The 72089-nt window shown below is 35.6% G+C and overlaps 3 protein-coding genes and 1 pseudogene across 8 annotated transcripts; 1 reads left to right on the top strand and 3 right to left on the bottom strand.

Moving 5' to 3' along the window:
• Positions 1-1368: 1368 nt before the first annotated feature.
• LOC306852290 (L-xylulose reductase-like) lies at positions 1369-5476 on the bottom strand (annotated as a pseudogene). The gene is made up of 7 exons (XR_013786044.1): positions 5298-5476; positions 5132-5226; positions 4648-4744; positions 3203-3244; positions 3022-3121; positions 2351-2415; positions 1369-1544 (listed from the first exon to the last, which is right to left on the bottom strand). The product of XR_013786044.1 is annotated as an L-xylulose reductase-like (transcript).
• A 1000-nt stretch (positions 5477-6476) lies between these two features.
• Positions 6477-23384, bottom strand: LOC306852606 (beta-1,3-N-acetylglucosaminyltransferase radical fringe-like). Of its 4 annotated transcripts, none has more exons than XR_013782638.1 (10): positions 23106-23384; positions 19669-20088; positions 14427-14475; positions 14108-14210; positions 12653-12806; positions 11761-11846; positions 10203-10485; positions 8980-9065; positions 8756-8875; positions 6567-7839 (listed from the first exon to the last, which is right to left on the bottom strand). XR_013782638.1 is itself a non-coding variant. In XM_079389583.1 (9 exons), exons 2-9 carry the CDS (start codon positions 20008-20010, stop codon positions 8809-8811), a joined length of 1053 nt encoding a protein of 350 aa, XP_079245709.1. In that variant the 5' UTR covers positions 20011-20088; positions 23106-23384; the 3' UTR covers positions 6477-8808. The 4 variants fall into 4 exon arrangements, 1 of the variants encoding a protein (XP_079245709.1); XR_013782639.1 differs by having other exon boundaries at positions 6567-8323; positions 8629-8875; positions 10320-10485; XR_013782640.1 differs by having other exon boundaries at positions 6568-7839; positions 10320-10485.
• A 1193-nt stretch (positions 23385-24577) lies between these two features.
• Positions 24578-33645, top strand: LOC306852567 (alpha-sarcoglycan-like). Of its 2 annotated transcripts, XM_079389500.1 has the most exons (9): positions 24578-24635; positions 26765-26893; positions 26981-27135; positions 27783-27852; positions 27931-28129; positions 28755-28917; positions 29002-29210; positions 29943-29969; positions 31542-33645. In XM_079389500.1, the coding sequence occupies exons 1-9, from the start codon at positions 24599-24601 to the stop codon at positions 31684-31686; spliced, it is 1134 nt and encodes a 377-aa protein (XP_079245626.1). In that variant the 5' UTR covers positions 24578-24598; the 3' UTR covers positions 31687-33645. The 2 variants fall into 2 exon arrangements, with proteins under 2 accessions (XP_079245626.1, XP_079245627.1); XM_079389501.1 differs by lacking the exon at positions 29002-29210 and having other exon boundaries at positions 24584-24635; positions 31542-33642.
• Positions 33646-35595: 1950 nt separating this feature from the next.
• LOC306852400 (uncharacterized protein) lies at positions 35596-61794 on the bottom strand. The gene is made up of 51 exons (XM_079389172.1): positions 61484-61794; positions 60113-60301; positions 59600-59646; positions 59329-59355; positions 58808-58903; positions 58093-58158; positions 57703-57747; positions 57507-57560; positions 57323-57376; positions 57189-57242; positions 56972-57025; positions 56017-56070; positions 55865-55909; positions 55727-55780; positions 55290-55334; positions 54900-54953; positions 54517-54615; positions 53746-53790; positions 53558-53656; positions 52733-52786; positions 52540-52647; positions 52406-52459; positions 51280-51378; positions 51144-51197; positions 50930-51028; positions 50405-50458; positions 50257-50310; positions 50110-50163; positions 49938-49991; positions 49297-49341; positions 48192-48290; positions 47999-48106; positions 47106-47213; positions 46962-47015; positions 46347-46400; positions 46154-46261; positions 46018-46071; positions 45081-45134; positions 44145-44306; positions 43949-44056; positions 42989-43096; positions 42838-42891; positions 41670-41777; positions 41099-41152; positions 40909-41016; positions 40766-40819; positions 39899-40006; positions 39514-39790; positions 38518-38708; positions 37361-37603; positions 35596-36918 (listed from the first exon to the last, which is right to left on the bottom strand). Exons 1-51 carry the CDS (start codon positions 61563-61565, stop codon positions 36772-36774), a joined length of 4353 nt encoding a protein of 1450 aa, XP_079245298.1. The 5' UTR covers positions 61566-61794; the 3' UTR covers positions 35596-36771.
• Between the last annotated feature and the right edge of the window lie 10295 nt (positions 61795-72089).

Here is a 72089-nt window from a genome sequence, read left to right as displayed (position 1 = left end):
TTTATATCGTTGGAAAATGTAAATGATATTAATATTCAGCTCTAATCTGCTAAATGTGACTATAAGGCATGAAGATATGATATTATGAACATCAACAGAAACTATTATAAACATCACGATTTTCTGTAGAGCTGTTTTAAAATAATGTAAATTGTAAAAAGTGCTATATAAATCAATTTGGCTTGACTTAGAAATTAAAAGTCCAAAATTTGGTCAGGAAAATCTGGATTAAATCATGTGTATCAGGGTTATGATCATAAAAAAAAAGAAAAAAAAAAAGTTGAAATGAAATACATGTTAACTGAAATAAAAGAAAATATATATATATATATAAAAAAAAATGAATGAAATATTTTATTTCATTTAAAAAAATATATATATTAAACTTATTTGATTTCATTTAGTGGCCAAGGCATCATTTCTAATTTTCTTTTAGTTTGACAAAACGGAGACAAAAATTACTATATAGATAAAAAAAACAAAAAACAAAAAAACTAATTGAATAGACAAAAACACAACAAAATTACTAAAACTATAACTAAAATTAAAATGAAAACAAATTATATATAAAAAAAATATATATATAAAACAGAAACCAATGAATAATAATAAAAGCTGCAACAGTATATGAATGATACTAAAATAAGAGCCATGTATGTTGATCTCTACAGGCCTTACATGATACAGCAGCATTACAAATTAACTGTATTGTCATGGCAACTGGATGTGGATAGAAGCTGAGACCTTCAGGCTCTCATGAGGACCGTATGAGCTCATTAAAGCAAGGCTTCGTTATACAAAAACAGAATTTCTGTAATCATTTACTCTAAATTCCAAAGCGGTTTGTGCAACACAAAAACAGATGTTCAGCAGAATGTTCGTGCTGCTCCTTTCCATAACAACAATGCCACTATAACAGCAGATGTATGTCTGTGCATTCATATATACACAGCACACACATATATATATATTGTGCAAACAAAAACTTTTATTTAACTTTAAACTTGAATGATCTCGCGCCCTCATATTTGTCAGATATGAGTAACTTCCCTCTAGCCATTCACTCTTTCTTCTCTTTTAAAACGGCTTTGAAGAAGCACGCTTATATCATGGCCTTTCAGTCTGATTTAGGAGAGACGTAATATTTGTAATTATTATAATTTTTTTAATATATTTGTATTTTTTTCTCTTTTAAGAAGCTGTGTTTTAATATTTGTAATAGTTTTTCTCTTATAAGCTGCTGTGTTTGTTATGGTGTTTGTTTGGTCTTCTTGAATGCATTGGGAAGCACTTTGGGCTGCTCGTGGCAGTAGAAATGAAGAAACTAAACTAAACGATGTATTCTCGTCATTAATGAGATGTATTGGCTCAGCCGGGGAACGCAGGGAGAGAAGCGTGGAGATTTGACTGTGTGTTCTGGAGACTAAACACAGACGCACCTGCAAACTTCCCCAGCGGGATGCGTGACGTCATGCTCTTGGCTTCTTCTGGGTCTTCCCCATCTCTGTCATCACCACGGTCGGGTTGATGGAGTTCACTCGGATCTGTGCAGGTCAGATCACACACCACACGCTGAGTAACGGCATAAAAACAGAAAATACACCAAAACTAAATCTGCAATCCTGTTACCCATCTTGGTGTATTTGCTGTTTTTATATTTTAGATATTATTATCATAATTACATTTAAACAATATTTAAAAAATATATAAAAAATAAAATACAACAAAATGGGTAACAGGGTTGCAGATCTAATCTAAATGTGTCTGTCACTCAGCAGTTCTGCTAATAATAATAATAACAACATTATAATCATCATCATCATATTTCGGCATTCATGGACGGAGTTAAAACAGTGTTCAGGCCAACATGGAAATGATGTTTGCATTATTCATCAATGATCACATCTACTCTCAAGAGAAGAAATACTGGATTGAAGACATTATGTCCTCATGAAATATATGACAGGCATTATGCGTTGAATTAATTTGACATTCCTAGAACAAAGCAGTGTGTCTGCGATCTACAGTCTGCTGTTCATTCAATCAGCAAGAGCAACACGATGGTGAATATAAACACATGATTGCCATACACAAACAACTTTGCCATAAATATGCATTATTATCTGTCAGCAATTCCATCCACTTCTCCACATAATTAGAGAGCAGTTAGTGGCACACACCCCAGCATTCAATCGTTTAGAAACAGATTTCTGTATTTGAGAGGGTGGTTGCTGATTGGCCTGAAGCCTCCTGGAAAGACTGTTCACCGCAATGCACAATTAATTTTCTCAAAGCTGTAAACAGCATACAATGAGCTCAATGTTTGAGGAAATTGTGATTTCATAAGCACCTGATATGGACCCAGCTCCAGCGCCATCACTCTGGTCAGCATGTCCAGCGCTCCTTTAGTGGCACCTGCAGACACCACACTAATCAATCATCACTCAGAAGTGTGCTTCAATACAATAAACATAAGATGGATTCAAAATTTGGATTTGCTTTATCAGTTTAAGATCTTTCTCCAGTAATTAAGGAAACAGGGCCATTAATGTCTGCAACACTTGATTCTGATTGATCAGTCACTCAATTCTGTGGTCAAATATTTTTGTATAATGACCCTTAACTGTACTGAAATAAATCTCAAATCAGTTTTTCACATCCATGTATTGAGCTTAATTGTCTCTGGGTCATTTTCTCTGTATTAACTGTTATTAATGTACATTATCCTGAGCCTTGCATAAAAAGCTCCCTTTGCATACTTTATGCATTTGCATGACTGCAGCCAATGTTTACATGCACCAAAATAATCTGTTAATAATCAGAAAGCCTTCATGTAAACATGAATTGAGATCTGAAATAATCTGATCAACAGGAAAAAGTTAAGCATAAACAGAATTAGAAATCTGATTGGATTCATTCTAGCCGATATAAAATTAGTGCATGTAAATAAAATCATTCTCTCCAGGCCTAATAAACAGGACACTGATTCCAGTTGCATGAACGCAATAGATATGCACTCACAGTATACGGCATGATCTTTCAGCGCACATTGTGAGGCTTGACTCGAGACGTTCACAATAGATCCTCCACTTCCCCTGGCCTTCATTCCTCGAGCCACGATCTACAACGAACGCACACAACACCATTAAACCTGTGGTAGAACTCTCTCTGATATCATCCAGCATAGGCTTGCTCTTCTTACTTGAGCAACATGAAGTGCAGCTTTGACGTTGACTGTGGCACACTGCGGAGTAGAAGCAGCCCGCGTTACAAACACACTTTTCAATGCAATGTATTGTCAATGCATGAAGCATAACGGAGCAGCAGGAGAATGCTATGCGCTGGGAGACAGTGGTTTAGTGTCAGGATGAGCTGGACTGAGCCGCAGTGTTGGGAAGGTTACTTATTAAGTAAAAGTTACAGATTACAAGCAGTGTTGGGGAGTAAGTTACATGTAACAGAATTACGAAATAAATGTAATTGCATTGACTGCACTAAAATAGACAGCAATGTTTCAGGAGTTTAGGACTCAGCATCCTTATTATCAACTGTTTTATTTCACATTTCTATATGCTTTAATTTAAGATGAACAGTTTTTTCCCCAGGCCTTGTTAGATATCAGTGTTTTCTGTCATAGCTGTGCAAAGATTTGATTTCAAAAACAGTATCAAAGCTATTAAAATATTTCTAATGATTTTAAATCTGTATTTAACCTCAGAACGATCTCAAAGTAAAACGAGGTGCTAAAGTCTGATTTAGTTCTGGCTGTGCTTTAAATGAATGATTATAATCTTAATTCAAGCGATGAAGGCTTGTGAAAGTCTGGTGTTTGAGTTCTACTGTAAGATTAAAATTTGATTACTTTTCTAAATGTCTAATAATTAAGATTATATTAACTGAATTTTAAAGCACAGCCTCCACCAGACTGACTTTGAGATAAATCTGAAGTTAAATACAAATTTAAAAACATAAGATAGTTTAATAGTTATGATATTATAACCATTTATTTTAAGATGTCCTTGTTACACGTTACATGTATTTACTATTATAATAACACTTAATTATGCAGAATTACATGCAAGCAACCCTAAGCCAAACACTAATTGTAACCATATAGTAAGTACATGTATTTAATTAATATTACTCAGTACTTAAATGTATAACTACACTGTAACAAGGACACCTTAAAATAACGTGTAACCTGATCTTGTTTTGAAATCAAATCTTTGCTCAGCTACAACAGGAAACACTGGCATCTAACAATGCTTTGGAAAAACTTAATCTTAAAAAATAAAGCATATACATAAAACCAGATAGGAAACAAATCAGTTATGGAATAATCACGTGTCCTATTCTGTGTCAAACTCCTGAAACACTGGTGTCTCATATTTTAAAGCAGTCAATGCAATTTAGGAAAGAAATCAATCACATCTGTGTGTGTGTGTGTGTGTGTGTGTGTGTGTGTGTGTGTGTGTGTGTGTGAAAATATGCAGATGTAACCCTCTTTGTAATCGTAAACAATTTCATAAGTAACTAATTTAATTACACATTTTTTTCAGTAACTGTAACAGATTAGACGTTATATTTATTTTGTAATTAAACTCCGTTACATGTAACTCCCAACACTGGTGGCCGAGGGGTCATTACCTCCTGCACCAGGCTGTCCAGGTCAGCCTTAGTGCGCGTGACAGCCGTGACCTTTGACCCACAGCGTGCCAGAGCCTGAGCCGTGGCCGTCCGATCCCTGCCAGGCATTGAGTCAACCATTACAACAAGACTGATTTGGAAAGTTGAAAGCATGCATACTGTGCACTTATTATGCGCATGTGATTATGCACTTTTAAAGAGACAGTTCACAAAAACATGTTCTTACTCCAGTGGAACACAAAAGAAGATATTTGTAAGAATGTTTGTAAGAGGATGGATGAATGGATGGATTTACCAGTCTTTATGGTAAATCACTGAACATGAGTCTCTATTTTGAGGCATGGCGTGTTCAGGCGTGATTCATTAGTAAATTAATGGAAAAGAACGACAAGGACGCTCTTCGGTATCGCTCCTTTTGTATTTCTCCACTAGAAACTCCTACAAGTCCTCTGGAGAATAAATGATTGGTTGAACTGTTCCTTACCTTTACCTGCTCCAGTCACCAGAGCTCGCTTTCCACTGAAAGATATCTCCATGCTTTCTTGATCCAGTCTCAGAAACAGCTGTGAACTAGTGCAACTGAAAGCACAGAGAACAGGTTTATTAGACGAAACCGATGTGTTTAACAGCGCAAATCTTTCTCTGCTTACCTCAAAGCCAGTCTGATGTTTGCTGAACTGAGTGCAGCTCTGGACAGGAAGCTCTGTTTGTCACATGATCTGCTCTCATAACCTGAAGAAGAAAGATAACCTTCCACGACTGAAGTAACTTAGTGAGGGTGCCATCGATCAGTATACTATCCGTCTACAATTCCTGCTCGATAGTGATTGATATTGGTTCAATAGTTTTGTAAGACTATGGGCAAACAATCAGAAGGCACTTAAACTGTGTTTTTTTCTTCTTTCTTTGCATTTTTGTCTTTTATTTTTAGAAGTGATGTGGAAGAGAGAGAAGGGGGTTATCTGGAAAGGTCCAGAGCTGGGATCGAACTCGGGACACCCGCAACGCAACAGCGCTATATGTGATATATGTCATCAGGGTCAGTTTTTTTTATTGAGATTTATACAATAAATAAGCGTTCCATTGGTTTGTTATGATAGGATAATATTTGTCTGAGATACAACTATTAGAAAATCTGGAATCTGAGGGTACAAAAAAATCTAAATATTGAGAAAATCTCCTTTAAAGTTGTTCAAATGAAGTTCTTAGCAATGCATATTACTAATCAAAAATGAAGTTTTAATATATTTACAGTAGGAAATTTACAAAATATCTTCATGGAACATGATCTTAATATCCTAATGATTTTTGTCATAAAAGAGAAATGTATAATTTTGATCCATACAATGAATTGTTGTCTTATTTCTACAGATATACCTGTGTTACTCATGACTGCAGGGACACACATGCTGATGCCCAAATATAGACTTTGAATAAACAACTCAAATTATATAAATCATTTGTAAACTCGTATATTATTTGGTCTCAAGGTCTGAACCCTGTGGTTTTCTTCAAATAAGGTCCTTTAAGGGCAAAATCTCAAGATTTTAGAACAAATGAATTAATGGTCATGCACAAGTCAGAACAGTTCTAGCATTTTGTATCTATACATCCATCCAAAGCAACTTCCAGGAACATCTGATTAATTCATACATTTCCTGGAAATCAAACCCATGAGCTTTTACTAATTAAGCTACAGAAACTCTGCAGTCAGTGGGTAGTTTATTATTTATATACATTTCAATAAACTGGTTTTGAAAATATGTTAAGATAGATGAAAATTAATCCATAGAATAATAAATCAACTACTCTTCTGTGAAGGACATGTTAAGTTTTACTGTACATTTAATACTATAAACCCCCAGAAACTGTACTGCAGTAACAGGCATCATGTTCAAATGAATCATACACTGGCACATGCATAATAAATACATTTATTAAAATGAAAATCATACTTGACATCATTATCAGTTCATCAGATAAAAAAAAACAGGTGCAAGAAAATAGAGTAAACTGCAACAGTATTTGTTCCTGTCGACAGAGAGCAACACGTCACTGTTAAAGAACGAGGAACCATAGTGTAGTTTTGGCATGTTTACGCAAACCACTGGCCTGCAGTGAGGAACGTGTTTGTGCAAATATCAGACGGATCAGCATATTAAACTACATTTAAACACTCGTGTTCTGGGGGCGTATTACAGAAAGATCCTATCTGTTTGGTAACCATGATAATTTCAGTTAGGACCACATTTAGGACAAAAGCTATTACAGAACAGCATTTCCTAAGTGTGTTATCTTATCTTAACTACAGAGAGGAAAGGGGTCTTACAGAAACCTGCTAACTTCACAAAAAACCCTAAAAACTCTCTTAACTTTAGGACAACCCCACAGCTGTCCTAACTTCAAAATTATTAGAAAGCTAACGGAAAAAAATGCTTACAACTGTGCTGTTCGACAATGGTATTGCATTTATTAATAGATAAATGAAGAATTAAGATGTTTAATGGTAGAAAGTCTCTTGGAGGACCCTGAAGATGTGTTATTTTGATGATAAAACACTTATAATTACAGCCTGCCGCACAACATATTACAGTCAGCACAGGAACTGCAACCAGCATTATAGAGACCAGCAAGAGTCACGGAGCATTACTGGTTGTAGTGCAAGTGAATAATGCCTTACGGTTTGTTTTGAAAGTGAAGTAGCTTGTGTTTCCCTCATCAGCAGTGTTGGTTGTCCAGCTTGATCATGCCATTTAATATTTCCTAACTAGAGATAAGATACTATTTTGTAAGATAGGATAAGAATCCCAAATCAAATTAAGATGTGCTTCTGTAATACGAATTTGCGAGAAATCCTAATTTAACACATCACATCTTAAATTAAGACCTAAGATAAGAACCTTTCTGTAATACGCCCCCAGATCACCAACACTCACACTGGTGTTCCAATGGAAATAATTCAATGCATTCAACTATGATTGGATAAATTATTCAAACTCAAGACTGATTACAATTGTTTTTTGGTTTACAATTTGCTTTATATGTATCCTACTGCTCGACTCCAAACAACAGCGTTAGACTGCAGGTCTAGAGACATTCTGAGTGCAACCGCTGCCAGTTCATGGAGAATAACACGAGCTGAAAGCATTGGCAGTAGATGAGCTGGGCTGCAGAAATCTGGAAAACACAATACTATAAAACTGCATCAATACTGTTGTTCTCATCCTCAGAGGCATTTAGCACACATTTAAAGGCTTTTGTGGGCATATTACAGCCCAAAGGAAAAAGATGACTCTATAAAGATGATGTCAAAGCCACAGAAATGTGTCTTGAATCATTTAAAGAAAAACAATCCCCCAGTAAATCTGAGACTGTGCAATCCTGTCAAAATGCTCTTGCAACAGGGACTCGATGTGTCTAAATCACTTGGCAATTCTCAAAAAACCCACATATTTCAGAACAAAAATGCATTTAATAAATTGCAGCCACTCTGTTTATCTATATAAATGTAAAAAAGTACCAAGCAAAAGCTACTTGTTGAAGGAATAGTTCAGCCAAAAATGAACATTAGCTGAAAATATGCTCATCCTCAGTTCATCTGAGATCAGGATGAGTGTGTTTCTTCATCAGGTTTGTAGAAATGTGTCTCTGCATCAGTGTCTCAGCAATGGATGCTCTGCAGTGAATGGGTGCCGTCAGAATGAGAGTCCAAACAGCTGATAAAAACACCACAATAATCCACACCACTCCAGTCCATCAGTTAACATCTGGAGAAGACAAAAGCTGAGACAGCATTAAGATGTTTTGACCAAAGTTTCTAGTTAAAATATAGGGCCTCTAGCCATAATATTGCGTTCTAAAATAAAATAAAAAAGTCATCTGGTCTGAATCAGGAGAGAAATCTGCACAGATCAACACCATTTACAAACAAACAGATGTTTTTATCAGCTGTTAGGACTCATTCTGACGGCACCCATTCACTGCAGAGACAGTGATGCAAATCTGAATCCAAATCTGATGCAGAAACACTCCTCTACACCTTGGATGGCCTGAGGGTGAGTGAACTTCCACAACTGTTTATTTTTGGGTGAACTATTCCTTTACATACGTATTATTTTGGTCTGAAGAGATTTCTGGAAAGCAGGATTCGTATGGCAGAGGTCAGTGACGAGTCTTGGGTGGACACCACTCTGTATCCGGGTAGAGCAGGCAGTGAAGCGTTTTAAATCTGAAGAGATAATGGTTGCTTCATAAAATCCAGCACTGAAACGTTATTTTGAAGTATTAGAGAAGGACTGTATGTATCTCGTGTGCATGTGTGTGTCTGTGTACCGTGTTGGGTCTTCAGCCAATGAGAACGCTCCTCCAACACTGACCACGTTCCTCCTGTTCTCGAACCCACCGTAACTGAGGGTCACCTGTGGAGGACAGAAACTGTGAGGACCTCAGGTATGTCGGTGGGATATTCTTCACAAAGGACACTATCAAACACTGCGGTATAAACGCTGGAAGTGTGTGCTAGTTTAGATAACCATGCTGTAACAATATTAACCAGTCCCACCAGGAGTTCACCATTTTTGGTCATTTTTTGCAATCAAAATGACTGATTTTATAGTGGTAATCTGCATAATTTTGTGGGTTATTTTTATAATATTTACCGTATTATGTATGACTATTGTACATCTAGTGGCATACAGGACCGGTAAAAAGAAAGAAAGAAAGAATCGTTTTATAAGTCTTTTTTTTTATTTTTTTTATGTGCACAATATTTTAATAAATGTTAATAAAAACAAACATACAAAAAACAAAAAACTAATGAAATAAAGAGTCCTTCAATTAATTTCAGGTAGGTTTAGTATTCAAATAGAAAATAAAATACTGCAGTTTTTATACTATAAGAATGAAATATATTGATCCTTATTAAAGCTTCTAATATTACTGAGTCAAGAGCAGTGAGAGATTGTCTTTCTCTTTCGTTGTTTGGTTAACATTAATGACAGACAGCAGCTATCACTTTAAGATCAATATATTCACAGATCCAATATACTCAAATCATATTTTCTCACAACTGTTATAACATAACTGAATGTGTTTGTAAATACCCTCCAAAGCATGTGTTTTAAAGTAACTATGAGTGTATCTGTTCAAAAGTGTGTGCTTGTGGCTTATTGCACATTCTTTTTTTGCACATCCATGCTTTTTCATTCATGCATGTCTCTTTATCAGACAAGTGGATATTTTCAGGGTTCCTACACATTTTCCATTTCAAAATTCCATTCTTTTCCAGACTCAGATTTCCAAACCTCTCAGTAGATCTTCAGACCATATTTAACACCAATGGTTCATGCAGCACTATTTTCAGATTTATATTTGGTATATATTATAGTCATCTGTAAATATTTGTATTTTTTAAGGTTTTTTTTTTACATAGATTTTTGCATGCACACAAGAAACTTTTTTGTGCCCTCGAGAAACTATTCACATGCGCATGGGAATTTTTCACATGCTCACTATTTCTATTATCACTTTATTAACTATTTTTTGACTCTATTCACCTGTAGTGTCTCGCCTTAAATGGTGAATTACACAGGACTGAAAACAAAGTGTTGTTCTGTGATCGCTGGAGGTACGGATGAACAATCATGCAGCCTGTCTGTTCTCAGAGATCTGACCTGTTGGAGTAAGCTGTCTGTGGGGAGTCTCTGCAGGTTCTCCAGGTGTGAGTGAAACAGGCCTGTTTGAGTCAGAGAGACCTCCAGCAGAGCCTCGATGATATAACCCACCGTACAGTCATCCGGGAGACGGATCTTCTCTGCTGTCGTGATGAAGTTTCCAAGACTGAGAGAGACAAAGAACAGAGGGATTTACATTTCAGCAATTCATGCACACTGAGAACAATTAAAGCACAATTATTTTAATTTAGTGTAAAAACTAGTGCTGTCAAACGACTAATTGCATCCAAAATAAGTTTTTGTTTACATAATATATGTATGTGTACGGTGCATATTTATTATGCATATATAAACACACACACATACAGTACTTATTTTGAAAATATTTACATTTATATTAGTGCTGTTAAATGATTAATCTCAATTAATCGCATCCAAAATAAAAGTTTGTTCACATAATATATATGAGTGTGTACTGTGTATATTTATTATGTATATATAATCACACACACACACACACACACACACACACACGCATGTAAAAAAAAAGGAAAATTTTTATATTTGTATATTAAACTTATTTATAATATAAATTATTTAAATATAAATACCGTGTGTATATTTATGTATATTATGTATAATATTACATAAAAACTTATTTTGGATGCGATTAATCGTTTGACAGCACAAGTGAAAACATTTACATGTTTGCCAAAGCATTTGACACAGAAAACAGAAAAAAGCTGTTTGCACATGGTTTGGAAATGATGGTGTCTTGAATATATAATTAGATGTTGTTGATGTCTAAATGTTTGCATGCAGTAGCAGTCATGTGCACGCTCAATAAAGCTGAAAGACGTGTTTACAGGAGGATTTGGGGAAACAGACAGTAAATCAGTGATGTGAAAAAATAAGTGCACTTCCAGAATGTACTTAAAGTGCTCTATTTTTGCGCCCTAATTTTGGGCTTAATATACTAAAAACTATTCTTCAGTACTTCTTAAGTGTACTCAACTCTGCTATTTTAGAACGGCATGAATATGAACTGAAATGCACTTTTAACATACTATCTCTGTATTTAAAAATATGTATTTACTTGCGTGTACTAGTGAAGGAAAGATGGTTCAAGTGTACTACAGGTGGTAACTAAATACAGTTTTAAACAGAGACAGTATGTTAAAAGTACATTTTAGTTCATATTCACGGTGTCCCAAAATAGCACAGTTGAGTAGACTTAGATGATCTTAAGAAGTACTAAAGAATCATATTTAGTATATTAAGTACAAAATTAGTGCGTGGAAACAGAGCACTTTAAGTACATTATAGCAGTACACTTGTTTTTTCATCTGGGACTGCATGACCTTTCCTACTAAGAAGCAACACAGTTTCTGAGAGCACAATCAGTGTAAGATCACAGAGCAGAGGAGAAGTGTGAGCTTGCCTTGCCCATGGACTCATTTTGAGCGCTAAGCCTCGGCTGATGCAGAATCCAGCTCCTCCGGTGGCAAACCAGAACTTCACTGAGACCTGCAGCAGAGAGTCCAGATTAGGGACTGATGCTTTCTTCTGCAACCATGCATTAAACTGATTAAAAGACATTTATAATGGTACAGAATATTTCTATTTCATATAAATGCTGTGCTTTTTTCCACAAAAATATTGAGCAGCACAACTGTGTTCAACATTGATAATAATCAGAAATGTTTGTTGAGCAGTAAATCAGTATATTATTATGATTTCTGAAGATCATGTGACACTGAAGACTGGAGTAATGATGCTGAAAATACAGCTGCAGATCACAGAAATACATTACAGTTTAACACATATTCACATAGAAAACATGCATCTTTGGCAAGCTTAAGAGATTTTATGATATGACAAACATGTTTCCTAACAGCGTCTTTAAAATATTGCTGAGAATACTTTATTATAACATTAAATTCAAGACAAAATCTGAACATTATAGTAAAAAGTGGTATATCAATTTAACAGCATAAATGCTTTTTTGCCCTTTATTTGGTAACAATTATTTTAGTTGCCAGACTTTTGATTTAAACACGTCTTCTTAGTGGAACCTACACTACAGTTATTTGAAATAAATACTAATACATCTGAAATAATACACTATTTTAGTCAGAAAAAAAAAATGGACATACAAAAAACCCATGAAAACGTTGATTCTTTTTTCTGTTTATGTCATATTCTGCCTACTTTTACTATTCAGCTTGTTTGCGGTTGAACAAACGTATTATAATTGTCTTGTTGCAGCGGCCCTGTCTCCCACTGAATCAGCTCTGCGCTTTCTTCTAAGTGCAAATGCGAGAGCGGCTCACCGATCCGTCGCTCTTGACCCTCTCAGAGACCTCTATGGGATGATCCAGACTGGGTCGGCCCAGATAAACGTCCTGAGTGTGAGAATAAGACGACAGCAGCTCCAGCAAACTGGGCAGGATCACATAGTTATCATCATCCACGTGACAGAACCACCTGCAGAACAGAGAGAACACACACAACTCTGGAATCATCACCTTTCAAAATGCCTTTGATAGTCCCTTCTGCTCACCAAGGCTGCATTTATTTCATTTGTAATAATAATTCACATTTTTTTACTGTATTTCTATTTAAAACCGCTGTTTTCTATGTGAATATCTAATGTATTTCTGTGATCTGCAGCTGTATTTTCAGCATCATTACTCCAGTCTTCAGTGTCACATGATATTCAGAAATCATAATAATATACTGATTTACTGCTCAACAAACATTTCTCATTATTATCAATGTTGAACACAGTTGTGCTGCTCAATATTTTTTAGAAACTGTCATGCATTTTATTTTTCAGGATTCACAGATGAATAGAAAGTTCAAAATAACAGCATTTATTTGAAATAGAAATATTTTGTAACATTATAAATGTCTTTACTCTCACTTTTGATCAATTTGATACATTCTTGCTGAATAAAAGTATCAATTTCTTGATTTAAAAATCTTATACAGCCCAAACTTTTCAATGGTAGTGTATCAGTTTCCACAGAAATACAAAGCAGCAAAACCTGTTTTTAACTCTGATAATGAGAAACGCTGCCATCAGATGAACAAAAAAACATCCGTTAATCGCATACAAAATATGTTTTTGTTTACATAATGTGTACTGTGTATTTATTGTGTGTATATACACACATATATATATATATATATATATATATATATATATATATATATATATATATATACACATACACACATATCTATACATTTAAGAAAAATGTGTTACGTTTATACATTAAATATATTTAATGAAACTGCATTTCATTAGCTCTGTACTTGTACTCTGCATAAATGACAATAAAGTTGAATCTAATCTAATCTAATATTTATATATGATGTAAATTATAGGAATATAAATATATACATTTACATGTAAATATTTTCAAAATATTTGCTGTGTTTATTTATACATACAAAATAAATATACACAATACACATATATATTATGTAAACAAAAACTTTTATTTTGAATGCAATTAATCGCGATTAATCGTTTGACAGCACTAAAAAAATAATAATAAACGCAATTAAATAAAAAGGAATTATTTTAAATTGTAATATTTCTCATTACTGCTGTTTCACTGAATTGATCAAATTAAAGCAGCCTTGGCCTGAATTTGTTTTTAAAAATTACAATTTCTTAACTTTTGACCAGTAGTGTAAATGAATGACATCTGCTGTATGATGACCGTACGCTATGATTTAATGCATTTAGCAGCCTGTGGCCTTCAGACGAACTCAACTTTTTCTGTGACTCGATGAACTTGTCATACTCCACAGACATCTTGCAGCACAGAGCTTGACGCGTGTGCGCCGCCGAGCAGTTGGTGTTGATGATGTTGAGCCCTTCAGGAGACAGTGACATGACAATGACTTATGATTTATTGATGATCACAGTCCATGTCATGATGAAATGAAGCATGAGTATGAGCTTCTTCTAACTAGGCATGGCTCAGGATGGTCAGCTAGTCCCTTAAACAGATTTTGCAATGGTATCTAGGTTTTTTTTCTCTTAATTTGAAGGCGTTTTTTTTATCTGCTCAGAGCATGTTTAAGTGTTACCTGCTTTCTGTCTGAGCTCCTTGTCCTCTCCATCAGTGAAGATAAACGTCTGAAACAGAGAAAGTCACAGTTCACTGCCCTGTGCAAACACAGCATTCACTGGAAAACAGTCAGGGATTTACAAACTGTTTCTTTTTTTTACCTGTTTGACATAAAATGAAGAGTTCAGATGCAAAAGCCATCTAAAAGTTTCTTCTAAAATGAGCGTTTTTCTCAAGCTCCTATATTTATGTTCAGTTATTTCATTTAAATGGCAATGAAAAGAACCTATTCAATGTGAAATTATTGAACTTACACATAAGAGCCTGAGAAAAATGCTCATTTTAGAAGACACTTTCAGAAGGCACTCTTCAGATATTTGCTCAAAGTCTGCTGAGAATTGAAGTTAATATTTCAACAATTTAATGACACATGTCCTCAGTTCTCTGATATTAGCCACATGACATGCAGGAAAACACTATTACTTCAGTTTCATTCAAATCTTATTATAGCAATTGTTTTGTCTTTTTTTTTTGTATTTTCCATTTAAATTTTTACTTACGATTAGTAATTCTGTTGGCCATTTTTGTCTTTTTTTATAGTTTATACAGTCTATATAATTTTTCATTTTTATTTCAGTTTTAGTTATTTTAGTTTAATTAACTTTTTATTTTTTGTTTCAAGTAACAACTGTTTTGTTTTAGTTAGTTTTAACTATACTGTATATTATAACTAGTATAAAACAACTAGACATAATTTTCTATTAATACATTCATTCCTTCCCTCATTCACTCCCTGGGCTCCAGTTTTATACATATACACATACATTCTGCATAATAAACTGGGGTATATGAGGAAGTATTTTAACAAATACTCTGTCTTTCAAGGAACAGATAATGAACGCATGAATCCTCTGTTTCCACACAAATGTCCAAAACCGTTTGCTGGCAGAGGCGTCTGGAGCTCGGAGGGATTTAGCACTGGATTACTGCTGATGTTTCTGGCACACAGGGAAACACTAAATACCACTTGTTCTGCACAGAAAATAAAAACCCTGCCATTGTTTATTTAACCTCATTTCACTCCAAACCTACATTCTAATGAATATTTTGTTCCGTGGAACATATAAGGGCAATTTTTGAAGAAGAATAGCTATCTTGAATGCTCTTCAATGCATCATGAAAGTGAATGAGGACTAGTGCGGTCAAGCTACAAAAAGGATGCAAAAGTACAAAGAGAGGTATCATAAAACATTCAGTTTTTTACTGGTTCTCACACAAAGCTGTCGTATGGCTGCAGAAGACCTCAAATAAAACATCTGCTTTTTTACAAAGAAAACAATTGTTATTTGATAAGCTGTATGTTACTGTACCTTAAATGGTGAAAAATTGTAAATCCATGAGCATCTCTCATGTAATCTTACTCTAAAAGATACAGAATTATGGTTTCTGGAAGTAAAAATTGTGAAATATGACAATTACAGTGAAAATCAGTAAAGGGACATTCCCAGAAGTCTGTGACATATTGCATATTTGATATCAATAATTTTGTTTCTTCTTATTCATCAGTAATGAACATTAAGGTATTTTTATGCTACATTATATAATATTCAGTGAATGTTTATTGCATTATTTTAGTGTAGTGTGCTACATTGGTGTTTTCTGTTTTTGTGACATGCACTTATAATGAACTCAGATTTCTACTGTACAAGCTGCATTATCAAAGTGTTTATCTGTACATTTGACAGTAAAACGCAGTTTGATACCAATATACTATCCTGGAATACCTGAAATATATTTGTTCACAGTGAACTGACAACAACAGCTGACAGTTTTTAACATAAATTTGACAGGATTTATTTATGGTGTAATGAACAGTAAACAAAAACATTTTTCAATGCTATGGTTTGGTTTACTTCACATACTGAAGCTTGTGATGCTCGCGGTGTTCTTTAGCCTCAGTAAGTGAGGACACAAACACATGAGCGTCGCCTCCAGAACTGCTCTAGAGTCACTTCATGAGCATTTTACCAGTCATTTCAGAAAACTATGGTCAGATCTCACACACGCAGAAACTTAAAGGGCTTCAAAAACAACCCGTCAAAATAAAAGTTTGGTTTAACAAAGAAACTGTGACAAAAACATATTACTATTTTATAGTAGAATGTACATCTCAACAACATATTATTATTATTATATTAACTTTATTTTTAAATGAATAATCACAATTTTCTTCCATATTTTAACTGTAAAAGCAAACCTCTGTTGCACATTGCTTGCCAAAAAATAAAAGTGTATAAAATTTTTATATACACATTGTGTCCAACGTCTATTTAAGAAAATAATTTCATAATGAGATTCTCTCCCATTTTCAATTGTTTTAGTTGAATGAAAGGTTAGATTTTTGTGATTTTTTAAAATAAAAGATCAAAAGGATTAATAATGCAGGTTTATTTTCAGAGCCACCTTTGATCATATTTACCAAGGGTGCCAATAATTCTGACCACGACTGTATATATATAAAAATTGCTTTTATTAATTCATTTAATTACACATGATTTTTGATCGTTAATTTCATTATACCATTAAAATGGAATCCAGAAAAATTACAATGGAAAACAGAATTTGGTAAAAAATTAAATGTATTTCATAGGGCCCTAAAAAATTATTTGTTAAATATTTGTTCAATAAATTGTTGTAAAATTGTGTAAGTTTCATGATTTCAATTAATTAGACATGCTTTTTGAGTACTAAAATTTAATTCAACCATTCAAACGGAGTCTAAATTCAAATAGAAAAATAAAAAAATATAACATAATTTGGGGGAAGTAAAAGTCCACAGGGCCCTATCCTTCATATCACTTCCATTACTGCTCATCGGCTCCATCACTGGAAATGAAAGGCAATCTTCATACACTTAGTACATCCGAGTTACACTTTGGAAAACTGAACAAATCCACTTTGACAATGTCTAGGATTGTTTTTGCCAGCGTTGAGGGTTAAAGCTCTCCAACTTTTTTAAAGGACATGCATTTCCAACAAAACAAACTCTTCAATATGTCTGCATTTATCATCTGTAGATACTCTTCGAACCCTGTTCAGAAAATGTACAAAACATCTTTAAAAGAGAATGTAGAAGGTTATTCAAGTAGAAAGTCATAAAAGGAAAAAGCCTGGTGGACTTTGTCCCAAAATCTGAACATTGCAAATCTAACAGGGAAAGAATGTTTCTTCTGGCATGAGCTGGCACTTCATGCTGGAGCGGTTTTTACCAAACAATCTCGCTTTATGAGCAAAGCTGAGTGCTTGAAATTTCTCCTGGGCATTTGGCTCTGTTGTGCAACAGCAAAACAATGGCGCTGCACAGTTTTACAGGTTAAGTCAATCTGGGGGCCCCTCTGGGCCCCGCAGAGGCCTCAAGAAAGGGGCGTCTTTGCTTTCATTAAGAACATTCACTTGACTGCTAAACACGCACTCGTGTGTCTGCAGCTCTCAGGTTGCTGAGGAACTTACTCTTCCAGGGGCCCGAGGGCCACCAGCTCTGGACCCCTGTTAACCACCTCACCCTTAAATCGGCAGAACACTTCCTGAACACTGTGTGTGTGTGTGTGTGTGTGTGCGCGCATTCACACCTAAACACACCACTGACCAACAGCAACAGCTCCAAAATCACAACCGAGCCGTCGAACCAAGCCCTCTCCACACATTTCATTTCCCTTTTTGATAAACAGTTTCAATATGGAAGCAAACATTTGGTGCTACTTATGTTTCATCATGACTTTAAAACATCCTGAAAATGTTGTTCTACATATCAGTACTATATTAGTTAACCAATATTAGAGTTATTGAGGGTCATCTTACCTATTAAGCACACTTTCATTTTTGAGCTCAGATTATAAAAAGAAAAAATTATTTATTTTCCTACTAGATGTCTTAACCAATTGCTATGTTTGTTACTGTATACCTCCTGTAATTAGAAGTCAATCAGATCATCACACGCTGAGATATGAGTCTCCATGTGTTCACTCGGTCTGGCGGACGTTTAGAAAATGCAATTAAAAAAAAATTACAGGTTTGCCGTGCTTTTTTGTAGAGCTGGACAATTTAGCCAAAATGTTGTTATTGTGTATCAATACGGCCGTAAAATAATAACAACAATTATTATTATTATTACTTAATAAAAATAAACAGTAGTAAAAAAAAAAAAAAAACATAAGGACACAATTGTAAAATTTCACTGTAGAAAAAAAAAAACTTTTTTTTGGAAAGAAATAATAATGATACCTTATTTTACATTGCAACTGTTAAATTACAAAACTAATATTTATGGCTTATTTTCTTAACTTACACACACTAAACAAATAATAATGTTAAATATTGAGCTGCTGACACGAAGGAACACATCACGATAAAACACGCAGTGCAAGTATTTACTGAAATAAACTGCAGCTTTTGCAATAATCACATCAAGACATTGAGATTTCAGTTTTATTTCAATTAATCGTGCAGCCCTATTGTATTATCTAACACTTATTTTTATCGAAATGTTTTTGAAGTTAATTTAATAACACCGTTAAATGCAATCTTTAGCAAATCTCTAAAAGAATATATTATACATACAGTATATAATTTTTTAATATTTTAATGTAGTGATGCCTACATTCACTTTACCTACATAGCATTTAAAGTGAGTGGTTTTATGTTTTATTTCTTATTTATTTACACCAAACAGTATCGATTTGACCTATACCATGAAAACACATAGTGGTGCCTTATCAATAACGTGATGTGAAACATAATATGTCAAATCCAATGAGGTTAGTGCTGTCAAACAATTAATCGCATCCAAAATAAAAGTTTTTACATAATATGTGTGTGTAGTGTGCTTATTTAGTATGTATATATAAATACACACACATGCATGTATACATTTCAGAAAAAAGTTATATTTATATATTAAATATTTTTATAGATATTAAATTAATATAAATATATACATGTAAATATTTTCAAAATATGTACTGTATGTGTGTGTATTTATACATAAATACACATAGTAAACCCACATTTATTATGCAAACTAAACTTTGGGTGTGATTAATGGCGATGAATCGTTCGACAGCACTAAAATGTGGTCGAATAAACACCCGAAAAAAGTCATGAAAAATGATTCAACAGTTAATAAGATCAAAAAAGAATGTGTTGGGAGTTTGACCTCAGAATAATTGAGTATTCATGCGCAGACGAATGAAACGCCTCCCTACCTGTTCCTTGGCTTTGGACACCCAGGTCTGGGACAGGAGCTGCAGTCTGGACTTGTGATATTTCCTAGTGGTCTTAACGGCAATAAAAACGTCTCTCAAATCTAAAGAGGAGTGTTTGGATCGGGACCCAGGGGAGCGGGTGTGTGACGGGCGAATGAAAGCACTGTCCTTGGCATCGTGGCTTCTTTGGCCAGGGCTCCTGTGTCCGGCTCCGGCGGGCCTGGGCAGATCCGTCTGATGCTGAGGAGGCTGTAACGAGGGAATGAGGAGCACCAGAAGGGCACAGAGCGCCAGGGAAAGCAGAAAGCAGATTTTGTTGGTGCAGACATGGGATAAGTGCATTCTTCCGGTGCTCAACCGCCTGCGCCGGCCTGCCTCGCCACAACAACAGCGCCCATCCTCACTGCATCGCTGCGGACCCTGCGCAAACAAAACCACACGCAGGAGTTAAAGCAGGAGCTTTAACTGAAGCAATCATCTTAAAGATGCAGTGTGTACTTTTTGCCACTAGAGGTCGCATTTCCAAAACAATAACAAAGACGAAGCTTGATGACGGATGCTATGAAGGAGGCGCCACTGAATAAAAATAAAGGTTATTGCATCTTTTTATCTCACAGTTCTGACTTTTTTTCCTCAGAACTGAGAGATACAAACTCGCAAGTCTGAATTGTGAGATATAAACTTCTGAGAAAGTGAGCAAAAAGTCAGCAATTCTGAGAAATTAAGTTTTAATTACATGTAAACGTGCAATTGTGAATTATAACGTCAGAATTGCAAGATATAAACTCACAATTTAGAGAAAAAGTTGTGAGTTTGTATCTAGCAATTCAGACTTTATAACTCGCAATTGCACGTTTATATCACGCAGTTCTGAGAAAAAAGTCAGATTTGTGAGAAAAAGTCGCGATTACCTTTTTTATTTTTATTCAGAGGCGGAAAGCGGTTTCCATAATGTTTACAGCTGATGTGATAAATTACGTTTTGGATTTATTGTCCGACAAGGCAACAATGACTAGGGACGAGTCAATATATAAAATAAGAATTTCTCTGTATTTACAAATCTTTTGGGATAACATAAGTACACAACTGCATGAACTATACCACACTGTGCAAGTAGGATATTTTATCACGAAAATCTTACATATTGTGCCTTTAAAGGAATAGTTCACTCAAAAATGAAAATGGGATGAGTTTGTTTCTTCATCAGGTTTGTAGAAATGTGTCTCTGCATCAGTGTCTCAGCAATGGATGCTCTGCAGTGAATGGGTGCCGTCAGAATGAGAGTCCAAACAGCTGATAAAAACATCACAATAATCCACACCACTCCAGTCCATCAGTTAACATCTGGAGAAGACTAAAGCTGAAACACATCCAGCATTAAGACGTTTTTAACTCAAATATGAGTCTATAATCCATAATAACTCTTCCTTCAGTGAAAAAGTGTTCTGGTCTGAATCAGGAGAGAAATCTGCAGATCAAGCAGCGTTTACAAGACAAAACAGCTCTAAACTAATATGTGTCTGGATTTTGATGTGAGAGACAACAGCAGATGCACTTTTTCACTGGAGGAAGTGTTATTATGGACTCATATTTGAGTTAAAAATGTCTTAATGCTGGATTAGTTTCATCTTTTGTCTGCTCCAGATGTTAACTGATGGACTGGAGTGGTGTGGATTATTGTGATGTTTTTATCAGCTGTTTGGACTCTCATTCTGACGGCACCCATTCACTGCAGAGCATCCATTGCTGAGATGCAATGCTACATTTCAGTACCAATGAGCACATTTTCAGTGAATTTTATTAAATTCATATAATTAATCTTAAATGAATTAGTATCTGAACATGACATTATGAAAACAACCAAATCTGCCAGGCTCTTTAACTGTTCACATGGCTTGTTTTATCCCCCCCACAGTTCCCTGTGCAATCCAATGCAAGCATGTGTGTTCAGTTTCTTTTTGGCTGCGGTGAGCATCTGTCAACCGTTTCCTATCTTCTATTTTCAGAGCTGAACTGATACCTCGAGCAGACACAGATGTGGAAGCTGAAGTCACATTCACTGCGAGATGTTTACTCACAATTGAAAAAAATAAAAAAAAAAAAGTCTAAATTGTGAGATAAACTTACAAAGTTGCAATTAAATTAAATTAAAATCATGTGAGCAGTATTGAGTCTAATCAAGGCTCACTTCACTGCTATGTATCCTTAACTCACACAAATCAGATTTTCATTCTTTTAGCATACTTTGACAAAATTAAGTTTGATTGGAAAGTATGTGCGGAGCAAATGTTTAATAATTTGAATTTTATATAAATTACACTAGATATTAGTCTACTATTAGTCACATATACAGTAGTCAACATTTGAAGTGAATCAAAACCTTTCATCAAAGTTGTCCTAAAACCAAAACAATACAACAGGATAATATTTGTCAGAGATACAACTATTAGAAAATCTGGAATCTGAGGGAGCAAAAAAATCTAAATATTGAGAAAATCTCCTTTAAAGTTGTTCAAATGAAGTTCTTAGCAATGCACATTACTAATCAAAAATGAAGTTTTAATATATTTATGGTAGGAAATTTACAAAATATCTTCATGGAACGTGATCTTAATATCCTAATGATTTTTGTCATAAAAGAGAAATGTATAATTTTGATCCATACAATGTATTGTTGGCTATTGCTACAGATATACCTGTGTTACTGATGACTGCTTTTGTGCTGCAGGGTCACACAACATACATATATATAATATATATATAATATATATATACATAATATAATATGTGTTTTAAGATTGAAAATGTGACTGTGAAATAAAAAAAAAACAGTTGATAAAGAAAAAAAAAGTTTGAAATCTGTTAGTTTAACATATAAAAAATATAATCAATATAAAAATGATAAACAACACATGGGACATGAATGACTAATACATCCAAACACCTTATTAGTTACATGAAAACTTGCATTTGCTTGAAAAATACTAGAGTACTACAATGTTCAATGATGTCCAGAACACAATAGTGCATTGCTATGCTACCATGTCCCATAAACACTTTATATCAAGTCATTTTAGGCTTCATTTTGTCGCCGGAGTCTGAAGTGAAGTGAGCTGCTCCATTTACACTCAGCTTTCACCACGTTTCTCTTTCCACACCGAACCGAGAGTTCACACAAACCACACAGAGGTCAAATAAAGCCACTCTTACACCACACACACACACACACGCACGCGCGCGCACACACACACACACACACACACACACACACAGAGACACACAGAGACACACACACACACACACACACACACACACACACACACACACACACACACACACACACACACACACACACACACACACACACACACACACACACACACACACACACACACACACACACACACACAGTGTCTAGTTTCGGTGAAGTGTCTTACGTGCTGCTGCTCGTCGAGTGGAAGTGAAATCAGCGCGACTCCGGATCATCTGCTCTAGCTTCTTCTTCTGCTTCTTCTTCTTCTTCGCTCGATGCTTCCAGAAGTTCTCTGATCAACATCTATTACGCAGTTCCTCCAGAGCTCAGCTATCAATCATCACTGCTGTGTGTTGCGTTGTTTAATGTCCCTCAGCGCCGAGGATTGACTAATAACTAACTTCATTGTGCTTCAGTAGCTGCTAAAGCGCGTGTTTTGACATCAGCGCCCTCTGCCGGATGTGACGTGACAGCGCAGGGATGACGTCATGAAGTCCTTGTGGTTTTTGTAGTTTGAGTCCTGATGATGTCTCTTTGGAATATGAAATGTTTTTCTTGGTTTTACACATTATGGGCGAGAAGAGTTGAGTTTATTTAATCAATCTTATTTTGTTTTTGGCTAAATATTTTATACACAAGTGTAACTTTTGTAAGAGGAAGCCTTTCTTTAACCTTTTTCCTGAACACTTAAAATTCTGTATGTATCAGTTTTCTGATTCTTCTAATAAGAAAGCTGTGAAAACTGTTTTTTTTTTCTAAATGCATTGTATTTATTTATTTGTGCATGCTTTCTGGCATATATAACACTGTTATTCTTTATTTATGTTTAGAAAAAAAATAAGCAGTATTATTTATTTTTTCATATGCATATTTCTTAATATGTACATTTTATTTTTTCAGTCTTAAGATTAATGTTTCAACTTTTAGCTAATGGTTTTAAAGTTTAATTATAATTTCATATAAATTATATTACTGATAGTCTTTTACTGGTAGTCACACAGACACACTCACTCACTCACTCACACACACACACACACACACACACACACACACACACACACACACACACACACACAGAGACAAAGACACACACACACAGAGACACACACACACACACACACACACTCACACACACACACACACACACACACACACACACACACACACACACACACACACACACACACACACACACACACACACACAGACAGACAGACAGACAGACAGACACACACACACAGACACACACACAGACACACACACACAGACACAGACACACACACACACACACACACACACACACACACACACACACACTCACACAGACACACAGACAGACAGACAGACAGACAGACAGACACACACAGACACAGACACACACACAGACACACAGACACACACACACACACACACACACACACACACACACACACACACAGACACACACACACACACACACACACACACACACACACACACACACACACACACTCACACACACACACACACACACACACACACACACACACACACACACACACACACACACACTCACACACACACACACACACACACACACACACAGAAGGGGCAGTGCCAGGTGATGTGAAGGATAAATATAGTCCTGGTTTTCTGGACTCTTGAACAAGTGCTTCTGTCAATCAAGACTCGAACAACATGGCAGACCGAGGGAGCTGGGCTTTAGCAATAACAGGCAAGTTTATTCTTTCTTTTGGACTCTTTAAAGGGATCTCTAACATTTCAAATGTGAAATAGATATTAGATTAGTAGACGGTTTCTTTGCTTTGGCACATTGCAGTGCACTAAATGGATGGAAGTGAAAACAAGAACTATAAATAAGTGCAAGTAGTTTTACAAAGGCACAAGTTTTCATTCTATATCATCTGTACTTTACCCTTTACAGTTTTTTTACAATCACTTTGCTACTATTTTCAGAACCTTGATGTCATTTTTCACAACTCTAGACACAAAACGGTTATCACTTGTAACACAGGCTGTCTAATGTTCAAAACATTGCATTGTGCATTCATATCTTTAAAGAAATCTTGCACAATCATTGGTTCAAAAAACAAATTTACTGTGAAATACCATTGAAACATAACTATAGATCAGCCACACACAAGCAACCGATGATCCTCAATCATCAGTAACGAGTTGGCAGAACTGGACAAGCAATTACAAGGGCCTGCATCTATACAGTGCAGTACTGTCAATACTGTAAATAGTCTAGTATTTGGGACCATAGACACAGTGTCTGATGAAGCATTATGATAAAATATTAGGCTACATCCATGGATATTGTAGTCTAATTGGTTCATGCTCCACGCTAATTGGTGACAATGAATCTCGTTACAGTATCTTGAAACTTTCATGATTTAAACATGGAAGATTGTTTGTCTGTTTCCATACAACTATGCATTAAGAGTAATGCCACAGTTACTTATCATTTTGAGCAGTTGTATCAATTGATAGTTAGATCATTGTAAGGAAATGAATAGACACTCATTTGAAATGTAATGTGTGAATTGCCTTTTGAAATAGCAGTACTTTGATGTTAAGTTGTGTCATATTGAACAGGTGACTTCTGTTGAATGAACAAATTATCTAAGTTTTATGTGTATTGTATCCAAGCAATTGAGAAAAGGGTTAGAGTTTTGAAAAATGTTGATCATTGGTTGTGAGTTTTGTGTCTAGAGTTGTGAAAAATGACATCAAGGTTCTGAAAATAGTAGCAAAGTGATTGTAAAAAACTGTAACACTAGCACTCTCTATTCTATTTCTATTCTATCTACTTATTTTCTTTTTGTTTATTTATAAAAAACACTTGATCCTTCAACACTTGCACTCTTTACAATACTTGCTTTCCTTTTATTTATGTAGAAAAATAGAGCCTTTAACACTAATATTCTCTATTTTTTTTTATCTATCTTGTTTTCATTTTATGTAAAAATTATTTTATGTAAATTATCCTCTAACATTAACATTCTCAATTCTTTTTTTATTCTTCCGACTTTTCTTGATCCTCGAAAACTAATATCTGTCCCTGGAGCACAAAAGCAGTCATGAGTAACACAGGTATATTTGTAGCAATAGCCAACAATACATTGTATGGATCAAAATTATACATTTCTCTTTTATGACAAAAATCATTAGGATATTAAGATCATGTTCCATGAAGATATTTAGTAAATTTCCTACCGTAAATATATCAAAACTTCATTTTTGATTAGTAATATGCATTGCTAAGAACTTCATTTGAACAACTTTAAAGCAGATTTTCTCAATATTTAGATTTTTTTGCTCCCTCAGATTCCAGATTTTCTAATAGTTGTATCTCAGACAAATATTGTCCTATCATAACAAACCATACATCAATGGAGAGATTATTTATTCAGATTTCAGATGATGTATGACTCTCAATTTCACAAAAATGTACCCTTATGACTGGTGTTGTGCTCCAGGGTCACATATTGTGTCTTCTTTCTTTATCTACTTGTTTTCTTTTAATTTGTTATAAAAAAAAGAAACAAATATCCTTGTTACATAGGCTAACCAAGACTTGTCACATATTATTGCTCTTTTGTTGGTTTTGATTACTTCTATTGTCCTCATTTGTAAGTCGCTTTGGATAAAAGCCTCTGCTAAATGACTGAATGTAAATGTATACCTAATGTAAATGTAAAATCTACAAATAGTCTATGTCAGGTAATCTGCACACTTGGTGTAAAAAGCACTATTGAAGAACTGTATAGAACAGACTCGTGTGCACAATCTGAATGTGATTCCTTGAGTGTGAATGGCTTCTGTGGATGTGTTTATCAGTCTGCGCAGCTGGTTTTCTGGTGGTCCGGGCTGACAGCATCACAGAGACTCCGGTGGGTCAGCTCTTCGTCTATGAGCTGCACAGAGAGGTCTTCCAGAGTGAATTTGAGCCGTTTCATAAAGTCTTCGGTATGTTGGAGCAAATGTGTTAAAGCTGAGTTCAGAAGTAGCCTATATCTGTTGGGTCTAACAGTAGATGTGTCTGGTTCTGGTCAGGTCATGTCTTTAACGATCCCATGGTGTTTAAATGCAATAAGGAGCGGTTCCCAGACCTGCCCCGCTGGCTCCGCTTCACCCAGAGAGACCCGTTTGAGAACGGATTCCTGTACGGGACGCCGCTGCCGCAGGACCAGGGCAGGAACATCATCGAGGTGAACACAACAGACAACACTCCATCATACCTGACAGGATTTATAAGGCTCTGAATGATCAACATGATCAAAACATACACTCAATCTGCTCCAAGCCTTCTGTCTCTGATTGATACTTTAGAGCTTTTTATCTTTTAGTGTACTTGCACAAACGTCCACCTTGAGCTTCACGTGTCAGATCATTAATGATATTTACAGTAAAGTAAATATGTGACCCTGCAGCACAAAAGCAGTCATCAGTAGCACAGGTATATTTGTAGAAATAGACAACAATACATTGTATGGCTCAAAATTATTAAAAGTTAAATTGTTCCATTAAAGAAAAAAGAAAAAGAAAAAGTAGGGCGGGATTTACAGGGTTAACTTTTTTCACTAATTCTCAGCCTTTGACTTTCAATTTCATAAAACACTTTTTTCAAAACAACACACAATTCTCTATGTAACACAAATTTAACAGGAATTAATATTACGGCAAAGGTGTTTGCAAATGTTTTCTTTTGAGATGTGTTTGTGATATTTTGAATGCAGTGCTTCATTTTGCAAAAGATGTGAGGTGTTTTGCATTTAAAGTTTTGAAAATGTGTGCAAGCAGTTGAGATGAAAAACTATAAATGTCTAATAAAAATATGTTCTGAACTGTCTATCAGATTTTCGTGATCAACAAGCGGAGCTATGACACGTTTAAAGAGCGTCTGGTGATAAGCGTGGGTCCTGCAGGTATATGATATGATGATATGATACAGCTCAGTCACTCAGGCTCTGCTGGATTCACAAACACCTCTCTGTCCCTCGCAGTCAAGCAGATGCCGTACCAGGCTGAGTTCTTCATAGAGCTGAGAGAGATTGAGAAAGTGCTGCCCGCTGCTGTCCAGGAGGAGATCAGACTGGACGTCCAGCACCTGTGGGGAACCAGCAGACTGGACTTCATCAACATCAGCTCGGCTCTGGACCGAGGCGGCCGCGTTCCTCTGCCTCTGCCGGGGTACTTCGAGGGGTGAGCCTACAGAACACTCTCAATATCTACTACTACTGCTACTATTAATATTATTATTATAATGTTGCTAATAAAATGATTTTAGCATATATTATTATAGTATATTATGGTATTGTATTGTTATAGTATATTGTAGTGTTATAGTATGATAGAATACTATGGTATTATATACTATACTATTACAGTATTATGCAGTATTATAGTATATAATGTAATAGTATATATTATACTGATATTAAATATTAAAAGTATAGTATTATATACTATAGTATTATATAATGTCAGGCGGCGCGGGGACGAAGGAGCGAGGAGACACGGAGAATCTTCAAACAAACAGTATTTATTAATAATATTTATTATTCCAAAATGCAAAGAGAACACACATCAAGCGGGGTGAAGACCTATAACAGCAGACAAGAAACACGGGGCAGAACACACTATAGATAGACAGAACTAATGAGGGGAAGACGAGACACACCTGGAAATAATGACACTAAACAAGGACAGGAACTGGAGAACCGAATAAGGACAAGGACACACCTAGGGAACAAGACACACATAACAGATAATAATTATGGTTATTATTAATTCATTTAATAACGGCGTATGTTGGCATGTGTTTCAGTGTGTATGTGAAGCTGGGTTCAGACCAGCCCTTTTCCAAATGCATGCTGCGTCTGGATTCGGCGGCGCATCGGAGCGAGTGTGCATCCGGAGGGAAGATCAGCGGAGACTGCAGCACCTGCTCAAACCCTTCCAACTGCATCAGCTGGTGCAAATCTGCCCTGGTGAGACACAACACACGCCTCAGATCTGCAGCGCTTCTTTAGTGTGTGCTTCACCTCCATCCACACACATCTTCCATCACACAGCTGGATCTGTCCAAGCCTGTTCCTCCGGCTCCGGCCCCGACCCCGGGCCCCGGGGTCCTGCCCTGGGCTGGAGAGTTCAGTCCTCCAGAGTCTCCTCCGGACAGAGACTTCTTCCCCGACTACATCGTGACCATCATCGTTCCTCTGGCTCTGGTTGTGATCTTCTGTCTCGTCCTGACGTACATCATGTGCTGCAGGAGAGAGGGAGTGTATGTAGAGCGTAGTGCTGTCAGACCATTAATCACATCCAAAATAAAAGGTTTTGTTTACATACTATATGTGTGTGTACTGTGTATATTTATTGTGTATATAAAGACACACACATACAGTATATATTTTGAAATATTGACATGTATATATTTATATTCATATAATTTATATTATATATAAATATATTTAATATATAAACATAACATGTTTCTTAAATATAGGCTATACATGCATGTGTGTGTATTTATACTGTATTTAACATAATAAATATATACAGTACACACACATATGTGACCCTGGAGCACAAAACCAGTCATAAGGGTCAATTTTTGTGAAACTGAGATTTAAATAAACAGAATAAATAAGCTTCCGGAAAAAAAATCTCCTTTAAAGTTGTCCAAATGAAGTTCTTAGCAATGCATGTTACAAATCAAAAATGAGTTATGATATATTTACAGTAGGACATTTACATAATATCTTCATGGAACATGATCTTAATATCCTAATGATTTTTGTCATAAAAGAGAAATGTATAATTTTGATCCATACAATGTATTGTTGGTTATCGCTACAAATATACCTGTGTTACTGATGACTGCTTTTGTGCTCCAGGGACACATATATTATGTAAACAAAACCTTTTTTTTGGATGCTATTAATCATGAACTACAGAGTCACACTGTGGAAACAAAAACATTTAATGCTTTTCTCTTTGTCTTTGTTATTTGCAGCCTGAAGCGAAATACCAAGACTCCCGAGTAAGTAGCTGTTCCTGTATCTCCTCACACTGTTTTAGTTTGATCATGTTTTTAAGGGACAGCCATTGAGAATTTGGGCTATTTGCTTTGATAACATCCAAAATACATACAATATCATCCATGATATTTACAATCATTACACCGTTCTGAAAGAAATCCAATGCATGTTTCAGTGAGCTGCTTTGCTTGAGCATGTCATAATTTCTCACAAAATATGCATTTTGTAGCATTTTTGCTTTCAAACACTGTCATTAAGGTGAAGAAGTCTTGTATTATTCTTTAATCAGCAGAAAAACTGCTACAAAAACATGATTCCTGTCTGAATCTGAGCCAGATCACAACTATTTGTTCAATTCTAGGCACATTTTCACGCACGTCTTTGACATGATTTTGTGCCTAATCCTGATTCCAGAATGCAAACATGAGCCTGATGTTTTTGGTGTTTTACATCCAAACAGTAAATATATGAAATTAAAAAAAACTGTAAAAAAACAGTAAAATAATTTATGTAATTTATGTACAGCTGCTTCTGATTTATGTAAATTATAAATTTATGTAAACATCTTTAACATTGAATGTCAAATTAACATATTTGTCCACTCCTATACTGATTATAAATTAAATTATACATTTTGAATACTTCATTATAAGTGCATTAAAGCTAATATATTTATGCAATAATAAACGCATACACGTACATAATTTGAAAAATCTTCATTATTATTTTGTAAAAAAACAAAAAACAAATACATGATGGAAAGTATTTCTAAACTATTTCTCAACATCATCAAATGAGGTAATTATAGGCCTTATTTGTGAATCAAATAATTTTTTTAAGATGTAGGTCTGTGTTATTGTTGCTTCCTATAGATTTCAATAACAGTACATATCTTTAAAGGTCGTTTTCTCAAATTGATATTTTTTATTGATAGTCTTTATTATGAGGGGTTTGTTCTTATATCATTTATATCATTTTCCTGGCTATTGACAATATTTTCTCATTTATCGTGTGATAAAAAGAATGATTATAATCCAAGAATTTTGATCCTGGCTGTATCCAATTTTCAGATTTCTGTTCTGGAAACAAAGTAAAATTAAATTAAATTTGCATGTATGTAATCCTAACACAGGAGAACATACACATACACACACTAACATACACGTTTCTCAGTGTACTGCACTCTTAATAAAAGGTTCTTTATTGGCATCAGTGGTTCTATGAAGAACCTTGAACATACATGGAACCTTTCAAAAGCAGAAAAGGTTCTTTAGATTTTTAAAATGTTCTTCAAAATGGTTGTTTTAGGAACTGTTCACTGAAAGGTTCTTTTGGAAACCAATAAATGGTCATCACTGCAAAAACAAATCATTTTTTTAAATTATGCATAATTGCTAAGAACTTCATTTGAACAACTTTAAAGGCGTTTTTCTCAATATTTTGATGTTTTTGCTCCCTCAGATTCCAGATTTTCTAATAGTTGTATCTTTTGTACTCTTTATTTTTTAAGAGTGTGATGAGGTCTGTTAGTTTTCTGTGGTGTCTGAGCACATGTTCTCCTCTTCTGGTGTCAGTCTGCAGCTGTATCATCACCACACGATCCAGGGGAACGCCAACGAGCTGCGGCGGATGGCCGGTGGAGATCGGAGCACCGTGGACCGTCCTCGCCAGTGTTTACAGCCGCTGCTGATGGCCGAGCAGGCCATGGCCCAGAGCTGATTCTAACAGCCGCTGTCTGTGCAAATGGGTTTAAGCTTCACTATTTGTGCCTTGCTTTGTGTGTTCACCTAATAATTCAGTCAAATATGCTGTATGACCATATATGACCCTGGAGCACAAAAGCAGTCATCAGTAACACAGGTATATTTGTAGCAATAGCCAACAATACATTGTATGGATCAAAATTATACATTTCTCTTTTATGACAAAAATCATTAGGATATTAAGATCATGTTCCATGAAGATATTTAGTAAATTTCCTACCATAAATATATTAAAACTTAATGTTTGATTAGTAATATGCATTGCTAAGAACTTCATTTGAACAACTTTAAAGGAGATTTTCTCAATATTTAGATTTTTTTGCTCCCTCAGATTCCAGATTTTCTAATAGTTGTATCTCAGACAAATATTGTCCTATCATAACAAACCATACATCAATGGAAAGATTATTTATTCCGCTTTCAGATGTATAAATCTCAATAAAAAAAGACCCTTATGACTGGTTTTGTGTTCTAAGGTCACATATGCTGATGTTTTTGCCATGAAAGGAGGAATTCTGAAGAATCTTCACACGGCTCTTTTCCGTTTAGCACACATTGTTTCGCTCCAGAAACAAGGACAAAAACACCATGAAGCACAAATCATAAAATCACAAGTCCATATGAGCCATGCTGCTGTGCAGTGTATTTTGAGTGATTTGTGTGATGAACTACATGAATTGGAATCTGTTCTTCACACAAAGCTGTGCTTCTTGAGTCATATGCATTGCTTTTAGTAAGGACCATGAATATCACCGTCAGTTTGTGTTGGTCAACTCTGACTAATCGGTTTAACCTTCGGTCATTTGGTCACACCAAACCATTTAACATTTAACAAAAAGACTAAAGAGAAAATTAAAGGGAAATATCAAATACAAAAATACAGAGCAATTTACAATCAACAAATCAGCCACAAATAAGTAGTCTTTGATCATGTCTAAATATATATATATATACATACACTACCGGTCAAAAGTTTTTGAACAATAAGATTTTTTATGTTTTTAAAGAAGTCTATTCTGCTTACGAAGCCTGCCTTTATTTGATCCAAAGTACAATGAAAGCAGTAATACTGTGAAATATTTTTACTATTTAAAATAACTGCTTACTTTTGGAGAAAGACATTATAGAAATTAATACTTTTATTTAGCAAGGATGCTTTTAAATTGATGATAAAGACATTTATAATGTTACAAAAGATTTCTATTTCAAATAAATGCTGTTCTTCTGAACTTTCTCTTCATCAAAGAAACCTGAAAAATTATGCTCAGCTGTTTTCAACATCATAATATTAATGTGTCTTAAGCAGTAAATCAGTATATTAGAATGATTTCTGAAGATCATGTGACACTGAAGACTGGAGTAATGATGCTGGAAATACAGCTGCAGATCACAGAAATACATTACAGTTTAAATAGAAAGCAGTTATTTTAAATAGTAAAAATATTTCACAATATTACTGCTTTTGCTGTATGTGGGATCAAATAAATGCAGGATTGGTGAATGCAGAAGAAAATTATTTTAAAAAATCATTAAAAATCTTACCTTTCAAAATCTTTTTGAAAAACAAAACAAAACAAGAACAAATATTATTGAAACAAAATATAGTTATTTCATTAAAACGTTCTGTCTTTTATCTGTTTTGACCGCTGAGGATCACAAATGTGACTCCTAGAGGGTTAAAAAGGTGAAGTATTGGTGCCGATACAATCCAGAATCCTCCCTATACTCCAGACCCTCAGCAGTGTACAGGGAACATGAGTTTGCATCAGTGATGTCTCTCACTCTTATATAAAGACTGCATGCGCTGTACAATGTGGTTTGATGTGGAAAACATACTATTTTGATTCTGTGCATAATGTGTATCCCGATGAACTGTGTCTGCATTTAACATTAAATACATCCATTAGGTGTGTTCAGTAGTTCTTCTTTGTGCATTTTGAGTATTGATACTATAATGGTGTTCAGCGCTGCACTGCCATCTATCATGAGCTTTACATAAGTTAGACTAGTTTTAGAGAGCTGTCTACAAAATGAGTCCCCTTAACTGTCGAATCCATTTTACCCGTCGTCTCCGCTGATAAATCACCATAAGAAGCGTCTTCCATTGTGTATTTGAGCTCTTCACGTTTGGCGAATCACCGCGGCTGATGTAAACACGGTGAAGTACAGTACATTGAGGGACTCTAGCAATTAAAGGGATAGTTCACCCAAAGATGAAGATTAGTCCATGATTTACTCACCCTCAAGGTATCCTATATGACTTTCTTCTTTGCAGTGAATCCATTCAGAGTTATATTTAAAAACGTCCTGGTTCTTCCAAGCTTTATAATGGCAGTGAATGGCTGTTATTTTTAATAGTCCAACAGAAGACCAATAAAGCACATCCATCCATAATAAAAAGTGCCTCACACGGCTTCGGGGGTGAATAAAGGCCTTCTGTATTGAATCAATGTGTTTTTGTAAGAAAAAAGCCATATTTACAACTCTATAAACAGTAATCGCTAGTTTCCACTAACTGCCGTTCCGGTGGATGATGTAGGACCAGTGTTGCCAAGTCCATGGTTTTCCCACAGAATTGGGCTACGCTGTTGCCGCGGGTTGAAACGACCCCAAAAAATGTGATATTTAGCCCCTAGAATGCAAATTTTACAAGGGGAGCCCAACCAAAAAATGTGTATTTTACCCCGGGAATGCAATTTTTAATGGGGACCCCCCTTGAAACGCGATTGGGCTAGTTTGGGGCTAGCTGTTAGTAGCAATTGGGCGGGTTTTGTTTTGAAAACCTGGTAACCCTGTGTAGGACGTAGGCGTAGCGTAAACTCTGGTGAGAAGTGATGAATGAGGAAGCGCAGAGGAGAGAGCACAAAAAAGCACCGGTCACGAATTGGAAGAACAAAACGAGGATTTGTAGAGAAAAACGTCGGAGGATGTAAACAAACACTGGTTCTCGACAGACTAGCATATTCTCACTGAGCTACGTCATCCGCTGGAACAGCGTTGCATTGTGAACACACGTGTATTACAGTTAGCGGAAGCTAGAAATGATTTTATAAAATTTTAAATATGAATATTTCTCTTACAAAAACGCATTGATTCGCCACAGGAGGCTTTTTTTCACCCCCTGGAGCCGTGTGAGGCACTTTTTATTGTGGATGGATGCGCTTTATTGGTCTTCTGTTGGACTATTACAAAATAACATCCATTCACTGCCATTATAAAGCTTGGAAGAGCCAGGACGTTTTTAAATATAACTCCAACTGGATTCATCTGAAAGAAGAAAGTCCTAGGATGCCTTGAGGGTGAGTAAATCATGGGCTAATTTTCATTTTTTGGGTGAACTATCCATTTAAAACACTATTTTATAGAAAACTATACTCTAAGGAGAGATTTCATCTCACGTGAGTATAAATGTATTTATTTTTTAAATAAAACTTTTAAAATTATAAGCAAATTGTTGAATGGACCTCTAAATTTATACGTAGGGGTTGAGAATCATAATTACGGTGTTGTGTTTGCTGTCTTAAATACTTGAAACAGCTTTTGTGAAGCCCGGTTATGATATTTCTGATCAGCAGGAGAGAAAAACTGAATTTGGTTTGACTATAGAGCCATTTTTTTCTTGCTAGACTGTAATAATGCATTAATAGTGGAAAGATGTCTTGTTCATGAGTATTAAAATTTCCCCCGAAGATCTACTGTAGGTCTACTTTTGTTTAAAAATGGGTATACAAATGAATTATTTAGTTTGTTAATGATTACGATCATTATTTTATGTTGAAAAATAAACTTTTTTCCAGATATACAACCCCGGTTATCCACATGCATCCCAAGCACAACCCCCTGGAAATAAAGTAGAAATTAAGGTAGTTGAGTGAAAGCATCGTGGTTTGTTTAATTCATGCTTAGAGAAAGGCCAGGGTAAGAAGATAACATATCCAGTTGACCACATAAACATGCTTTATTTCAACATCCAAAATAATTAAAAACATCTCGAAATACTATACATGTACAAAATAAGAACAGATCCTTTGTTGGAACCATCGGAGGGTCTATTTCGCTTCTGTGGTTTTTCTTTTTTGCCGCCTCTTGTCAGTTTGCAGGAGAAACCTTTCACTGAAAACAAATCAAACAAACGAAAACAAAAAGAGATGTGCATTGCATTTTGAGAGTAGAAATAAAATCTGGTAACGGGGGGGCAGCGGCATGTACAGACACAAATTGGAAACGGAAATGAGACGAACTGGCAATCAGTCCATCCACTTAAACCATATCAGATTAAGTGCAAATCTACAGTAACCAGCCGTTTGATTCTCCTGGTCTGCTGACACTTTGATAAGAGCAATTGCATCACATTGACATTCTGTTGACATTTAGCACCAAAACGGCCCTGCGAGTGACAGCACCAAAACAAACGCTTTGGTTTCTGGCAAACACACCACAGACAGGACCTGGAGAGCAACTAGCACCTTTTCATACCTGTAACTAATCGTGGCTTGAATTAAAAAAACAACGCCCTCGTTTTTTCCCCCCAACATCTGTTTTTGTCCTGAGGTAGCCTTTATATCAAGATGACATTGTACCATTGAGCTAACTGTGATGTTTGGCGAGTTTCTCACTTAGAAGGAACAAGACACTCGGCTGTCGTTTGTCATATTTATTCAACACCAGAGAATGGTACATTAGCATTTGCTTGTTTCTCATTGTCCTTTTGCAGTGGTCAAAAAAACGGCACAAAAAGTCACCAGATGGTCATTTTTGTTTGGACTCCAGGGGGCGGGCGTATATATTATTTTCTCGTTGTCAGCTGACGCAAAGGATTCTCGCTCCATGCTGGCTGATGCAGTGGTCCTCAATTTGGGTTTAAAAACGTTTTTTTTTGTTTTTCTCGAGATGGGAATCGCACCATCCTCAGGGATTCAGGATTAAGCACATGGACCGATTGCAGCCGAATAAGAGTTCGGGCTTTTTTTTATGAACAGGAAAAGATTTGAAGATGACTGCTAGAAAAAACAAAAACAAAGTCATGTCCAGATTTTTCTTTTTACAAGAAGCAGACTGGGCCAACTTCTACGCCGAATTCCTGATCGGGAGCACCAATGTCCATAGGAGCGATATCAATGATCGGCAGACGAGATGTTTTCGTTGTCTTATAGTCAATGACTGTCTTGCCCCATGTGCCAGTGTGTGACTGTGGAGAAAAGCAAGGAAGAAAAAGACAAATTAGATTAACAGAGCAGCACTCGTGCATTTTTGTAGCTCAAACCCCCAAATTTAGCATTTTAGTGCTTTCTGAAATCAGTGGGTTTCTTTTATGTCTTAAGTAAGTCTGCAGTTAAACACAAGCTCAAGATATTTGAACGCTTTATTCTACGACATAAAATGCACCAGTAACTTAATTTCTGATTAGTAATATGCATTGCTAAGAACTTCATTTGAACAACTTTAAAGGAGATTTTCTCAATATTTAGATTTTGTTGCTCCCTCAGATTCCAGATTTTCAAATAGTTGTATCTCAGCCAAATATTGTCCGATCATAACAAACCATACATCAATGGAAAGATCATTTATTCAGCTTGGACCCTTGTGACTGGTTTTGCGGTGCGGGTCAGAAATGAGGAGTAAGCGCTCACCGTGCAGCCGTCCTCGCTGACTCTGTATGTGAAGCGGCTGTTGCCCTCCGCTCTGATCTCGATGTCGTTGGAGCCCTGCAGGAGCAGAGCCTTCTTCAGGTTGCCTGTGGTCTCGTCCATGTAGGCGATGCTGTTCTTGCAGTGGTAGGTGATGTTCTGAGAAGCCTCGTTGGACATCAGACGCATGAAGGTCAGCTGGATGTTAACATCCTCTGGATCAGAGCCCTCGCTGCCATACTGGAACTACACAGAAGACAGCAGAACATGACTCCCATGCCATATTTCCAGAGCACTAGAGAATATGCTGCAGTTTTGTGCTTTTAATGTTCCCAAGAGCATCTCATGCTCAAATGGAAACGAGAAAATCTTTGTTTTATTGTTTGCGCAAAAGGTCACATAAATTAAGTCAAAAATGTGATTAATGACAGAAATAATGCTGAATCTGAAATGTTTTTTTTATATATTAAGCCCTATTTATACATCCAGGTCATTAATCGAATAATCTAATTGTTAAATAATCAAAATATTAATACTATTGTTTTTTAAATAAGATTAAACGTTTTAATAAAAAAACTCTATTTTATGTAAACGTGCATTTTAATATGTATTTTATACAATGCATTTCATAAAATGAAATAAATATTTTAAAATTTGGAACTATTACTATTTCTAGGTCATTAATTAAAGTTTTAAGTAATTAATATTTGAATTAAATTAAATTAACTTTTTTCAGACTACAACTGAATATCTATATTGTGGACATAAACATTTTTTATATTTTTTTAAATATTTGTGATAAATTCTAAAATAAAATAAATATTTCAAACGTTGGACTATTTCTAGATCATTAATCAAATCTAAATCAAATCAAAGTTTTTAGAAAATACACAAAACATATTTTACTTTCATATTTACTCCTAAATCATTTATATATATATTTATTTATCTATTGCTAGTTTGTTTGTTAGTTAGAACTGGTTTCAGACTTTTATTCTGACAAAACACTTGTATGTATATGTAAACATGTATTTTAAATATTATTTTAAATGTCAACTCTATTTTAAACAATGTAATTAATGTATTAAATTCTCAGCTAAATAAATCTAGCTTCTGGTTATCTCTCAGACCGTATCTCTCTGTATAAGCTCTTGACGTACCTGGAAGCCATTGGGCATGGACTCTCCGAACCAGACGTGCTTCTTCTCTCTGATGTTCTTGCTAGTGTACCAGTTCTTCATGGGGATGGTGTTCTGAGACGGGCTGACACAGGTCTCACCAGTCTCCATGTTGCAGAAGACTTTGATGGCATCCAGAGGAGAGCCCTGGTTGGGATCCACCCAGTAGGAACCTTGCAGCAAACACAGGCTCAAGTGAATTTCAGAGCTTCGAAATGCACGATAAGTACAATATACAGTGGTGGCCAAAATGATTAGAATACTAGTATTTTCAGCAGCTTAAAATGGCTTTAAGTCAGTTATTTCTATCTTCTGCTGTAGTGTGTCAGTAGGAAATATCAGTTTACATTTCCAAACATTCATTTAGCCATTAATTGTAATAATCCAGTGAGATTTTTGAGATCTGATCTGATCATCATCAGTCTGTCTGGAATGACATGAAGAAACAGAACAAACTGAGACTAAATCCAGAAGAACTGTGTCTCCAAGACGCTTCAAGAAACCTCCTGCAAAGCTACAGTGCTGTTAAAAGTTTTAGGCACTTTAAGCTGTAAAATGAGGATGCTTTCAAGAATAATGCCATAAATAGATTTTCTTTATCATATAACTTCTATGAACTAAATGAAATCTGTTGTGAGCATCCTTTGTGTTTAAAGCAGCTTTTGTCCTCGGTGCACTTGAGCAGAGTTTCTCAGGAGCTTTGCAGGAGGTTTCTTGAAGCGTCTTGGAGACACAGTTCTTCTGGATTTAGTCTCAGTTTGTTCTGTTTCTTCATGTCATTCCAGACAGACTGATGATGATCAGATCAGATCTCAAACATCTCACTGGATTATTACAATTAATGGCTAAATGAATGTTTGTAAATGTAAACTGATATTTCCTACTGACACACTACAGCAAAAGATAGAAGTAACTGTCTTAAAACCACTTTTAGCTGGTGGAAATACTAATTGTGGCCAGGAATCTGAAGCTGCTGACCGCTCTTCCAGTCTGGCTGGCACATCCTCAGGTCGCGGCACATGCGGGCAGGGTTGGCCTGGGTTCCCTCGGGGCTGCGGATGTTCTCGATCTTCTGGCTCAGAGATTTCAGGCTGGTGTCCACCTCAGTGTCGCGGTCGCGAACGCTGGCATCGTCGGCTCTGTAGCCTCCACGCAGAGGATCTGGACCCTTCTCTCCCTGAGGCATGGGGAGGAACGGCTCGCCGATGCCTGCGGGTCCAGGAGGCCCTGGGGGTCCGGGAAGACCAGGAGCACCCTGGCGAAGAAAGAAATACACATGAGTGCATCCAATGAGATGTTCTTTAAAACAAAGACCACTATAAAGCTTAATTTAGCAGTAAAACTGTGCTGATTTCAGACTTACAGAAGGTCCCATTTCTCCAGAGCGACCCCGGGGTCCAGGAGGTCCTACAGGTCCAGGAATACCATTCATACCATCCTTACCACCCATGCCGTTGGAGCCAGATGATCCCTATCAGCAGAAGAAAACCGTTTGAGGATTAAAACACAGCTTGTGCGGCGGTTTCTCATTTGTGTTTTCAGAACAAAACACTGCAGACTATCAAATGTGTCCCTGGAGCACAAAAGCAGTCATGAGTAGCACAGGTATATCTGCAGCAATAGACAACAATACATTGTATGGATCAAAATTATACATTTCTCTTTTATGACAAAAATCATTAGGATATTAAGATCATGTTCCATGAAGATATTTTGTAAATTTAGTAATATGACAACTTGACAACTTTAAAGGTGATTTTCTCAATATTTTTCTCATATTCCAGATTTTCAAATAGTTGTAATATTGTCATGCCCTAACAAACCATACATCAATGGAAAGCTTTCAGATGATGAATAAATCTCAATTTCAAAAAATTGACCCTTATGACTGGTTTTGTGCTCCAGGGTCACATATGGCTTCAGAAGTGCAACTACAAACTATTTTTAGGGCTGGGTTTTGACACAAATTCCGTGATTTTCAAACAAGTTAAACATTAAAAATGATAACGAATATGTTACATGGTGCATATATTTAGCAAAATGCTCCACTCTAGAGTTCATTTTTCTAGCTGACTAACAAGTCCATGGTCAGCAAATCTGTTTGTTTCTGAGGTAAATGTGAGGTTATGTGTCATTGGGACAGGATACGGATTTCAGTAAGTTGTAATCTTTCTTTTCACATACCTTCAGATGTTCATTAGACTTTATATAAAATCCATGTGCTACTTACACGGGGTCCAGCAGGTCCAGATGGTCCGGCGGGTCCTTGGTCACCAGGGGGTCCCTAAAAACATTCAGAAATCAACTTGAGTAAGCCACTTGGAGTGTTTGTGAAGGAGTTTGTGGAGGATCTGGATGTATAGATTGACTCACAGGAGGTCCAGGAACTCCAGCCATTCCAGAGAGGCCGCGGTGTCCCTTCATGCCTCGGTCTCCAGCCTCTCCGCCCTCACCCTTATCTCCTCGAGGACCAGCTGGACCCTGCATACAGAGACCAGAACCATCAGCCTGCCTGCTGATGAAAAACAAGCTGGATAACTGATTAAAAATGATAAATTCATACCAGAGCACCACGAGCACCAGCAGGACCGGCAGGACCGGCAGAACCAGCGGGACCCTGGGAAGAAGTGAGAGAAACAACACATTAATCAATAACACGAGCATGAGATAATTCAGCATAATATACAAGTATGTCACGTCAGCAGTTTTGACCGTTATAGTGTAGCGTTATTAACTAAAACTATTAAAAATCGTCATTGCTTTAAAGAAAATAAGACATAAAAAAGCATGCTCATTTTTTATCTAGTTGCCAAACAATAATCCTAATTTTCCTTTATTTTCACTTCAAGTACTAAAAGCTCTATAAATGTATGAATGAAAAAATGTAATGCTGAATAAACTAAAACTTAAAAGACTATATGGATAATAAAAAACACTATTAAAACTTTAAAATTAAAATGCAAACACAAAATATTAACTAGAACTCTAATAGTATAGAAATGATACTAAACCAACACCTATATAATGCCACCTGTTGGCATGGATGTATTACATTTATCTGTTCATTTTAAAAATGCAAACAGAGGCTTTTGATTCAAAGGATTCTGGTGATGTTTTTGCGTATAGAAACTCACAGCCTCTCCACGATCTCCAGTCTTGCCCGATGGACCCATGGGGCCAGGAGCTCCAGGAGAACCAGGGGCCCCAGGAGGGCCGGAGTTGCCCGTCTCACCGCGGTCTCCCTACAGCAAACAGGGGGATTTCAGAGAAGTGCTCTTTCACACTGCAAGCACTTTTAACATATTTACAGCATATGCATTCATTTATTACACATGGGATAATAAATGAACTCAGATAGAGTGATAATGACTACCATTGATCTGTTTGAACAATCTTTATGTTTTTATTTAAATTCTTGTGCTTGTGTTCATGTTGCATTGCTTCTTATTTGCTGTTGAGGTGGGATATGGCTATGGTTAGGTGTAAGGGTGAGTTAAGGGGTACTTCTATTGACAGATGTAATTATATATTTTTTTAAATTACAAGTACAACGTAACAACAACATGAACACAATAAGTGCATCATATCAATCAAATGATTAATTTTAATATCAGTGCATAGTAGTATTTTGCTTATTCATTTTGTAATTATAATGCACTCAGCTTTTTTGACCTTATTTTAATTTAGAGACTAATATTTGTACTTATATATATAATAATAATAATAATAATATACAAAACACGTCATACAAAATGGGTCCCTTGTCTTTTTTAAAAGTACAATGTACAAATATTGCAATAAATATTTTTTGAACTAAAATAAGTTCATAAGCTGCATGCATAGTTACATAATGACATTTTGAAAATGCATGAAAATGCTATTTTAGCTGTAGTCCATTTTTTAATATATAAAAGTTTTTTATGAAAGAAATAGTGCTCATTTATGATTAATCATGATTAATCGTGTCCAAAATAAAAGTTTTTGTTCACATAATATATGTATGTGTGCTGTGTATATTTATTATGTATATATAAATACACACACATGCAGTATATATATATATAAATATTTACATATATTTACATGTATATATTTATATTCATATAATTTATAATAACATATTTTTTTCTGAAATATATAAATGCATGTGTGTGTATTTATATATACATAATAAATATACACAGCACACATACATATATTATGTGAACGAAAACTTTTATTTTGGATGCGATTAATCACAATTAAGCACTCTACAAAAATGTTTGAGTATATAATGCCTGGATTGGATAGGGTTGCGCTCACCTTTGATCCAGGGGGACCGTCACGGCCAGGAGCGCCATCATGTCCAGGGTTACCCTGCGGAGACGAGAGACAGAAATGACTCCATCATACTGCGCAGAATGTAGCCGCTTCTGGTTAAAGAAACCTCTCGAGATGCGTGGAGTTAGCTCACCTCACGACCAGCTTCACCAGGAGCTCCACCCAGTCCAGGAGGACCCATGGGTCCAGGGGGCCCACGCTCTCCTAAAGGCCCCGTGGACCCCTGCTTACCTGGCTCTCCCTGAGGAGATGAATGAGGAGTGTTGAGAAGAAGGGCAACTAAAGCAAAGTTTACTGAAGGCACCATGAAATGGTACAGTATACACCAGTGTTGGGGAGTAACTAGTAGTTTCATTACAAAATAAGGTAACACTTTATTTTAAGGTGTCCTTGTAACACGTTACATGTATTTACTATTATAATAACAATTAAATATGCATAATTACATGCAAGCAACCCTAAGCCAAACCCTAATTGTAACCATATAGTAAGTACATGTAGTTAATATTACTCAGTACTTAAATGTATAACTACACTGTAACAAGGACACCTTAAAATAAAGCGTAACCAAAAATAAACGTGACTGTAATTTGTTACAATTACTGAGAATTATGAAAATGTTAACGATTACAAAAGGCGTTACATCTGATTATTTTCACACACATATCAGATTGTAAATGATATGAATACTTCTTACCTATAAAACCAAAACTATTTGACAGTTTTTATATAGTAAAGCTGATATATCTTCATTCTTAAAAGTTTTATTCAATATTTTTGTACTCAGCATCAAATTAGGCGGGTTTTTTTTTGCAAATCATCAGGAATTTTTCTTCAAGATGCAGGGTTGAGTTATTGCTGGCTCTTTGATGATTGGACATGCATAAATGGAAATGTCTTACTATATGGTTAGGTTTAGGGTTGGTCTTATGGTTACTTGCAGGTAATTATGCATAATTTATTGTAATTATAACATGTGTAACTAGCACATCAATGAATCCTGCACATGATCAGGAATGTGTATTAAGAAAGTAAATGCGTTCAGTTCTGATTTCAATGTTTTAAAACAGCAAATATGAATCAAATCACTTACAGAAGGTCCGGGGAGACCTCCGAAACCTCTCTCTCCTCTTTGTCCGGGAAGACCAACAATACCACGAGATCCAATAACACCAGGAGGTCCAGGAGAACCAGCGGGGCCCTAAAGACCAGACAGCAGAGCAAAGTGAGCATTAATCTGCAGCTCACAGAGTCATGTATCAGAGACGATTTGTGGCTTGATGACTTACAGCAGGGCCATCGGGGCCAACGCTACCCCTCTCTCCGGAGGGTCCCGGGGGTCCAGAGGCCCCAGCCTCTCCAGGGCGACCTGCGGGGCCTCGCTCACCACGGGCTCCTCTCTGTCCTTCTTTACCAGCAGCACCGGTCGGGCCTGGGGGTCCTGCAGCACCCTGAGGCAACACAGAAGACATGAAATTAAATTAAATGTTCAGACTCACGACGAGACAAACATTTACTTTTACATTTATTTCAATGTATCCCCTTAGATTTTGAGTTAATATTTAATATAATATATAGATAGCTTATTTAGTTTATATATATATATATTTGAATGCTGTCAAATGATTAATCACAATTAATCACATCCAAAATAAAAGTTTTTGTTTACATAATATATGTGTGTGTACTTTTTATATTTACTAAATATACAGTATATATTTTTAAAACATGTACATTTATTTACATTTATATTCATATAATTTATATTATGTATGAATACATTTAATATACATGCATGTGTTTGTATTTATATATACATAATAAATATACACAGTACACACTCTTTTACTTCAACAATTTATTTTATTTTGGATGCGATTAATTGTGATTAATCGTTTGACAGCACCAATTTATTTATATAATATAGTTAATATAATATAGTTAATACTATATTTCAGTAATTTAACAATGCATTTGCATGTTCACAGTTCTCAGATGAAACATACTTTGTGAAAGAGTGCAAACTGATTTAACAAGAAAGTACTATTTTTAGTTTTTCTGCTTTATAATTTCTTCTTTAGAATTGTCCATTAATGTTCATGACACACATGTAAAAAAATAAACATTTAATAGTTTTAGTGTTTTGATTATCATTTATTTTTTAAATTAATTAATTAATTATTCTATTTTTGGTTTAGACCTGGTTTAGAATGAAGATGACTTACAGAAGAACCTGGAGGTCCGACTCGACCGGCAGCACCGGGGAATCCAGTAGCACCCTATTAATAAACAGAGACACTCTGAAACACTGAAATATTAAACTGGAGAAATTATATACACTGGCACCAACAAGTACTGCTACATATTAAAAAATATTACAGTCAGCGTTTTACATAACAAAATATCACGTAAATGGAACTTTTTAATTTCACAGAAAAGCATGTTAGGGGTTAAATTATGAAATCCACTTCAAGAAATGAGCTTACACTGAATAAATATATTAATTAAAAAATATATATAAATATATACATTTGTTTTATTTCAGCTACTTGCCAAAGCAACATTTAAAAGCAATTCATTTTCATATTAAATAATAATGAAATAAGTTAATATAAACTCTATAAGGCATATTAATAATAATAATGAAAAAACTAAAATGTTAAGTAAAATAAAAATAAAAACAGAAACTCATAAATATAAAAAAATATGTGTCCCTATACCACAAATCCAGTCATAAGGGTAATTTTTGTAAAAAAATGAGATTAATACATCATCTGGAAGCTGAATAAATAAGCCGAGAAAATTTGTCTGAGATACAACTATTAGAAAATCTGGAATCTGAGGGAGCAAAAAAATCTAAATATTGAGAAAATCTCCTTTAAAGTTGTTCAAATGAAGTTCTTAGCAATGCATATTACTAATCAAAAATTCACTTTTGATATATTTATGGTAGGAAATTTACTAAATATCTTCATGGAACATGATCTTAATATCCTAATGATTTTTGGCATAAAAGAAAAATGGATCATTTTGACTCATACAATGTATTGTTGGCTATTGCTACACATTAAGACTGGTTTTGTGCTCCAGGGACACAAATATAAAAAATGACTTTGCATTGTGTTTTTTTTGTGATTAAATACTGATAGCATTGACTCTTACAGGAGGTCCAGCACCACCGCGAGCACCCTTAGATCCAGTAGCACCAGCAGGTCCCTGTCAAAGACAACAGCAGACAGTAAGTGAAGGATACTCATATATATACAGCAGAGCGGTGGAGCTGTAGATATAACATCACCTGTGGGCCAGCGGCTCCGACGGGTCCCCCGGGTCCAGGAGCTCCAGCATCACCCTTGGGTCCAGAGTCACCGGTCTGTCCCTTAGCACCTGGCTGTCCGTTGCCACCCTGCATCGAGAACAGAGACACTTCAGCTCAGTGCTGGTCAATACCAGATGATGGGAACCGATTGGGAAGAGACTGCTAAACTCACAGGAGGTCCAGCAAAACCAGCAGGTCCAGGAAGACCGGCCTCTCCACGCTCACCCTGAGAAAACACCACACACACATCAGTTTGCATATAAATCAAATGCACTCTTCCAAATCAACTCCAGAAAAATAAGAGCACACTGTAAAAAATGACTGAAACTGAAAATACTATTTTAGTTTTTCTACTTCAAATTTTTTAAAAACTAAATCAAAGTGTTACTTGCATTTCTTTGTAATTATTTGTGAAAGTTACTAGCAATTTCTGAGTGAAAACTGATTAAACAAGAAAGTACTATTTTTTGTTTTTCTATTTTTGTGTCTTTTGCCGTTTCTTTGTAACTATTTAGGAAATTTTCACTATTAACTACGACTTTTCCCTCAATAAAGGCTAATATTCTAGTAATATGCATAAAGTGTTCCCCAAAATTTTATTTGATTTTTTATTTCGTTTGCATTATGCATTTCCTTGTAATTTTTATATTTTTTGGTTCAGTGGAGTTATTGAGTACTTGTGCAGTCTCATTATGGTTATAAATGTGCAATTGCATGCAATCTTGCATTATTTTTGGTCTTTATGTCCTTGTTTCAAGAGGTTTTCGGTAGCATCCTGATAACTTACAGGGGCTCCACGAGAACCAGTCACTCCTGGAGGTCCAATAGCACCAGCCTCTCCCTAAAACAATGAGGAAATTAGGAAAATGATTTAGAGCTGAACATAGTTTAGGTAAAGCATAAATATCTCCAATGCTAATGATCTTTTTACCTTCTCACCAGGAGCACCAGAAGGTCCAGAAGATCCAATAGGGCCAGTCATTCCACGCAGGCCATCCTTACCAGGACCTCCATCAGGGCCCTTGGGTCCACCATCACCCTAAAGAGGAAGGAGAACTGTTGTGAACGTATACAGCAGGAAGTGACTTCATCAACACCACAGCTGCTACCAGGATCATTTCGATTAGCTTCCCTTGTGAAAAAGAAGTGCGCTTTATTGTATTGAATGTGTGCTTATAGTGTTGTTTTCAACTACTTGCATATAATATAATATCATTATATAGTATTATGTAATATAATATAAAAGGTGTGTTGACTATCATATTGAAGCAAATGTAAACAACTTAAAGTTTATACTTCAAATATAATTTTAAATAACACTAATGTTTTAAGTAAACAGATTGTAAATTTGCAAGTGTGTAATTACAAATATATTTATATACTTAACATACAGGTTTCAATAGAAATTACACTGAAGTGTATTTTAGTTTACTATAAATGCTTGTCAGCGGTTCTTTTACCATATTTCAAAGACAACAGAAGTAATTATCATAAAGATGTACTTAAGTCCTACTTAAGTGGGTGAAAAAAGTAACTTACTGCATTTAATATCAATTTTTACTTAATGGTGAAGAACATACTGTAAGTGTCTGAATACATCAGTTCATGCTTATATGTGACCAGTCATATAAATGTAAAAAATGGACCCTTTTGTGCTCCAGGGTCCATTTTTTAGTGCTCTTCCAAGTGCTCTTTTCTGCTAAAGTCTTTTTCACAAGGGCATGCTTTGCTCAGAAAACGAGGTTGTTATACAAAAACTTTTAATGTCAGAATATGAACTTATTTAGTCAAAATGCTTTAAGTCTGTGTTGTTGTGAGTCTTACTCTGTCTCCTCTGGCTCCAGGCATGCCTCCGGTGCCGCGCTCTCCAGGCATTCCCTGCAGTCCACCGGGCCCCACACCACCAGGGGCCCCGGCAGCTCCGGGCTCTCCCTAAACACACATGAACACAGACAGGGGTCAATCATTTCTCAAATCGTGATTCTGAGTCACAATGACATCGATCTAGGATTCTTACCTTAGCACCATCATTTCCAGCAGAACCAGGGGCCCCTCGAGGACCGGTGGAGCCAGCAGGTCCATTACTTCCACGCTCTCCGGGGAAACCTCTGTCACCCTGTGCAAGACATTTACTAATATCACTCTCTGATGTATATAACTAATAACACAATCTGTGCACTAGAGCAGTCAGGTGAGCAGGAAAAGCCACTGTATTGGAGACACAAATATTATCAATATATATTATTACAATTTTTTATTATTATTTATATTTAATAATATCCTATTTTAATTTAAATAATTTAAATTATTTATGTATTTTTAATTTAATTAAACGTTTTCCAAACAGGTCAATAAAGGTCAATATCAAAATACAATTCTTCAAAATCATGTTTTAAAAATAAGGAATTGGATAAATTTTGTCATATTGAGCAATTAACTGATTGCCTGAATTGTGTAACTTGCACTTTTATAAATGGCTTTACTGTAATAAATAAACCAGACTATTTCTGGTCTCTTAAATGAGTTGGAAAACTAATCCCGAGTGGTTTTTGACTTAAAAAATATACCAATTTTGCATGCACTTTTCTGTATAAGTGTTAAAAATGTATGTTTAATGTGGCTGAAGTAAGACCAAGCTGATAAAAGACAAAAAAAAAAGGTTTTAGTTCAATTTGTATGTTGCAAATTATACAATTCATGCAGTCATCTGGTTGCTTAATATGATATTATACGTTTCCTACAAAATTTACACATGGACAGTTTTTATTCTTGAAACAAGATTTGCAAGAATTTTATCTTGATATTGACTAAACCATAACAATGCATGAAAAAAAAAAAAAAAAAAAAGTATGTATAATTAAAATACCACTCAAAACATTCTTTTGTTTTATCTGAAAAAACATATTAAGATAAAAATCTTAATAAAAAAAAAATATTTTACTCCAAGTAATTTGTACAGTAAAACATCACATTATACTGATAAAAAATTTTTTTTTCCAGAATAAGCATTATTATTTCAGAACAAACTATAATTCTTGTACTATTGCTATTACTCTTGTATTATTCTTGTAGTTTAGATGTGGCTCATCTGTGGGCTTTTTTATTAGGCAGGAAATACTCACTCTTGGACCAGAAGGACCATGAGGACCGACTTCACCAGGAGCACCCTGTTGAACAGCAAACATAATCAATAAGAACAAACAGAGCAAAAAACTGCACTGTGTAGAGAGTAATAGCGAGAGCAACTTTACACAACATGTATGTCATATGTGATCCAGGACCACAAAACCAGTCATAACGGTCAGGGTTTTTTAAATTTAGATTTATGCATCATCTGAAAGCTGGATGAAATATCTCTTGTTGGCTGAGATGCAACTATTTGAAAATCTGGAATCTGGGGGAATCTAAATATTGAGAAAATCTCCTTTAAAGTTGTTCAAATGAAGTTCTTAGCAATGCATATTACTAATCAAAAATGAAGTTTTGATATATTTACGGTAGGAAATTTACAAAATATCTTCATGGAACATGATCTTAATATCCTAATGATTTTTGTCATAAAAGAGAAATGTATAATTTTGATCCATACAATGTATTGTTGGCTATTGCTACAAATATACCTGTGTTACTCATGACTGCTTTTGTGCTCCAGGGTCTTATATTTTTTGTTTCATATTCATATGTTTGCAATATGTTTAATTATTTTAAATGAATGCAGACAGAATATGTAACCTAAAAACATCCCTCCTGAGTCAACACGCACCTGATCACCAGGTTTGCCCGTCTCTCCGGTGGCACCCTGTGTACCTGGCAGACCCTGTAGAGAGAGAATAAACAACGATGGTTTAACTGCCATCGAAAGACTAAACCAAAGATAATCAGGCGCTATAATCTTCACTCAAATGAAGAAAATATGCACAGAGATAAAAGCGCACCTGGAATCCAGGAGGACCGCCGGGTCCCTGCTCTCCCTTCTCTCCAGATGGACCCTAAAACACAACAGACCGGGAAAAATCAATAGGTTCACACCGCCACAGCAGATTCACATCATATTGAGCTTTGAGAGGTTTAAACACACATACAGCAGGTCCAGGAGCGCCAGGAGCACCAACATCTCCATCCTTGCCAGGAGCGCCCTACAGAAACACACCATAATGCACTGCTCAGACGGGATTCAAGCAAACGCTCAAAGTTGCATAAAGCTCAGAATCCGCTTAATATTCCACGTACCAAAGCACCAGGAGGTCCAGAAACTCCTCTCTCACCAGACTTACCAGCCTCACCCTAAGAGGAATACATCAGATGTGTTAGAAATTACATTTAAAAGTATGCAAATCTGATATTCATGAAGAAATCTTTCTATTTCTCAAGAGAATAATAAAACAAACCTTAAAAACCTGATCATATCTGATACTCATATTTAACATGATTTTTATAAAAACTATGTAAAAGGCTTTTTACTTGCTTAAAATTGTATATAAAATGTATATATAAATACAAACACATGCATGTATGTATATATTACTAATCAAAATACACATTACTAATCAAAAATGAAGTTATGATATATTTATGGTAGGAAATTTACAAAATATCTTCATGGAACATGATCTTTTGGCATAAAAGAGAAATGTATAATTTTGATCCATACAATGTATTGTTGGCTATTACTACAAATATACCTGTGCTACTGATGACCCACACATATATATATATATATATATATATAGTTCATAAATTGATGGAGTAACTCACATCGGTTCCCTTTGGACCGGGGAATCCCATCACACCAGGAGCACCACGAGATCCAGCAGGTCCAGGGGGTCCAGGACGGCCGTCTTGTCCAGGTGAACCCTATGGGTTAGAGAGACCCATGCACACATCACTTTAATATAAGATCTCATATGAATCTTATATTGCATACAAACAAAAACAAGGCGGTGAATTATAAATATAATATTCGTCTTACAGAGGGTCCAGCTTTGCCATCAGGTCCAGGGCTTCCAGGGGCACCAGTCATACCCTGCAACAGGCATCAAGTTAGGTCAAATACAGACTCTTTATGCTGCTAATATGGTTCTACAAAGCATTAAGCAATATCTTACCTTGGATCCAGGCAATCCTGGCTCTCCCGAGCGACCAGACTCTCCGCTGGCTCCTTGAGGTCCCATTGCTCCGTTGGCTCCGCGCTCTCCAGGGGCCCCCTGAAATGTGATTAAAGGGCCAGCTTTAGTTACTCAGCAGCAGAAATCATCTACAGGACCCTGGACAGCTCCTTCTCAACGCAGTCATTGGCATTACAACACTCGAAAACACTCCGATTAGTCGGCAGGTTGATATATGGATTAAACTACACTGTAAGAAGAACTTTTAATATTTTTGACTTAAAATCAGTTCATTGCCACATATACTACTGGTCAACTGTTTGAAATCATTCAATTCAATTCAGTCAATTCAGTTCAAGTGAGCTTTATTGGCATGACTTGCACAGTATTGCCAAAGCACTGACATATAATACATAACCAAAACAAGAATGGATGTATAAATCATTAAGTAAATAATTACATGAATAATTTTATTTATAAACAAGAAATAAGAAAATAGTTAATATATTGTCTTAACTAAAAAAAAAAGGAAGAAAAAAATAAAGAAAATCTCTTACGCTCACCAAGGCAATAAAAACAATAATATTGATATATATATTATTATTATATAACTTAAAATAGCTGTTTTCTATTTGAATAGATTTTGCATATATTTTTGCTTATTATTTTGCTGCTTAATGTTTTTTTTTTAGGATGCTAGAAAGTTCAAACAAACAGCATTTATTTGAAATAGAATCTTTTGTAAGAATATAAATGTCACTTTTAATCACTTTAATGCATAGTTGCTGAATAAAGTATTAATTTCTTCTTTTTTGTTTAAATCGTGTTTACCCCAAACTTTTAAATACTAATCAAAATAAAAAACATTCAACGGTTGATTAAAACAAGCAGCAAATCAACATATTAGATATTTCTATAGGATCGAGACCGGAGTAGTGATGCTGATAAATCAGCATTGAAATCAAAGCTATACATTTTATTTCAAAATATATTCAAATAGAAAACACTTTGTAACAATATTTCACAATATTACTGTATTTTTTGATCAAGTAAATGCAGTCTCAATGATTCCAAACTTTAAAAGCACATTTTCAAATTACTAGACAAAACTGATTTGTGATCTTACCCCGGGTCCAGGAGCTCCATCACTTCCAGGAAGACCACGATTGCCAGGGGCACCCTTTTGAAAGAAAAACACAAAATATGAGAGACAAACAAACAAAAAAGCATGCATGAATGAAACAGGTGAGTTAAACCTACACGGCCTCCGGGGGGTCCGACAGGTCCAGCGCCACCAGGCTCACCACGAGCTCCTCGCTTTCCTTCTTCACCACCAGGTCCGGCCAGACCCTGGGGTCCAACTGGGCCCTGGGACAGAAAACAGCAACTATTACTATTACAGTGGAGGTTTCTGTGAATATTAGGAAATCATCTTTGCGTCAGAGAGACTTACAGGTTCTCCCTTAGGACCGGCATCTCCCTTATTACCTTGGGCTCCTGGATCACCCTGGAAATAAAAGAGCATAGCATTTCTAATCTCAGTCCGTTATGCTTCATTATTCAGCGTCTTCTATATCTAATGCAACTGCGAGGAATACATTCGCACAAAAATGAGGTAGCACTTAGTAACACTTTACTTAAAGCCTATAATGCATTATAAAAGTAGTTTTGTAATGCCTTGTAATGCACGTTATAATGCATTATACATTCTCTTGACCACACTTCATACATTATAACATCTATTACTACACTATGCATTTTAGATTTGATTACAATTATTTTCGACAAGATGTAATGTATTACAATGCACATGCATTACACCTTCTAATAACATTTATAATGCATTATGCATAAAGGCTTTAAGTAAAGTGTTACTATCATTTATTTACACCTGTATGCATTCTATGTAACACAAAAGAAGATATTCTGAAGAATGTTGGTAAGCAAACAGTTCCATTTCTTTATAACTTTCATTGCATTTTTGTCTATATAAATGGAAATCAGTGGGAACTGAAATTGTAGACACAGGTTTTAAATGACAGAGTAAATAATGAGTGAATTTTAATTTTTGCGTGATCTATCCCTTTAAAGTACATTTGTAAGAGGTTTAGTTGCTCAATGGCAATGCTCAGACTATTGTTTTTGTATTATTACTACATCACACCTCCTGTAATCTCAATTTCAAATAAACTAAAGGCTGTAAAAATTATGTCCCGGAAGCACTGATGTATAACTATGCTTTTCATGCATGCATAATGATAAAATGCAGTTTACACACATTGTTTCCCTTGGGGCCAGGACCTCCAGAAGGGCCCGGGGGTCCAGCAGGTCCACGGGATCCTGGGAAACCAGGAGCACCAGCAATACCAGCAGCACCCTACAAAACATCACGCAAACCAATGAGATTGGTGTGAGATGTATATGTATGCATATACATGTGTATGTATGTATATATATAATACTTACAGGAGATCCTTTGCCACCAGGAGCACCATCAGAACCAGGACCTCCCTGTGCAATGAGAAGAAAACTGAATTATTTATATTTTTATTCTTCACACCACCATTACATTTTTTCACAATGCAAATCGTTGCAAAGCAGCTTTACAGAAAATGAAAGTTTCTACATTATATATAGTCAGCTTATCAGTGGTGACTATCTCAAGTTGATGTCCATATGGCAGAAATATATTCATACTTTGTTTTGTAGATTATTTAAATGTTTGATGTGCAAGTTATACATTTATGCATGCATTTTTATACATTAATATCAATCTCAAGCTACCTTTCTTCTTTTATCTTGTAAATCAACTCATCAAATATTTATTTCTGTAACACTTTTCACAATACAGGTTTTCAAAGCTACTTTACAGAAAACCATGTTTAATTTATTTTAATATATACATGTTTTATAGTCTAATTTGGTGGATAATATAGTTTGCATATCTCATACTCTAAAATATGGGTAAAATATGGACAAACCCAGCGATGGGTTGTTTTGACCCAACCTTCTGTGTAGTAACCCAATCGCTGGGTTTGTCCATATTTTACTCAGCACTAAGTTGTATTTAACCCAGCATTTTTTAGAGTGAATATTAGCATTTACGGCATTCTAATTAATCCGCTATTCTGTTTCTGCCATGCAAGCACAGACGTTTCCGTTTGAAAAGCAGCTCATTGCAAATCTTTCTAGCACATAATCATCTGTGTAGTTTGATGGTGTTTTGTAAACACTCACAGCAGGACCAGCAGCTCCAGAAGGTCCAGGGTTACCCGGCTCTCCACGGGCTCCTTGGGGTCCCTCAGAACCACGACCTCCAGCGGTGCCGGTTTCTCCCTGCAGAGGACAAAAAGAAAGCACTGGCTTGTCAGATTATTTATGGAAGGCTGACTCCAACTGGTTTAATTTATTAGTTTAGTATATTATATTGGTAGACTCTATGCACAACAACAGGGGGCCAAGAAACAATACATTAATTGCTGTCTGCATGTTTTCAGGTAAAACATAATATGTTCAAGCATGTGCAATAATTTTTGCTTTGCTTTTATGGACACATTAACTGTTGGCAGCTGCACTGATGAACATAAAAACATTAATAATTCATAACAACGTGTTTGTACCTTAGCACCAGCTCCACCAGGGAATCCAGGAGCACCAGAGGGGCCAGTGGGTCCCTAACAGAGGAGAGACATAATAAGAGCATTATAACAGATTAATAAGACTCATCCTGCTGTAGTAATATGCTGTAGTACAAGAAACTAAAGCATCATCAATGTCACAGTGTAAAAAATAATCCTTGCAATTAGTTATAAGTAACTTTTAACTTTCACTTGATACATATTTCAAACACTTAATTTTTTTAAATCAGCTCAACTGCTTGATTTTTGCATCTAAAATAAATACTACAGACATTAAATTGTGTTATGCATTAATATGTATATACTTGAATAGAAATTCTTGAATTTGCAATAGATTGTTATAATAAATAAGTGCTGTATTTTGAGACTCACAGGAGGTCCAGCAGCACCAGTGTTTCCATCATTACCGCGTGCACCCTGCAGAAAACAAGAAAACATTACAATCACAATATTCATAATGACACCAAATGATGGAAGATTCTGCCTTCAACAAGACAGCATTTTATCTTCATGCCTCCAGAACTGTGTCATGTTTTAAGTTTGCACATGCCATTCACAGACAGATTAGTTTTGATTGTTAGGTTTGTGGTGCATTCTCAATTTTGACATTTATACATGTTTACTTATGGTGAATCAGTTTCAGAGTTGCGTTGCATTGAATTAGCTGAACGGTCTGTTAGACATTATAGTAAAACATTAGTCTCGTATTAATTGACTGTTCACAATAGGGAATGTTTTTCTAGTTTCTAGTCCACAAGATGAAGCAAAGCAGGGGTTTAGAAACAATAAGGGATGGATGTGAGACTTACAGAAGGGCCGGGAGAACCAGGCCGACCTCTCTCACCGGGCAAACCACGAGGACCCTGAAACAAGCAGAAAATGTGAGATGATTGATATCGTTTTAAAGAACTTTACATGGACTTTAAATCCCATCCAGAATCACTCACCATGGCTCCAGCAACACCGCTCTCTCCATGAACACCAGGCTCTCCCTGCGATCAGAGACAGACTCAATCAACAGAGAAACAACACTACAGCGCTGCAGACTCAAATCTGTGAATAATGATATCTGCATATATGAGAGAGATGGAAATCAAACCTTAGGTCCAGCAGGTCCGGTGTCTCCCTTAGCTCCATCTAGACCAGAGAAACCCTGTAAGAGGAAACAGGGAACAAAACATTGCATCACTACTAATACTAATATATATATATATATAATCATATGTTTTCCCAAGCAGTATTTCACACAAAATAAAAATAAGTGGCTAAAAATATGTAATATTAATGAAAAAATAAATAAAACATGTAATATAAAATACAAAATAAAATATTAAAATAAATATCATATATATATATATATATATATATATATATATTACACAGTATTGGGCACTAAACAAAAAACACAGTACAATATAAAAAAATTAAAACACAATAAACTTAATAAAACTTCATTAATAAATAGATAAATTCACATGAGAATGTAACATAATACATAAATCAAATTATATAAAAATAATAAATAATATTAAAATGTAAAAAATATCAAATATACATACAAAATATTTTAACATAGTATACAATAATAATGTATACATAAATATAGGAAAGAGGAAACAAAACATTAGCCACCTATGTTTTTCATTTTTGTGTGCAATAATGCTTGAGAAAAAAAATAAAAAAAAATAATAATATATATATATATATATATATATATATATATATATATATATATATAAATATATAAATAAATATATATATATATATATATATATTTTTCCCAAGCATTATTGCACACAAAAATTAAAAACATAGGTGGCTAATATTAATGAATAAATAGATAAAACATGTAATAAAATGCTAAATTATATATATATATATATATATATATATATATATATATAAAGCAGTATTGCACACACACACAAAAACACAGCATAAATATATATTAACATGAATAGTACATGATAACAATATTTAATATTTATAAACATTAATAATTTAATAATGTAAAAACACAATAGAAAGGTAGGGTTATGTGCTGCTTTACTCACTCTGTGTCCCTTGATGCCGGGGAGTCCAGGGGTTCCTGGGAATCCACGAGCACCCTGGGAAATAAGCAAGAGAACATAATTATGATGATTGCTCGAATCTCTTTCCATGCTTTTTGATTAGTTTGAGACTTCATAAGTTGTCTACTACTGCTACTGTATGTGTGCAAGATGGTATTAATTAGTGCATATCGATGAGGAAACCATGCATGAAACCCACCTGAGGCCCGGCGGATCCGCGCTCTCCAGGACGGCCGGCTTTGCCAGCTTCACCCTGAGGAAGAGCAGAGGACAGATAAGAAGAGACTCAGCTGTATTATTTGGAACCGATGCAGCGAGGGAAATAAAACTCACATCCTCTCCATTCTTTCCAGGAGGACCAGCAGGACCGCGGGAACCCATCGGGCCCTGCAAACATCAACAGCAGAGGAATAATCACACACCGCCGGCAAAATATGCATGCTTTTGAAGCAGCATGCTTTCATAATGTCATATTGACACTACATTTCAAAACTGAAAGGAAGCAGAAGAAACTCACAGGAGAACCAGGCTCTCCAGGCTCGCCTGGGGGTCCAGTGAATCCCTGAGGGCCCTGTGAAAAATACAGATAAACACAGTTATATATCAGATGCTGCATGCATAACTGTCTAGAAAGAATTGCTGATTTGTTTGATTTATGTGTTCTAATAAACAAGACTTTGTAGTACAAGGTAAAACACTAGAAATAGACGTACAGGTGAACCTTGAGATCCAGGGGGGCCACGGGCACCTGGGGGGCCCTAAAAGTGAGAAAACACAATATTAGAATAGAGAAAGAAAAAATATAGACATTAAAAGCAAGTATAGCACTTCATATATCATGCAAGTCGTGTAGTTCAAACGGAGTCCTATGAAAGTGCATTACATATTTAAACTAGCTTTGAATGATGGATCCAGGGTGGTCGATCACAGATATAAAGCATGTAATAAAAATGAGTTATAATAAATGAGATGTACACAACATTGCTGAATATCCAGATTGTGAATTGCTGTGTGAGTAGATTGCACATGAGCTTTTTTGTTTTACACAATGCATTTCTGTCTGTTCTGTGTGAGTTCATGAAGGAAAGGAGAAGCTGACTTACTGGGGGTCCGGGGACAGCGGGGCCGCTGGATTTCTCACTGCCGTAAGCCATCTGGGAAAGGAAAGACTGTAGGGGACGACAAGAACCGAAGATTTGAGGTTTGCTCTGTGATGATCTTCACTGAACCGTTTACTACTGAACTACTAAAGCATGGTTTTGCTTTTAATGCAGAAATATTTGGAAATGATCAACTCTTAGCTAATACACATGCTAGGAAATAATCTATGTGGCATATCACATATACCTAAATTAAGCCCTTAAAATACAGCTGTTTCGCTTTTATAGAGTGCATAGTCTGCTTTCATTCCTTCATTATAGTCTTCATTATAGGAGCTGTTCACTTGAGCTGGTACTGAACTACAGAATAACAGAGGCTTTGAGCACCTCATTTCCAGTTTACAATAAAATAAAATAATAAAATAAAATGAAACAAAACAAAATAAAGAAATAAAATGACATGAAAGAAAATAAAATATTCTTCAAAACTTTTGCAAAATGTTAATTATTTATTTTATTTTTATTTATTTGATTTCATCTTATTTTTTTTTAATGCTAAAGGAAATAATCCATGGGGCAGCAGTATGCATCATGAAGACAACAGAAAGATTTATGTTTCTGTCTTCGGGCCAGTTTGACAAGATTCTCTCAAACTTAATCTTAGGGACGCCTCAAATGCAGATTGATAATATTAAAAGCTCAAAGCTGGGCTGCTTACTCCGCCGCCGAGGCCAGTGGTTCCAGGAGGACCAGGAGGTCCAGGGAGTCCGTTCTCTCCGGGAATACCGTCTCTGCCGGGAGGCCCAGGAGGACCCTTCCAGACAAACAGAAGAGATGCACATTACACATGATGATCCTTAGAAATGCAATACGCTAAAACGCAATGCTTTGGTACAGAATGTATGTCATATATAGACTGAAACTGTTATGCATGAAATCATATTTTTCTCTCATGTTGCATGTGAGTTTACAGAGGTCAAAGGTCAGTGGGACAATTAAAGGTCAGCAGGTTAAAAGCCTCCGATGCCCCATTAATCACCCTAATTATTTCCATTTGGAACAGAATTTCATAGCAATGCAAGCTTTTTGTCTCCTGCAGACTTTGTAGTCTTGAAAACAAATGTGCAGTTGGTCTTTTTCAGTTGTACTAGACTAACCCAGATGGAAAAACTAAATAAATATAAATACATTACAATGATAACAATAAGCAGCTTGTTCAGAAACAAATACTGTACTCACTGGATCTCCAGATGGACCAACAGGACGCTAAAAATGGACAATGAGAAATATTAGGATACTTTACATTGGTGTATGCTGTAAATATAATAATATGTGTGTAAATTACATTCATATATGGTGTGATAAAAGTACTAAGAAAGTAATATTATTAATTAATAAGCAACTCAAGTAATGTATATATATATATATATATTCTAAATACATGGAATTCTATACACACACACACTTATAATGAGATGCATTAAAAAAATCTATATGAATTCCTACTAACCTGAGAATCACCATCATCTGGACGCGAAGGAACTTCAGTCACATAGCCTCCATTTATGGAAAAAATACAAATATATTTCAGAACCTACTTCATCTCAAGTAAATCAAGTAAAGATATATATATATATATATATATATATATAAGCTCAGAGCACTGATTCAGAGCCATAAAAATAGGGAGCTACTTCATGAAAATGATTAACAAACATTAATACTTCCACTGGTGCTGAAAAGATCAGCAGTTAATGTGCTTTCAAAAATCATCATTAATATATATTCATATTTCAATGCACAGGGGAAAAAAATGCATTATATAGCATTCAGAGATGATGTAAAATAAGAAAGTGCAATTAAGTGAAAAAAAAGCAATTTCAGTGATGAACAAGGCAAATCCTTAATCACTCAGTCCCATGTAAAAGCATGAGTGATGCTGAAAGTGCTCAGGTTTCAGGGGCCAGAGATATTTCCCCGAGCGTTTGCACACTAGATGGCGCCAGACTGAGCGCGTCTGTACCTTCAAGGCAGATGGGGCAGCATTCTCCGTCGGGAATCTCTGGATTGGGACAGTCTGATGTATCCTCACAGATCACCTCATCGCACATGACCGTGCCGCTGTCGCAGACGCAGATCTGGCAGGGCTCGGGCTTCCATACATCCTTGTCGTTGTAATTCTGACCGTCCAATGTACAGCTACCGAATGAGACTGTGAGGACAACACACCTGGATTAGCACAGCACAGTCAATCACATTCATCTCTGAAAGAAACGACAGGGATGATTCCACAACGACTTCTACATTTCATTTTAAAAAGATTAAAGATACAAAACTCCTCTCTGCAAATATGAAGCTAACTAAACTAATTTAATTCAACCTACGCAAGTGTGTTGTTAACTAAACACTGGCTTAACTCTTATGGCAAAGTGTCCTCGTTACAAAGTTATAATGTTAAAAATCAGAAAACACACTTCTGTGTGTTTCAAGAGAATGACTATGGCTTTATGCAATCTGAAGGCACAATAAAGGCAATAGAGTTTCACTCTTGCATATGCAGAAAGTTTTAAACTAAACAGGAAAGATGTTTGTAACTCATTATAATAACACATACTGATCTGCTGTGGTGCTGCATTAATTATTTACTTATTGTTTAATTAATGTTTTATAAATAGGAAGGGAATGAAGCTAAAATGGTCAAATGGGGTGTGGTGCACAATGCTTTATGAAGGACAGGCCTGCATCTCGTAGTGTTTCAGACGCGTGCAGTACTAAACTCCACCGCGAGGCGGCGCCAGAGTCACGCAGAACTCCGTCACGCCCCGATCACTCCAGTAATTGAAATGAAAACCAGAGGTTTTCCCTATCAAACAAAATGCGTTTTTTTAATTCTAAAACGCTAATTTCTAATATCATTTTAGCAGGCTACAACTGTCAAAACGTCTATTACGCGCATGATGTATCAATGTAATCCAAAGACAAGCGCTTATATCAGTTATCAAACGTCTAAAAAGTATGACAGAGCACAAACAGATGAGAAAACGAGAGATTAAAAGTGCTCTCGCTCTCTCTTTCTCTCTCTCTCTCTTTCTCTTTCTCTCATCCGCGTCGCGTTTTTGCTTCAGCGCATCATCCTTCGCTTCAGGACATCACACAGTGCGCATGCGCAGCAAACAATTCCGCAGGATGGAAAAATAACCATTTCTAGAAGATAAAAATAAAAATAAAAAATGCAGATGGGAATAAAAAGGTAGTTTTTTCCTCCTCAAGTAATTCCCGAAACTTTTAGATCGCAGGTCGCTTGCAAACAAGACCATTGAAAATCCCCCTCTGGAGTTCTCCAGTCTCCTCAGCCAAGCATCTGCAAAAGCAGGAGTAAAAATCATATACTCACTATCATCCTCTCCTTGTCCTCTCACCACGAGGACCGCCGCAGCGAGCAGCAGCCCTAACCGGATATCCACAAAGCTGAACATGTCTAAATATTAGACATGTAGACTCTTTGAGGCAAGGGGAATCCTGTTTTGTCCTCAATCATACACGTAGGGTCCGGTCTGTGTAACTCCAATCCAGACCCCAGCAGAAACTCCCTACTGCCTAAACAAATGTTTGACCCTGGCTTTTATATGGCAGGGTTTTGGGGAGGTGCTGAGTGCGCTAGATATCTGCTGCATGTTCAAGTCAAAGCCAGTCCCTCCTTCTGCCAAAACCAAGGGCCGCCTTCGAACATGTCAAACTATTTGGAGTCCTCATTACGACGTGGACATTCTGAAACATGGAGAAGAAGCGTGTCAGGGATCTGTGTTTTGTGAATCTCTGGATTCAGATTCGTTTCGGCACAGTTTGCTTGTAGATGTGATCATTTCATGGGCTTTTCATTTCATTGAGCATTTGTTTTAGCTGCCAAATGATGATCAGATTCTGTAGATTCGCTATATGATGGTGACCCTGTGTGACCCTGCAGCACGAAACCAGTCATAAGGGTCAGTTTTTTGAAACTGAGATTTATGCAGTAAATAATCTTTCCATTGATGTATGGTTTGTTAGGATCGGATAATATTTGGCTGAGATACAACTATTTGAAAGTTGAGTTTTGATATATTTATGGTAGGAAATGTACTAAATACCTTCATGGAACATGATCTTAATATCCTAATGATTTTTGGCATAAAAGTAAAATGGATAATTTGGACCCATACTACCTGTGCTACTCATGACTGCTTTTGTGCTGCAGGATGACACATTGAGTTGATTGATTTCATGAAACTGATTTAGTTTGAATGCAATAAAGCATTAGGGTTTACTCTTTTTCTAAATGTTCAAATATGAAAGTTCAGTCATCATATACTCATGTCGTTCCAAATCATTCTTCTGTGGAAGCACAAGAGGTGATGTTTTCAAAAATGTCTCACTGTTTAATGAAAGTCGACTTGTTTTGCACCCCAACATCCTTCAAAATGTTGTCTTCTGCATTTGACAGATAAAAATAAAGCCATTAAGTGAGAAAATGTCATTTTTGGGTGAAATTTCCCTCAAACATGTCTTTATCTCTTTTCTCAAACACAAAAGATCCTGTTTTAAAAAGTGACGTGTTCACAGAATGAAAATCAACTTGTTTTGAACCTATACGTCCTTCAATATATTTTCCTTTGCATTTCACAGATAAAAAAAGAAAGTCATTAAGAGAGTAAACGATGACAGAAATTTCATTTTTTAGTGAAATTTCCCTCAAACTAAAGAGCCTGTTAAAAAAATGTCTCAGTGACATTTGTGAATCACACAATGAAAATCAACTTGTTTTGGACCTAAACGTCCAATAAATATTTATTTATTTATTCATGCATGCATGCAGAATATCATTAAGTGAGAAAATTATGACAAAAGTTTAATTTTTGAGTGAAATATTCCTTAAACATAGCCATACAGGCCCAACTGGATCTTTCTGGATTTAAGTTTATTAGCTACACAATTTAAAATATAAATTATATTTTCATATTAGTCCATTATAGTAAAGAACTTGATCAATAAAAATGATTTATATTTTATTTTAACTAGCTACCAAGTCAGGATTTCTGATTTTCAACAAACTAAAAATAAATAAACTACATACTGCCAAGTTTGGTGACCCATACTCAGAATTCGTGCTCTGCATTTAACCCATCCACCGTGCACACACACACACACACACACACACACACACACACACACAGCAGTGAACACACACACCGTGAACACACACACACACACAGCAGTGAACACACACACACACACACACACACACACACACACACACAGCAGTGAACACACACACACAGCAGTGAACACACACACACACACACACACACACACACACAGCAGTGAACACACACACCGTGAACACACACACACACACAGCAGTGAACACACACACACACACACACACCGTGAACACACACACACAGCAGTGAACACACACACACACACACACACAGCAGTGAACACACACACCGTGAACACACACACACACACAGTAGTGAACACACACACACACACACACACACACACACACACAGCAGTGAACACACACACACAGCAGTGAACACACACACACACACACACACACACACACACACACACACACACACACACACACACACACACACACCGTGAACACACACCCGGAGCAATGGGCAGCCATGCTGCGGCGCCCGGGGAGCAGTTGGGGGTTCGGTGTCTTGCTCAAGGGCACCTCAGTCGTGGTATTGAGGGTGGAGAGAGCGCTGGACATTCACTCCCCCCACCTACAATCCCTGCCGGCCCGAGACTCGAACCCACAACCTTTCGATTACGAGTCCGACTCTCTAACCATTAGGCCACGACTTCCCCCAGGTTTATATGTATATACCTACTGTTTATATACATATATATAAAAAAAAAACACAGGCAAATAAAAAATGACTAAAACGTAAACTAAAATTCCATAGACAGAACAACATAGCATGAACATCTGTGCAAATGTCCACTGCATGCCTGAACACATGAGCCAATCTGTGAGCCATTAGCTTTTCCACATGCAACATGTTAAGCAGAGAGAAACAGACAGAGACAAACAGAGAGAGAGAGAAAGAGAGAGAAGAACATCTGGCATCATATCAAACCATGCTCAATGCTCTGTGGACACGTTGCAGCTTCAAGAGCCATGGCCCTGTCTGACCTCCTTTCTCTTTATGTTTACACGTTTATTGCCTGCTCACTAACACTTTTTATATTGCAACAAGACTGCTAAATATATGCAACATATAATGATTTTCCTAATAATAACATTAGATGAAGATGAAAAACTGTCTATAATGTGGATTGAGTGGAAAGCAGCTTAATAAAACAGAACAGCACACTTCTTATTCTTATATCGCTGCATTCTCACTGGTTTGTTGAATTGTTGCATTTAATGCACATGCAAATGCCTGAGGATTGCCTCTAAATGCCCCTGGATGTTCGACTGCATGGCTCACACGTTTGCAAAGTCTTCTATCCTCTTTTATTGTGCGGCTGGATATAGCAGAGTAGATGGATCCCATCCCAGGAAAACCTTCTGGTGATGCTGGTTTTATTCAGTCAGGCATAAATCTGAAACCTTCGTTAAATGCCTTATCAAAGCGGAGATTAAACCACCGGTCCAAAACAGAAATAGACATATTGAACGGAACAATGACATTTTACGGAAATATAATGTTTCCATATTGTGACAGCCAGTGACTTTTATTTCTATGTATTTCTTTTATTTATTTAACGAAAAAAGTGCTACATTCCAAATTCATGCTTAAAATCAAATTTAAGATACGGTTGTGTCGCCTGCTCAGCACTTTTTGACATAATCGGCACTGTCTTTAATTGTTGGTATATGGTGACCTCTCAAGATTGTGGTCTTTATTTCAGCATGAGATTGGTATTTTAGCTGCTCATGTCACTAATGTTGATGTACGAGTGTTAGAGACTCGTGTGAACGTGAGGAGGCTGTTATTGATGGTGAACATCTCAAATCAGACACTTATAAAGTAGACGGTGAGTGAGCTAGTTAGGGTTTGAGACAGCTGTAATTTTGTCCTTCTGGATGAACACTCATAAAGCAGATGCTTCATAGATCCACTGATACATGCCAGTGTGCCACCCTTTAAATGGCCTGCTATATCAAAGCCTTTCATATGAAACAATCATCATCATGAATCAACAGTATTTTAATTTACAGTAAAATTCTGAAATATTATTAGAATGTAAAACAGCTGTTTTCTGTGAATATGTGTTAAACTGTAATGTATTTCTGTGATCTGCAGCTGTATTTTCAGCATCATTACTCCAGTCTTCAGTGTCACATGATCTTCAGAAATCATAATAATATACTGATTTACTGATCAACAAACATTTCTGATTATTATCAATGTTGAACACAGCTGTGCTGCTGAAAACTGTGATGCATTTTGTTTTAGGATTCTTTGATGAATAGAAAGTTCAAAAGAGCAGCATTTATTTGAAATATACTCTCACTTCTAATCAATTCAATGCATCCTTGCTAAATACAAATATTCAACTAAATGTTTAAAAGTTTAAGCTCCAAACTAAAAGCACAAGCTAATATATATTGTGGTTACTCTTTTTAATCTTGAATAAAATCCACTGATATCATCAAAGTAGTCATTCTACTAACCTAATTATATTTTCAATAACAGTCAGATTTATAAATAATAACGTAGATTTTATAGTATGAGCTGTTTTATGTGGTATGAATGAGAAAATTCTGCCTCTTTATTTATTTATTAATTATTTATTAAATTGGTTTCAGTATTATTTAGTGTTTTTGTAATGCAAACATTCACTAGGCTGACTTCATCATCATCATCTTCATCATTATTATTATTATTATTTAAATCTATACCCCAAACAGTCCATCCCTATACAACAACATACAATCACTTTTCCCTCTTCAAACAGTATTAACTCACTTTCTCGATAGAGAAGGTTTTCTTATTGAAAGATGGGACAGACAGTGCAGATTGGGCAGGGCGAGGTTTAAATAGAAGTAGTAATTTTCAGTGCTTTTGTTTTACAAGAGTTGCATTAAATTGCGCCTCTGTGGCGAGTGTCTGGCAGAAATCAGACGGCAGTCGAGATGCAGTTATACACAGTTCTCTGAACCAGGTGTCTGAATCATTGCATGCTAAAATAGGACTCAAAAGTCACATTTTTACTCTTAATACAGCTGCATGTCCTTTCTAATGTTCTTAGCAAATTTCTGTGTTCCTCCACATTTACCAGAGACCAAACAAGATACCACAACGCTTCCCTAGAGCCACTCAAACACTCATCACATCAAGCCAAAACACACTCTCAGATCAAACTGAAATAACAAAGACACAAACAAGCAAACAGCTACCAAACAGCTATACCAGCCAAATCTGAAACACATTTATTCATCTCAGATTGAACTAGGCTCGCACGCCAATCTTCATAAACTCATTGATGCTTATTGTAGAAAACATCACAAGCCCTGCAGGTCATTGATGCATCTTCTGTCCCAGAGCTGACCAACAAATACTGGGCTCATCTCAAATAAAAAGTGTTTACATGTGCAACAAAATGCTGATAACTGACACCACATTACCTCATTAATTATAATAATATAATTAAACAATATACAATAATATATTTAAATAAATAATAATATAATTAAAATTAATTATAACTAGTGCTGTCAAATGATTAATCGCGATTAATCGCATTCAAAATACAAGTTTGTGTTTACATAATATATATGTGTGTGTGTGCTGTGTATATTTATTATGTATTATATAAATACACACACATGCATGTATATATTTAAGAAAAATATGTTGTATTTGTATATGAAATATATTTATATATAATATAAAATATATAAATAAATATAAATATATTATATATATATATTACACTGTATGTGTGTGTATTTATATATACATAATAAATATACACAGCACACACATATATTAAATAAAATATTAAATATCACGATTAATTGCTTGACAGCACTAATTATAATATAATTATAATAATAAAAAAAGCAAAACGACGGAAAATTGATTTACATTTACATGTTTGAAATCCTTACGGCTTTCTCCTGTTTGATTCAGACTGACTCTAAGAATATTTATGATAGATTTCTTTGAAAACATAATTTAGGAGTCTTCTAACCTTGCATTATAGCACATGTGAAGTTACTGAGTTACAAGTTACAGAGAATTAAATATATACTAGTGCTGTCAAACGATTAATCACAATTAATCACATCCAAAATAAAAGTTTTTGTTGACATTATATATGTGTGTGTGTACTGTGTATATTTATTATGTATATATTAATTATATATATAATACAGTATATATATTGAAAATATTTACATGTATCTACTATATTCATATTCATATCATTTATATTATATATAAATATTTGTAATATATAAACATAACATATTTTTCTGAAATGTATGCATGTATGTGTGAGTATTTATATGTACATAATAAATATACACAGCACACATACAGTACATATATTATGTGAACAAAAACCTTTATTTTGGATGCGATTAATCACGATTAATCGTTTGACAGCACTAATATATACTGATAAAAAAATGAAAGTGAGCAATGAAAAAAAAATCATTCTAAATGTTCTGTTCAATAACCATACAAGATACTACAGCTATTACAGATTTGCCCAAAAGTCTTGACTTGTTTGCAAGTGAACAAAGGAATAGGAAAAAACAGACAGAATGGTGCAAATGTTTTCGACTGCATACCTGCAATACTGTTAATATCACATGAAGCATGTGATCACAGATTCACTGATCTCCTGAGCGACTATATGCAAGTGTGTTATTGATTTCAACAAACAAGGAAATACTGAGCAACGTAAATTTTACTCACAATATTGCCAGTTACTTGGTCTGTTTTCTTTTGTCAGTTCAGACTTTTGTAATGAATTTTAAATCAGTCACTATAAACAGGCTACCAAACCAAGGAGGTGTTTACACAACACTGTCTTCAACAAAAACTAAAAACTTTTTAAGTGTTTTGGCCATTTATTTACATGACAGTATCATTTCGGGGGGCTCAAAACTAAGATGTTTGAAAACGGGTATCAAGGTGTAAGTTGTTTTTTTTAAACGATACCATTATAATCTCCGTGTAAACTGTGAAAACACAAATTTGTAGTATTTCTTTACAAAGTGACATCGCCATCTACTGGCCTGGCATGAATAATACAGCGTTTCAGTCGTTTTTGCAGATCTCTGTGAATGTGGATCGTTTTGATGTTATTATATGCAAAACTTTTCAAAAACACGAAGGAAGAACTATTCAGTTTTAGTACATCATTGTTGTGTAAACGTACCCTAAATTGTAAAAAAAAAAACTACTGCAAACGCATCGTCATTTGGATTACATTTGGTACTGCTTTTGACATTTTTGCAATAAACTAATGATTATCTGTCTGCCCTGTTTTTCTTATACTGTACAGAAATAGTTATGGTTAGGTTTAGAGGTAGGAGTGGGATTAGCGACAATAAAAATATTTTTAATGCCATATTATTGTGCCACATATTATCCTTTTATATATCCTTTTATATTCACTATAAAATGGGTAGGTTAAGGGGTCTAAAACCGCGTATTGATAAAATGACAAAAAGACATTTATACGAATATCTTAATGATATAAAAGATACATAAATATTTTAAGTTTTTTAGCTAAAAATACATAGCGATTTGTACGTTTTAAATGTTGAAATACGTCTAAATTGAATGTTTTAGCATCAATAAAAACTTACAAAAATGTATGTTTTGTGCTTGTAAATGTTGTGTATTAATACCCACATATAAAACAGGCTGTCAGAACAGTCAATAAAAAAAGAGAGCGATTTTTGATATTTTAACACTGACAAAATGACATTGTCTTAAATTGATATGGATTTAATGTTCTAGTTCCTCACTCGTATAATATGAAGTCCTTGATGTGACAAATGTGACCCTGGACCGCAAAACCAGTCATAAGGGTTAATTTTCAAAATTGAGATTTACACATCATCTGAAATAAATACTTGATGTATGGTTTGTTATGATAGGACAATATTTGTCTGAGATGCAACTATTTGAAAATCTGGAATCTGAGGGAGCAAAAAAATCTAAATATTGAGAAAATCACCTTTAAAGTTGTTCAAATGAAGTTCTTAGCAATGCGTATTACTAATTAAATAAAAAAAATTATATATTTACGATAGTAAATGTACTAAATATCTTCACGGAACGTGATCTTAATATCCTAATGATTTTTGGCATAAAAGAAAAATGTATAATTGTGATCCATACAATGTATTGTTGGCTATTGCTACAGATATACCTGTGTTACTGATGACTGCTGTTGTGCTGCAGGGTTCTGGGAAGCGGTGTTTTTGGATAGTGTTTAGTACACAGGGAGGTGCTGGGGATTCCTCAGCCATTCTCTTTTACAAGCACAGCCACGAAACACATGTTTCTACTTGCTGCAGTTGAAGTGCTGAGAGAGACCTTTAACTCCAAACCCTGATTCCTTTCTTCATTCTGTCCATCAGTCATGGCTGCATCTTTACTTTCCCTCACTTTACTGTTCCCAATGTCCGGTCAATCGCCCTCCGAGGACAGATCTAAACCATTGAGTGCATGTCAGAGATCGCGAGACTGCAAGAGAATTACGAACGTCTTGACTTCTGATCCAAATATCTTGGATTGTAGGCACTGAATGAACATTTAAATTGAACTCTGCAAGATTCACAATACGAGATAGACAATGCAGCCTATAATACATACAAATATAAAAACGTGGACTCCATAACCAGACGTCTGTGCTGGTGATCTGCGTCTGACTAATGCTTTCCTGATACGTGTCCAGCTTTTGTTTGAAAAATGTTCAACGCCAGTCTGAAGCATTCCAGAAGCTCTGCAAGATATTCTAACATGCTGCATGCTTACGAGAGAAAAATAATTGAATTTGGCATGGCCTCTGCTACATCAAAATTAATTTAGTGTTTTGCTTGTTAAAAGAAGTACACTTTGGCATACTTATAATAAGAGTACTTAGCACAGACATAATATACTTTAAAAGAACATACTTAAGTGTAACTGTTTTCAGACACCTACATGTAAATGTATTATAATTTAAATTTATATTAAATGCAACTTCAAGAGTGTTTTTGAATGTGCTACTTGCCAGTTTTTTAGTGAGATGTATTAATTCCTGAGTGATTTGTTTTCTTTATACATAATTTCATAATTACTTCTATTGTCTTTGAAATATGGTTAAAGTACTGCTGAATATACTGGCATGCATTCATGATACTCTAAAACACATTTTAATGTCACTTTAATTCATTGAAACTTGGAATTAAATATATTTGTAATTATTTATAATGATGAGGTAAAATTAAAACATTTACTTTAAAATGTAATATCAAATAAGACAACTACAATTAAACTTTATAATCAAGTATGTTAGCCAACACATCAAAATAAGTGTACTTCTATAAACAACGATACAAGATGATTAAATCATGGTTTAAAGTGTAGCCTACTTTTAAGAAAAACTCATTATAAAGTGCACTTTTTAAAAAGTTTTAAGTGACCTTTTATTTTACTAATATTATGCACTTTAAAAAAATATACTTTTATGATTTGAAGCACACATCTGAAGTTAAGCACACTTCTTTTTCACGAAAGCAACTCTGTAGTGCAAAAGTTCTCTGTTTTGAAAGAAATACTGAAAACATGAAGTCCTCTGAGAAAGCAACTATTTTTACACTTGAAAACAAATCAGTATTTCTGCTTTTGCATTCGGTTTATTTTTCAGTTGTCTTTCATTGCTCAAGGCCATTTACCCCGATCCGCCCGCTCTCTCTTATTCCCCTCCTGATCTCCACCCCTTCACTCCTCAAGAAGCGATCCGTATCCTCGGGCTAAAGGTTATGAAGCTGGGAATCTGGGAGATCAGACTGCAAAAGGTCCTCATTTATGGGCTTAGATGTGCAAAACAGCTTGGAAAGTCTTAGTCCTGATAGTTTTAGGGAAATCTAGGGCCGATTTAGAATCACATTCACCCTCCGAAGACGTGGACTGATAAAGAGAAGTCAATCTTAGACAAACACCTGAGGGCAAACAAATATCTCCTTCAACAAGTGTCTTCATGCTACCACCTTCACCGTTGCTTTAAAGTGTTCCTTGCAATATACAATGAGCTATGCACTGAATTAAAAAAAACATTAAGCTGATTACAGGGTGGAAGGCCTGCTTCCGATTGCACTCTTGCACTTTGGAAAGCTGGAATCATTGTAATATGTGGTCATTTTGTAATCACATGGCTTTCACTGTCTCAGACTGTAAGCCCAGCGCAGCCCCTTCATTTCAGATCACAGGCCGCTGTTTTACTGTCTCGGTGTTAGTGGAGGAATTTCACTGATGCTGTTACAGACAAAAGGTTCAAATGTTACTCTTTCTGCGTTTGAGAATCTTCTCTATTGCCCAAACTTGGCAGGAGGCTGACGGTTAATGAAAGGCTGTGTGAAATTAATTCAAATGACAGCCCAGACTAGCATTGACCTCATTACCAGGTCACTGTGCTCTTTTCTCAAACCACGTCACCAGCTGAAGAATTGTGGAAAAAAAAAGCAAGGAGGAGAAGGAGGAGGAACTGAAATCATGGATTGCGTCACATGGCCCTCCTCCGACCCCACCCAAACTCAGACCACCCCAGAACAGATCGTAAAGATGTTTTCTCCTTTTGCTCAAACGTCTAGCACTGTGCCAACAATGCATACAAATCTATGCAAAATATATATTAAGATATAGATATTGCATGCAAGTGAAGCAAGTAAAACATTGAATAAAATGTTACAATTTTATGGTGACTTTTTTTTAAAATGTAGAGCCCAGGGCTAGATGCCTGAAAAATAGTGTAATTTACCACTG

The sequence above is a fragment of the Barbus barbus genome, assembly GCF_936440315.1.
Source record: "Barbus barbus genome assembly, chromosome: 32".
Taxonomy (NCBI): Eukaryota; Metazoa; Chordata; class Actinopteri; order Cypriniformes; family Cyprinidae; genus Barbus; species Barbus barbus.
This window is presented reverse-complemented; position numbering and strand designations above follow the sequence as displayed.

Bases quoted from the DNA above. Each gene is read 5' to 3' on its own strand.
- LOC306852606 (XM_079389583.1), bottom strand. From the start codon at position 20,010: ATGCACTTATCCCATGTCTGCACCAACAAAATCTGCTTTCTGCTTTCC. The intron at 9,066-10,319 runs GTCAGATCTCTG...TGTCCTCCACAG, and splicing joins CAGACAGCTTACTCCAACAG to GTGACCCTCAGTTACGGTGG. The intron at 8,876-8,979 runs GTACACAGACAC...TTATCTCTTCAG, and splicing joins TTGGCTGAAGACCCAACACG to ATTTAAAACGCTTCACTGCC.
- LOC306852567 (XM_079389500.1), top strand. From the start codon at position 24,599: ATGGCAGACCGAGGGAGCTGGGCTTTAGCAATAACAG. The intron at 24,636-26,764 runs GCAAGTTTATTC...TGTGTTTATCAG, and splicing joins CTGGGCTTTAGCAATAACAG to TCTGCGCAGCTGGTTTTCTG. The intron at 26,894-26,980 runs GTATGTTGGAGC...GGTTCTGGTCAG, and splicing joins GCCGTTTCATAAAGTCTTCG to GTCATGTCTTTAACGATCCC.
- LOC306852400 (XM_079389172.1), bottom strand. From the start codon at position 61,565: ATGTTCAGCTTTGTGGATATCCGGTTAGGGCTGCTGCTCGCTGCGGCG. The intron at 54,954-55,289 runs GTGAGTCTCAAA...CTCCTCTGTTAG, and splicing joins CTGGTGCTGCTGGACCTCCT to GGACCCACTGGCCCCTCTGG. The intron at 39,791-39,898 runs GTAAGTCTGAAA...TTTCTTCGCCAG, and splicing joins CTGGAGAAATGGGACCTTCT to GGTGCTCCTGGTCTTCCCGG.